The 68,707-nt window shown below is 52.9% G+C and overlaps 3 protein-coding genes across 4 annotated transcripts; 2 read left to right on the top strand and 1 right to left on the bottom strand.

The window, feature by feature from the left end:
* Positions 1 to 5,489: 5,489 nt before the first annotated feature.
* ITGA3 (integrin subunit alpha 3) lies at positions 5,490 to 33,942 on the top strand. The gene is made up of 27 exons (XM_068977067.1): positions 5,490 to 5,996; positions 13,202 to 13,329; positions 13,655 to 13,731; positions 15,443 to 15,692; positions 17,195 to 17,281; positions 17,650 to 17,857; positions 18,313 to 18,509; positions 20,612 to 20,700; positions 20,826 to 20,962; positions 21,136 to 21,222; positions 22,123 to 22,190; positions 22,264 to 22,400; positions 22,939 to 23,088; positions 23,195 to 23,292; positions 23,573 to 23,720; positions 23,985 to 24,053; positions 24,625 to 24,704; positions 24,810 to 24,887; positions 25,378 to 25,480; positions 25,588 to 25,770; positions 25,917 to 26,036; positions 26,692 to 26,805; positions 27,730 to 27,822; positions 28,901 to 28,906; positions 31,267 to 31,392; positions 31,720 to 31,860; positions 32,592 to 33,942. The coding sequence occupies exons 1-26, from the start codon at positions 5,791 to 5,793 to the stop codon at positions 31,828 to 31,830; spliced, it is 3,150 nt and encodes a 1,049-aa protein (XP_068833168.1). The 5' UTR covers positions 5,490 to 5,790; the 3' UTR covers positions 31,831 to 31,860; positions 32,592 to 33,942.
* Positions 33,943 to 37,785: 3,843 nt separating this feature from the next.
* On the top strand, positions 37,786 to 54,040 carry PDK2 (pyruvate dehydrogenase kinase 2). 2 transcript variants are annotated; one of them, XM_068976260.1, is made up of 11 exons: positions 37,786 to 37,993; positions 39,821 to 39,962; positions 47,768 to 47,839; positions 48,170 to 48,354; positions 48,636 to 48,725; positions 48,928 to 49,005; positions 51,117 to 51,193; positions 51,284 to 51,382; positions 51,553 to 51,660; positions 52,328 to 52,441; positions 52,995 to 54,040. In XM_068976260.1, the coding sequence occupies exons 1-11, from the start codon at positions 37,876 to 37,878 to the stop codon at positions 53,133 to 53,135; spliced, it is 1,224 nt and encodes a 407-aa protein (XP_068832361.1). In that variant the 5' UTR covers positions 37,786 to 37,875; the 3' UTR covers positions 53,136 to 54,040. The 2 variants fall into 2 exon arrangements, with proteins under 2 accessions (XP_068832361.1, XP_068832360.1); XM_068976259.1 differs by lacking the exon at positions 51,553 to 51,660 and having other exon boundaries at positions 37,792 to 37,993.
* Positions 54,041 to 55,762: 1,722 nt separating this feature from the next.
* Positions 55,763 to 68,474, bottom strand: SAMD14 (sterile alpha motif domain containing 14). The gene is made up of 9 exons (XM_068978113.1): positions 68,432 to 68,474; positions 61,159 to 61,325; positions 60,445 to 60,733; positions 59,195 to 59,282; positions 59,039 to 59,113; positions 58,774 to 58,933; positions 57,020 to 57,139; positions 56,777 to 56,932; positions 55,763 to 55,915 (listed from the first exon to the last, which is right to left on the bottom strand). Exons 1-9 carry the CDS (start codon positions 68,472 to 68,474, stop codon positions 55,763 to 55,765), a joined length of 1,251 nt encoding a protein of 416 aa, XP_068834214.1.
* Positions 68,475 to 68,707: the final 233 nt, after the last annotated feature.

Raw genomic sequence — 68,707 nt, 5'->3', positions numbered from 1 at the left:
AGACAGAGAGGAAGGAGGACCAAGAGAGGGCGAAGAGGGAGGCCACCAGGGTTCCTGCTGCCACCCCAGAGGGGTCAGGGGCAAAGAACCAAAGACTACTACTGGGTGTGCCCCTCAGAGGAGGCTGGTGCCCAAGGAGATAAGGTTCCAGTGAGGGCAGAATCCCTACTTCAGGGACGTGACTTCTAAGCTGTAGAGACAGAAGAACAGAAAGCAGCCAAGATAATTGGGGCATGGGGGAAGCAGGATGCCTGGTATCTTGGGTACCTGAGTACCTTGGGCGTCTCAGTATTTTCAGCTGTAAAGTGGGTGACATCTCCACCTCATAAAGCTATTAGAAGATATACGTAAAGGGCTGGCTACGTAGTAGGTGCTCAGTAAACATTAGCTCCCTTTCTGAATTCAAATGTACATAAAACATTCAGAGACAAATAGTCACATAGGCAAACATGTATAAATGTGTAAAGGATGACATGCACAGACACGTTCCAACCTACATGTGTGTAGGAATGCTCCGAAGACAACCACACACACACGGCCCTCCACCCCTAGCAGAATCTCTAGGACATTAGTAGGAGTGGGAGGGGGTTGTAGATGAAGCCCGGCACCTGTCCAGATTTCACACCTGAGCACAGAACTCTGCCAATAAGAAGGCATCTCCCCACGGGGGCTGGTGACTCAGCTCAGCTGGGGCCACCAAGTGGCCTCTCAAACTTGAAGGGGCCACCTTGGCATGAAGTAGAGATGCTGTAGAGCCCACCCAAGTCCTAAACTCCCAGTCAGAAGGTCAAGGCATGTGCAGCAAGGCCTAGGCCATGGGGGACAGCAAGGGAACCATGGAGAGGGTCAGAGGAACTGGAAAGGCAAAGCAGTTGGCCAGCACAGAACTTTCCTGATGTCTGGGGCCCACTCACCAGGCCCCTGTGGGGGTCACTCTAGTCTTTCCTTCTGCTACCCCCTGCATAACACCCCCCCACACATCTTTACCTAAGTCCAAGTCAGATCAGCGCCTTGGGGCCTTCTCATTCACTCTCTCCCTCCCTCCTTCTGCCCCTTGTCATCCCACTTCACCTACTGCCCAAATTATTACAGCTGCCCTCCCAGCCCAGTTCCTCCTGGCAATGCCAACTTCATGCTATAGCCAGAATGTTCTTTCTAACAACCTTCCATTGTTCCATAATCACCAGCCCTAAAATATAATGCGATGTGGATCTAACCTCTTAAAATCTGAGAGCTTTCAGAATGTGAGGCCAGGATGAAACTCTGGCCTCTTGAAGATGCTCTCATTCATTTTTGAGCCTCTGGAGGTTCTCAGCTCTGTGCCAGGACATAGCAGGTTGTCAATGAATGCTTGAGACTGACAGATTCTGAGCCAGAGACGTTTCTTGGCCTGGGTGCCTGTTCTGCCCCCATATCTGGGTCATAGGAGAAAGGAAGTCTGATAAACCCATTCATCTTCACTGCTTCCCTCTCCCTCCCCAGTAATTTGCATTTTCAATTCAAGTCAGAGACAGAGACCTGAGTCTTAGTTCAATAGCTGAGATTTGGTCCACTTAGTTCAACAAAAACTAGGAGCCTTGGGACACAGGGATGCCAGGTGAGGAATAATTAGGGATTTCTTCCAGCTCTTTCATTTCATAGATGGGGAAACTGAGGTCTGGAGGACTTGACTTCTAAGCTGTAGTGTCCTGGAAGAACAGAAGGCAGCCAAGATGATTGGGGCATGGGGGAAGCAGGGTGCCTGGTGGAGGTACCTTGGGCATCTCAGTATTTTCAGCTGTAAAGTGGGTGACATCTCCACCTCATAAGGCTATTAGAAGATATACATAAAGGGGTGGCTACACAGTAGGTGCTCAGTAAACATTAGCTCCCTTTCTGAATTCAAATGTACATAAAACATTCAGAAACAAATAGTCACATAGGCAACACGTAACTTGTACAAGGTGAGAGGGCAGAAGATAGCCTGCATTCAGCCCTTTTGGCACCACAGTTCTACTCCATCCATCTCTCTCCATCTACATGCTGACTTTCCTGTGAGAAATGAGTGAGCAAGTGGTGTGGTCTGGGCATCTGGGAGAGTGAGATGGGGGCAAGCGGAGTGTCGCATGGGGCAGGATGCAGAGGAAAGCTGGTATGAACACATACATGGAATAAATGGAAGGTCCTTTACAGCATCTGATGTTTTCATATTACAACTGGGAAACCTGTACCCCAAGCTAAGCCCTGACTCTTCTCTTTCCTCTCTCTTGAGGCACCCTCTTGCTAGTCCTTTCCTTCTCACCCGTCCAGATATTCCTCCTCCAGGAAGCCTCTCTCACGCTACAGCAGAACCCACAGTTTCTATGTTGTCGTGGTCACCCACAGAGACAGATGGAGCCCCATCCAAGATTTGGTTCAGTGTCAAGACTGATGATGTCACACGCACGCCAAGACGGAATGAAAAGTTTTATTATTTATGTAATTGAGGTCTCTGGAGAAACAGCGCCGGCTTCTCAAGCAGGTCCAAAATGGCTTGAGAGGGAGGAAAGGAGACTGGCGGGGGTTTTTACTGTGGTGAGGGAGTGAGGTTGGGGGAGCATTTGTGAGGAAAGGGGCTTCCATGGTTCAAATCTCCCATGGACACCAAAGGAGGCAGCACAGCACTCAGGCTGAAGAGGGAGAGGGGACAGCTGATGAGGTGTCAGCAGTCAGACATCAAAATATGGTCTCAAACTCCTCATTACACATGCTGTTCTCTGGGTCAACATCTCTAGTGGCTCCCTTCTCTACAGGGAAGAGCTGGCCTGATAAAGTCAACTGAGGGATGAGATGAGGCTGTGGACGATAATGCCACTGGACTGTGGATTTCTCTTTCTGCATCTCTCCAGCCCAGAGACCCTTCCAGTCCCTCCATCTCTCCACCTTCATTCCATCTCCCCCAGATCCGTCTGCTGTGCTGTGCTCAGTCATGTCCGACTCTTTGCAACCCCATGGACTGTTGCCTGCCAGGCTTCTCTGTCTGTGGGGATTCTCCAGGAAAGAATACTAGAGTGGGTTGCCATGCCCTCCTCCAGGGGATCTTCCTGACCCAGGAACTGAACCAGTGTCTCCTGCATTGCAGGTGGATTCTTTACCAGCTGAGCTACCAGGGAAGCCTCCAGATTCCTTAGCTTGGGCCCTCCCCCTACCAGATGCCCCCTGCTCCCACTTCCATATTCCCTCTGGAAACTCCCCCACAGTGGAAAAACCATCCCTCATCCCTTTCCTGCTCCCAAGCCTGGGATCGGACATGCTGGTCATTCCTGTTTGGGATGGCCAAAGAGATAACACCTGGCATGGAGCCCGTCTGTCATGACAGAACTCTCGAAGCTGTTTCAGGCGGGACCCCTGTCCACACTGAGTGTCCACCCTGGCCCCTGGGTTCCTGGTCCTGGCTGTTTCCCCTTCTCCAAGAATTAGGTGGAGGACCCAGAAGCCAACTGGAAGGAGAGCAAGGTAACTGTTCAATCCAGATCAGCTTCCTATTCCTTAGTCCCACATCTCCTAACTCCAGGAGGCTCTGGGCCACAAAGCGGCCTGTGGAGAGAGGCTGGGCAGCTCTGAGAGTCACAGCTTGGGAAGAAATGCTGCTCCAAGGGCAGACAGGGACAAGTGTCCTCTCCCCAAACACTTTAGAGAAACGCTGCTATCACAGCTGCTTTTGTTCAAGCGTGTCTGGCTTTCCAACCAACATCTGCCTGGAATTTGTCTCTTAAAGATACAGCTGTGGCCAGTGGCCTCCAGTTCTAGCTCTGGCCTCCCATGAGTTGTGTGACCTTGGACATCTGTTTTCTCCTTAAGTTGAATGAGGCCAAATGACAATGAAATGAGAGTCTGTAGGTGAAAGGATTCATAAAAAGAAGTTCAGCTTGAGTCCCTTCCCATGCTCTGAATCTGATTTTGTACTCTGAATTCTTTATCCTTTTCCTTAAAGAGGGCTTCAAATTGTACAAGCTTCAGGCCCCACCAAACCTAGTTGCGCCCTGTGTATGGTTTGAATGTTAATTATTAGCACAAGTGGTCACGAAGGGCTCTAGGGTCAGAAAGCATATGATTAAAATCCGAGTTGCGTAGCCTTCAAGTTGCTTAACCTCACTGAGCCTCAGTTTTCTCACCTTACAACAGAGATAACACCTGAAAGATTGTTGTGAGGATTTAACTTACTAATATTTCTAAAGCAGGTAGCATAGTTTACACTGCCCAGGCACTACAATATAGTGATCTTATTACCATAAACTCTCAGAGATAGGGGCTCTAAAATGAACTTTGAGAAGTAAGCTCTGAAGAATGAACTGCTGTACCACAGTAAGAAAACTCCTAAAGCCTAGAAAAAAGAATGCTCAGGGGAAGTGGGTCTTTGTGCTGCAACAAAAGAAATCTGAGTTAGACTCAAGAAAACAGAGTGATCTCTTCAAGTTTCCATTTAGTTAGATTCTTCTGCGGAGAATCAGATCTTTGGACTCCGCTTACCTAACTGAACCTGGTGCCACCCACGACATACCTGTCGGGGCTGAAGTCCCTGCCCAGTCTCCACACACTCAGTTAGAGCCTGGGTGGGAGGAAGGGACTTTTGGGATTCTGCTGGGCTGGGGCCTGAAGGCAAGGGTGGATCAGAAATGGGTACAGTCTGAGCCTAGCTCCCTGGCTACGGAGGCACTCTAAAGAGAAGGGACTTCTTTCTACACCGACTGGATATGCATGATACAGTAGATGTCAGAAGGCGTAGCCCGTGGGGGAAAACGCTGTCGTTGCCAATTTTAATTAGCGATGCTTGGTTATTACCACTGCTAAATATCTGTCTGATTTTGTGAGACCATTCCCCGCCCGGGTCAAAGTGGGTGGGAACAAGCGGGTAAGAGAAAAAAATCCTGACAAGGAAGGTGAAGGGGCTGGGTACCAGGAAGAACGCTCAGAGACCGCTAACCTCTCAGGGACGCAGCGCGGCGGAGGAGAGCAGAGCCTTCCAGCCGGTGGCTTGCGGATATTGGTTCCCAGATGCGCCAACGCCGGGACTCTCCAGCCGGACCCACAGAGGTGGCCGCGCCCGGAACGGCCTTTCCAGCGGCCGCAGCAAAGCAGCGGGACAAATCCCACCCCCGGCCCCGCCCGTCCAATCCATCTTGCTCGGAAAGCGACGCTTCTCTGGAGGAGCAAGTGGAGGGGAGGGGAAATCCAAGCTTTTGGGGTCTCCCGACAGGTGTTTGGGGGAGAGGGCGGAGCCGGCTCAGGAAGGATGAGGGAGGGGCGGTGCTGCCCCTTTAAGAGGCGGCGGCCGAGCCGGGACCTTTTCTCTTTCCCCGGAAGGAAAGCTTAGCCCTGGCTGGGCGCGCAAGGTGGGGAGGTGCGGGGCTGGGCGTGGGGAGGCGGGGCGCGTGCGGGGGGACACCCCTCCTTCCTGTCTTCCTTGCGGTGGACTGGTCTGCCTGCTCAGATCCGCCGCCGAACCCGGATCGGAGGCGACTGTGCGGTCAAGTGGGCGCGGCCGGTGTGAGCTGAGGGGCAGGGTGCCCAGGACAGGGGGGCGGTGACCCGGGACAGCGCAGGCGGGAGAATAGACCCGCGGACCTCCGAGGGAAATCTGAGCGTTCAGACCGTGAGCGGATGTAAAATTAACCAAGTCTGGGGGCCAGAAACTGAACAGCGCTGCGGGGCTTAACTACGCGGCCGGCGGGAGCGTTCTTCGGTGGCGCGGCGGAGCAGGTGAACAGGTCCTCACTCCCAGCTCCACGCCCTCACTCGCTCTCGCCAGGGGCCAGGTTCCCGCCGGCAGCCATGGGCCCCGGCCCCAGCCGCGCCGCCGGCGTCCTACGCCCGTTGCTCGGCATGCTCGCCTTGATGGTGGCCGCAAGCAACCGCGCCGCCTCCGCCTTCAACCTGGACACCCGATTCCTGGTGGTGAAGGAGGCCGGGAACCCGGGCAGCCTCTTCGGTTACTCGGTCGCCCTCCATCGGCAGACAGAGCGACAGCAGCGCTACCTGTAAGTGAAACTGGCCGGAATGGGGTGGGAGGGAGAGTGTGCGCACAGGATGCGGATCTCAAGCTGAGTCCGAGCCCTAGGGCCCGGTGGCTTCCAGGCTCGCAGGCCGTCCGCTTTTGGGAGCAAAGATTGAGAGGGCGGGGACCTAGGCAGCTTTCCTGCTGCTGAAGCTTGGCGGGAAATGAGGGATTGGAAGTGGGATGGGGGCAGTAATCATTTGCAAGTGCTGTCCTGGCCAGAACCTGTTTAGACTCAGCCCCTCAGCCTTTTAAACCTCTGTTGAGAATAGAAGTGGAGTCCCCGTTTCCTGAGACCCCTCCCATTCAGTGAACCGGGAATTTAGTGTACCGAATGCCTCTTCTCTCCAGGGCTGAGGACTGGGGAAAACTGCAAGATAAACGCCTTTCCCCTTTCCCGGGAAGAACCTACGGGCATATGCATTTAAACCCGCCCCCACCTCACACTTAGTGTGTGGCCCCGCCAGCCACACCCTGCGTGCGCAGAACCAGACTGGAGGGCCTTCTCAAGTGCTTGGTGGTTGGAGAGAGAGGTGAGGGCGAGTCTGGGTGGCTGGAGCTGTCCAGGCGCTCCTTCAGACCCCTTGAGGATGCAGAAGCAGCAGTGAGAGGAGGAGCTGTCTCAACTCCCCCAGGGTTTCCTGCACCCCACCCCCACCCCCGGCAGTGATGCCCTCCCACTAGACGTCTCCGTCTCCTCGCATTCCACGGATTCATGTTGAATCTTCAACCCTGAGTGTGTTTGTTTTGGTTTCAGGAGGGAAATAGTGTTTTTCTCTTCTGGTCTCCTTCGCCAACAGCTGCAAGGAGAAGGAGGGGAAAGAGCTAGAGAGAGAAGAGAGACGGGAAGGAGACATATCCAGCTGCTTATGTTGTGCCCCCAACCCTATGTCATGCCCAGAGGGGCATGTCCAAGTTTGAGAAGTTTCTCTGCGTGGGCTCAGTGTGCTGAGGTTGGCAGGTGGAGGAAAAGGGCAGCTGGGGAAGGTGAGGCTGTCCAGGAGGGAAGGCTGTTAGGACAGCTCAGGCAGGCCTTCTTTGGGCTCTTCTGTTTGACTGAGATGTCAAACTCTGCCGGGCAAGAGGACAGGGTCAGATAAAGGGTGTGTTGAAACCTTGCCCAATTCTGGCTGGAACCTGCAGAAACTTGAGGAAGCTGGAATGTCCAAAGTCCAGACTCTGCCTCAGCCTTGGCCCCTGCCCTGCTGGCCCAGCCCCTGCCCAGTCTACCTGCCTACTTGGCCTCAATTCCATCTGGCTTCTGCAGAGGTTAGGGCCACCACACCCTTCCAGCCCGGCCCCAGCGGCTGCGGTCTGGCCTTAGCCAGTCCTCCATCTTTTGGAGACCCTAAGTGACCATCAGCTTAAGTGTCTATATTAGTGCTCTTTCTGCCCCAGCCCAGAAAAAGATTTTCAGATTTTCATTGCAGAATCAACATAATATAAAGGAATCTAGTGTGACGAGAACATCAGAAAAGCAAGGGTAGGTAATGGAAAGCTGGAGGAAATAATAGATTCTGTAATATGCAGTACTCCCCCCGCCCCCGCCTTTTTAATTTTTATTTTCTGCTATGTGACCTTAAGCAGGATATTTCCCTTTTCTGGACCCGTTTTCCCGAGAAAGGGGTTCAGCTTGGATCTATATATGCCTTCCTGCCTCTGTTGGTCTATAAAAGGCAACTTATCAGTTTCCCATCTAGAATCTGTCACTAATACCTGACTCTTCACATATTAGGGCACTTTCTTCATGAGGTAAATGGTGAGGTTTTAAGGAGATGATTTGGGGTAAATACTGCATCAGCTGAGGGCTCTTGTGCTAACCAAGGGCCTCACTCAAGGTGACTTAGTGGAGGAGTCCTGCTTTTCTTCCTGGGCAGCTAGAGATGGCATTAGGCCTTTCAGGAGCCCAGAAGTTTCTAAAACTGATGAATCTCAGAGTGACAGGTAGTTCTGGGTGACTCATTTGGGTATCTTCAGTCTTTCCAGGGGTGATTCTACATCTTGGCTGATCTCCTCATCTCACTGAATTCTGCCCCATGACCCTTAGGGAGAACCAGCTGGGCCAGCTGGGCTTAGCTGCAGCCAGCTGTGTAGCCAGATGTAAACAGCTGCCTGAGTACACAGCTCAGGGGAACCAGCAAGTCAAGTGGCAGTCTTATATTCTGTTAGCTTCAAAGTCCCTTTGGAAAATGGGGGAGGGTTCATGATCCTGAACAAAGTCTGAGCCTGGAGTTCCTTGCAGATTTTCAGGAGATACAGGGACCCTGGAAAGTGTATGCAAAGTCATGCATGTCTGTGCATTGTTCTGGAGCCAGGAGGGGGGAAAAGCATAGTTTTCATTATATTCTCAATGAAGGCCTTATTGTAGTAATGGTTAAAAATGAAGATGTGTCTTTGTTCCCCATCACCTTCATCTCTAGACTGAGGTTCCATGCCCACAATATCAGAGGCTTACTCTAACCCCAGCCCCAATTTCCCAGTCTCTGGAATCTCCAGTTTCCTGGTGATCAGGAGCAGGGCAGGGAAGGGGAGAGGACCAGGGTGCTTTGGGCTTCTTAGTGAGATGCGTGAGGACCCCTGGGGAAGCAGAGGGACTATTCCTCTGGGAGATGGTCACGGACCTCCCCTGCTTTCCCCCGGTACCTGTTCTGTCATTTCCTCCTGGGAATCCATGTGTCCTGGTCTGACCTGACCTTGTAGACTATGGGAGATACCCTGGGGCCTTTGCTTGGAAATGAGGGTGTTTGGGAAGCCTGGGGCAGGGGGTGGCCACAGCTCCTGGAAGATGAGGTCATACCTGAGGTAGACAGGAACCAGGCTTACTTGTTCTCCTAAAACATGTTTCCTTGGGTAGGGCAGGCACCTGGCAGCCTGCAAGGCTCGTGCCAGAGGAAATGGGCAGAGCAGCTGTGGCTGCAAGCAGAAGGCCTGGATCCGTAGTGTCCTTTTTCTCTGGCTTTCTCCAATGACCACGCCAGGCCAAGGCGCTTAAAACTGGATGGGAAGTAGGGGCAGCCTGATCTTGTAGAAAATGAAGTGTAAAGGGCTTGGTCAGAACTAACAGCAAGAGGGATTGAGGTTAGATGACATGAAAAATGCCCTAAGGGATCAGATGTGGGAAAAAAATACTAAGGAGCCAGAGAGAGGGAGAAGAAATGAGACAAACAGTCTTGTTCTTTATTACTGGAGGCTTGAGCAAGGCCTCTTTCTCCTGTCCTCTCTCATTCTCTCATTTCCCCAGTTTGGTGCTGGGATTCTAGGCTGAGTCACCAGAGCGGAAAGGGGACTGGGGGCAGCTGGGGAGGACGAAGAGGCTGCAGTTTCAGCTAACACAGGAGTGGCCTCTGGGGACATGGCTAATTCAGGCAGAGGGTTGGCACAGAGCTGGGATTCAGGCATCAGAGAGCTGCCCTCTACCCCACTGCCCCCGACCCCACCCAAGCACTCAGAGCTGGAGTGGGACCCTCCCTAACTGGCTTTCTGGCCAAAGGAGTAAGGCATGGGGGCCCATGGCCTGAGTGTTGGACTCGCTGGTCCCTCAGTGTTAACTGAAGTCTTTCCACTGGGGCCACCCCAGTGCCTGCCTGAGGTGATGAGTCTGGGAAGTTGAATCTTACGGGCTGTTTCTCTGAGCATCATCCCGCCCCAGTATGCCCCAGGGAGACTTCTCTGGGGTGAACTGACTGGTGCCCTGACACCCCTGGGCCCTGTTCCCCAGCCTCCTTTGATTCTGTTGCTTTCTACTTGGCTGCTGCATTAGCTTTGATCTGCCCCAGGAAGAGTGATGGGGTGGGGGGGAGTGGCAGGAGTGAGAAAGGGCTTCTCTGGATTTGGAGCCCAGGGGCCTCTACAAAGGCCAGGAGGGGCTGGCTGGCTGGAGCCAAAAAGTAGGGTAAAGAGGCAGCTGTTTGAAAGCCCTTGAGAGGTCATTTTACTCATCCTGGAGGGGCACCAGCTCCCACCCAGCCCAGCCTGACTCTAGGAGAGAGGCCGTCCAGTCTCCTTTCTCCCTTGCTGCAAGAGCTGAACAAAGTATCCTGCCTTGCATCCCACTTCTGACCGCTGCTGGGAGGGTGACCTCAGTGGTGGTCTGGGAGGGATCAGCTTCTGATCTGATCTGATCTGGACCAGATCCAACAGCAGGAGCAGTGTGCTCATTTGCTTAGTAACTTATATTCATTTACAACAGCAACAAAAAGATCTTTCCCACCCTCTGGATTTTCCCACACCTGACTGTGGATGGAGGAAGCTGGACCCGGCCCTCTGCACACCCTCCTTCCCCCTTCTATTCCCAGTCCTCTGGCTGTGGATCCATGGGATCCTGGGCTGGGAGCCAGAGGGCCTTAAAGGGCCTCTAAACAGGCCAAGTAGGAGCTAAAAATACTCCAGGGAGGTGGGGGGGGAGCACCTTGTGGAATCTCTGGGGAGGGAGGGGCCTCGGATGCAGGGCTAGGGTTAGCGTCTTACCCCACTGCCCCTCAGTGGGCACAGGCTGGTGCAGGGTGAGAGTGGAAAGGGTATAGGTAGTAAGGGGTTTTATGTCAATCCGATTGCTCTTCATGCCCAGCTCTGCCTTCTCTGTACCACAGGAGGCTAAGAGAAGGGGGTCCCTCAGGCCACTCCCTCTAAGATGAGGCTGCTGGGAGGGTGTGGCCACCTGCTCCTCAGCCATTCCAGCACTTAAACTAGGGCCTGGAAAGCAGCAGGCATAGCAACACTTCCCTTGCACTGCTCACCCTGGAATGCAATCTGGGTTCTCCAGGGACCCCTTGCCCACTGAGGCCTGGACCCACCCTTTCAAGGTCATTGTAGCCAACCCCCAGCTGCTACCTCCAGCCAAATCTGAGCTCCCACCCTCGAATGACTAGCTGCCAGTAGCCCATTGACCTGACTGACGGGCTGGTGTCTTTCAGCCCCAGAAGTGTTACTTCCACATCACCCTCTGCCCCATCCAAACACCTGAACTAGTCTGTCCAGTGCGCTCTGCTTTAGATCCCCTCATCTGGCAGGGCAGAAATTCCTGGGTCCCCAGAGCAAGGCCTGGGGGTGTGCTGGGGCCATCCTGGTGCCACAAGAAAGCAGAACCACCGTGCTCACATGGGCCTCGGCTTCATAGTCAGAAGGCCCTTCTAAAGAATGAACCCACTGTTCCCCCAACCATCCTGGAGGCTGGTGGGGCAGCTGCTGGCCCATTTTACAGATGAGGCACTCACGGCTCAGCGGGAAAGGAAATTGTCCATTGAGGCAGAACATACCTAGAACCAGAGCCCTCAGCTCCAAGGCTGAAATATTCCTTTTCCACGGGCAGTGGCTCCCCGCTGTCACCTGTCAGGCACACAGGGGGCAGATGTCTACAGGTGGTGAGGCCATGGGCTTACTAGGTACCCACCTCAGCCCAGACCAAGGATGACTAACAGGGCCTGGCTGCCACGCTGGTCCCCTGCCAGCCCTTCTGTTGGAGTTGCCCGCCCTGCTTTGCACAGAGAAGCTGCACCCCTGCTCTCAGGAACTGTTCTCCAGGGTGAGGTCTGAGCTGAGTTGTGAGGTGCAGGCAGCGGTCCTTTCACGGCACCCCCAGGCAGCGCATTCCTGACACCCAGTGGGCGGAAGCACCCAGGCCCCGGCATGCCCCAGCCCGGCCCTGCCTAATCCCTGCCGCCCTCTCTCTCAGGTCCCAGGCAGGAGCTGCAGGCAGGGCTGTTGTTTTGCATATCCAGGCTCTAACAGGAGGCCTGGCGCCCCAGTTCTGGGCTGGGAGCCTCAGGAGCCAGCATTGCCGGGGCAGATGGAGGAGTACCTGGGAGATGTCTGCCACCCAGAAGGCGGGGTCCAGCAGGATTGAGGAAGTGGTCTTGCCAGAATGTCCAAAGGCTGCTGACAGATGATGCTGGGAGAGCAAGGGGTGGTAGAGCTGGGTTCTCAAACCACGATGTGAATATTTGGGGTGTATGTTAAATATGCGGGTTCCAGGGCTCTAGCCTCAGATTAAACTCAGGCTGTCTGTGGTGGGGGAAGGAATTTGCCTGTTGAACAAATATCACAGGGATTTTTTATTCTAGTGGTCCAGGAACTACCTTTTGAGAGAATATGTCAAGGCTGGTCACTTGCCTTCTTCTCCTCTAGTCACCTGTCTGATCTGGGCTGGGCTGCTAGAGCCCTAAGAACCCTTGTAGGGACTTGCAGGTGGCATCCCTAAAGATGGGCTCCAGGCAGACTGGGGACAAAGTGACTGACAGTCCTCATCCACCCCCACTCTCAAGCGCACCATTCTGCCCAAAGGGTCAGGTACCCAGCTCTCCTGCTGTCACCCCCATACCTCATAAATCTGTCTCAATGTGGTAGAAAGGGGGCGAGAAGACACTCCAGGGTCCCTTAAGGACCTTGCTGACTCAGCTCACCCAGCTGTGGTTTGGGGTCAGTTGTGCTTCCCTGCCCACATTCTTCAGACCACCCCAAGATCTAAGTCCTCCGATGACTTCAAGAGGTGGGACCCAACTATCCACCCCTCCCCGCCCCCTCACACATCCTTTTCCCGGATCTCTGGAAGTTTAAATCTTGTGCCAGGACAATGCCACCTTCTTCTTTTCCCATCTACCTTCATCTCAGAAGCCAAGCGTTCTTTCCCCAAACCAGATCTACTTATGTCAGTCAGATACCAAAACAGTCCTTCCAAACCCAGATCTCGCCATGTTTCTGCCTTGCTTAATATCCCTCCACAGCTTCCCTTCTCACCCTGCCCTCTTGTTCCTCCCCATGTTTCTGGCCTCCGGCTGTACCGAGGGCCTTGCAGATCCCTGAGTCACCCTCTTGCTCACAATTCCTGGCTCTTGCACATGTCAGACCTCAGCCTGCAGTGCCCCTCCTCCCCTTCTTTACCTGGTGAGCCCTGGGCAGCATCCTCAGACTCAGGCCAAGGTACTCTTCTATGGGCCTCCCTGATTGCCCCCATGCAGAGGCGGGGCTGGTTTGATCCCTGCTTTCCTCTCACGAGGCACTGACCACAGGTGTCTGTCTCCTTGCCTGCCTTCCCCACCCTGGGCGCTCCTCGAGGGAGGGGCACGGAACCATTCGTCTCCTGCTCTCTGCCTGGCACAGAGCAGATGCTCGGTGGATGTACATCAAGCAGTGAGTTGTTTGAAGCAGGCTTTGGCGAGTGTGAACCTGAGTCTGCTACCTTCTTGCCCCCAGGCTCCTGGCTGGTGCCCCCCGGGACCTCGCTGTGCCTGATGGCTATACCAACCGGACTGGTGCTGTGTACCTGTGCCCACTCACTGCCCGCAAGAATGACTGTGAGCGGGTGGACATCAAGGAGAAAAGTGAGAAGAGGGCTTAGGAACTGGTGCTGGGTCAGGAGCCGGGTGGAGGCGGTAGCACAGAGAGAATGACTAGAAGAGACAGAAGGCTCGGCTGGGCAGTGTCAAGTGCTTTCTTGTCCAGCTGGGAAGAGGGAGCCCTAGGGGAGAGTGGGACCAGATGGGATTTGTGGAGCTCAGACTGTGATGGGCTGGGGAAGGCAGGGAGGGAAGGTGGCCCTGCTGGAGTAGGAGATCTGGGAGGGACCAACTCCTGCCCTCTGGAGGCTCTGGATGCCTAGACGATGGGATGAGGTGCCCTGCCTCATGAGCCCTCTCATGCCCACAGGTAACCCTAACCACATCATTGAGGATATGTGGCTTGGCGTGACTGTGGCCAGCCAGGGCCCTGCGGGCAGAGTCCTGGTAAGTCGGGGCTCACCATCGGATCCCCCTCCAGACGTCTCCTTTCATCTCCTGGGAGCTGCAGAGGGAAGCAGAGAGCAGGAGAAGGGACCCTGGTGCATGAGCTTGCAAATGTCGATTTCTGCAGCTGTATGTCTCCATGGACATGTGTGTCCTTTCATCCTGCACTTGTGGCAGGGGGATGGGGAGGGTGTCTGGCGCGCTCCCAAGGGCCAGCCTGGGTCCTTTCTGAATCACCCATTCCCCCCACCCCGGGGTGGGGGCGGTGCTCACCCTTTGTGGGAATGAGTCGAAGGGACTAGAGATGGAAAGGGCAGAGAGAGCCTCAGGCAATGTGGCCTGGACGCATTCCTTCCGAGGAGGCCAGCTGACGGAAGAAGCACAGCCCTTCTGCCCCAGCTCATCCGGCTTGGGTTGGGGGCCACTCCCTGCTATCACTTGTCACCCCTAGCCTGCATTCATCAGTGCTGGCCCCTGGGATCTCAATTTTTGAGTCCCAGATAGACAATTTATTTTTCATTTTTAAATTCATTTAACAGTTACATACAGTGAATGTACAGATTTTAAGTTTCAGTTGCGTTTTGGCAAATTATAAACCCAAGTAATCAACACCCATTAAAGAAATGGCATGCTTACATCACTTCAGACATGCACTCCTTTTCAGCCACTGTCACCCCCATAGTCATCACTGTTGTGATTTCTGTCACCTTTGAACACTGTTGTAAGCTCCAGGTTTGACCAGCTCATTGAAACACCGTTTCTAGTCTCTTATAAGGATGGTGGATCCAGAGCTCCGCCTAAGTCAGTCTAGATATTGGGTCCTTCCACAACCTTCTACTTGCCCATCCTTTCATTCAGTTCGTTTTTAGTGAGCATGTCCTGCGTGCCAACACTAGAAACTTCCCAGTGACTCGGCAACAAGAACTAGGTCTGGTTCTGGGTTTCATCTGGGCCCTGGCTGTTTTACAAATACCCTGTTCTTGTTGATTTGCCCAATAAACATTAATGGAGCACCTCTCATGTGCCGGGAGAAGCTTTGAGAGAGATAGCACTGTCTGGTGCTTAAGAGCTTGACTCTGGAGCCCGATAGCCTTGGATTGAGTATCTCCTGCCTCTCTCTGGATGTGAGGTTGCTTATTTCTCTGTGCCTCAGTGTCCTTATCTAAAATGAGGAAGTAATTATCCCTAGCCCATAGAGCTGGTAGGAGGCTTAAGGGAATTAATATGCAAAAAGCTCAGACTTGTGTCTGGTGTATACTTACTAAGTAAGTAAGCACTCAGTAAGTATTAGCTACTGCTGCAGTGGTGGTGGTCGTTATTCTAATATTGATCCGTTTATTAAGAGGCAGGATCATCAGGGGACAAGAGAGAAGCAACTTTCTAACCTGCTCTATGTCTAGCTCCTTTTAGACCCAAGAACCTGAGCCCCACATCCCCTCATCCTTTTCCCTTTTTATTTTGTCGAGATCTCTAAGCCACTCTCAAATCCAGTACCTTCTGGTCTTCCAAAAAATGTTTCTAACCCTCAGGGCAGGTTTTGGAATTCTGGAAAGGCAATGCGGGTCCAGGCATTTCTATGGGAAGGGAGAAAAGCCCGGAGACCTCTTTCCACTCCTCTCCTGCAAAAGCAGAGGTGCACGGGGCCATGGAGACTCCGTTCCTGAGTTCCTGCTGTGGGCTTAGCTGTGTGTATTGGGGGGGGGTCCCCCAGGTCTGTGCCCACCGCTACACCCAGGTGCTGTGGTCGGGGTCAGAGGACCAGCGGCGCATGGTGGGCAAGTGCTATGTGAGAGGCAATGACCTGGAGCTGGATGCCAGGGATGACTGGCAGACCTACCACAACGAGATGTGCAACAGCAACACTGACTACCTGGAGACGGGCATGTGCCAGCTGGGCACCAGCGGCGGCTTCACCCAAAACACCGTGTACTTTGGCGCTCCTGGTGCCTACAACTGGAAAGGTGGGGACCGTGGGGGAAGGGAAGAAGAGCAGAGACCACTAACCCTGTTATGCCCTGAAGCAGTCTGCCAGAGCTTCCACACAAGAGGGCAGAGGAGAGCACGCCCTTGCCAACATCAGCAACCACCTCGACCTCTGATATTTTAAAGCACTTTCTATTCTATTATCTTAATTAATCTTAAAATGCAAGTATTATTATACCCATTTTACAGAAAACTGAGCTTTGGAGAAGTAAAATAAAGTAAAATAAACTGAGCCCCAAGGCCAGTAGTAAGTCCTGAAATGTGTATTGGAATGTAGGTCCATCTGATGCCAGGTTACCATTTAAAAACTTATTAAAAAATAAAACACATTCCTGGTACAACTACTAAATGATACAGTAAATTAAACAGGAAGAGCGCCCGTCTCCCACATCTCCCTCGTCCCATTTCCCAGTGTGTACTGCTAAGTGTCTCGTGGGTCCTTCCAGACCTGTTTTAGAATATATAGGTATCTTAAGAAACACACATACCCACACAGAAAATCATTTTAAATGTATTGTTCTGCTACTTCCTCTTCATGTATCAATAAATTTCAGACATGTTTTCACGTCAGTACATACAAGGCAATCTTTTGAGAGTGCTGCAGAGTATTTTCTTGTATCAAAACCCATGCTTTGATTCTGCCACACCACATACTGCCTTTCAGGCATCTGATGGCTCACACACCCTCCACCTGCCTCTCTCCACCACAGGCAACAGTGACCTCTTTTCCCTTACTGCACCTACTATTGCAGAATCAACAAGCAGAGGGAGCCCAGAATCTTGTTTTTTTTTTTTAATTACAGTATAGTTGATGTACAATATTATGTTAGTTTCAGGTGTATAACATAGTGATCAGTATTTAAGTACATTGTAAAATGATCACCCCTATAAGCCAAGAAACCATCTGTCACCCTTCAAAGTGATTACATTATTATTGACTATATTTTTTATGTGGTATGTTACATCCCAATGATTTATTTATTTTGTCCTCTTGACCAACAGGTTGCCCAGGGCATAGTCACAGCTCTGGGCTCACCTGAGGCTGAGGCCTCTGCTCTCTCTGCTAGTCTTTCTTCCCACTCCTTGGCAGGGCCAAGGTACTCTCCAGCAGCAGCCTGGGGGGCAGGGGAAAGCAGGTAGCCTGGGGACAGGATTAGGAGGAGATAATGGTGTGAGTCTGGCTTCATTGTCTAGGGTGGGGGAAATGTCATCTGTTGATAGTATGCCGGTACCCAGATGACTGGATTCCAGCCATGACTGGACATCCCTGAGCTTCCATCCCTGAGCCTCACTTTTCTCATCTGCAAAATGGGGGTCATCATGCTAGCTCAGAATTGTTAAAATAAAGAGTAAGTGATTTTCAAATGGCAAAGTACTCACAGATAAAAGAGGTTATTGTTATCCTTATCTGGAGTGGGGGCTGGACATAGTGGAGAAAAGGAGTGGTGACTTATACCCCCTTCCTCAAATCTTTATGAAGGAAACAGCTACATGATTCAGCGGAAGGACTGGGATTTGTCTGAATATAGTTACAAGGACCCAGAGGACCAAGGAAACCTCTATATTGGTGAGTCCAGTGGTAGTGGCCTTTTGGTGGGGAGGAGCAAGGGGGCTCAGTCCCTGGCACACTGGTCCTTTCCCCTTCAGTGTCTGGGAGTAGAGAGGCCAGGCTGCCCTGAGACCAGTAGCATTCAGTTCAGCTAGCACACACTTACTGAGCACCAGCTGTATACTCCACCCAGAGGCAGAGTCACGACCCTCATGGAGTTCATGGTCAGGGTACAGTCAGGACTTGGGGCTGGGCATCCAAGGTCCACTTTCTTGCCCAACTTAGAATAGAGGAATAGAAGATAATGGGGGATCCTGGGAGATGACCAGAGTACAAGGGGACCAAGCTTACTGGAGTCTCAATTGACCACCTTCCCCCCATCCCAGGCTACACGATGCAGGTGGGCAGTGCCATCCTGCACCCCACAAACATCACCATTGTGACAGGTGCCCCGCGGCACCAACATGTGGGCGCTGTCTTTTTGCTGAGCCAGGAAGCAGGTGGAGACTTGCGGCGGAGGCAGGTGCTGGAGGGCACGCAGGTGGGAGCCTATTTTGGCAGTGCCATTGCCCTGGCAGACCTGAACAATGATGGGTGAGGATCCAGGGACATTTCTCTGGGGCCAGGGAGAATGATGAGGGGGTGGGCTTGCACGAGTGAGGGCAGAGAAATAGAGGTTTGCAACTGTGCGTCTTTTTGCATGCTGTTTGCAGGGATTTACACATCAGTTTTGCATGTTGATTTGCAATCAGACTTTATGGGATTCGGGGTGTTTGCATGTCAATTTCATGATGCCTGCATCTCACTGTCTGTGCCTGTCATTCATATGGCCCTAGTGGATATGAGCTGTTTGGGTGTGATCTGTGTGTACATGGCTTTTCCACAACCTGTGTTTTCTATCAGATTGGTCACATTGACACTTCCAAGTCCTTCCCACGACCTGTGGCCAGAGGCATCACTTGTAGAGTTGTGTGCCCTGCCTGGCGCAGTTGTGTCTAAATAACAGTTACGCTGCATGTTCCATCTCCCCCTCCTTCTTTCCTTTGCAGGTGGCAGGACCTCCTGGTGGGTGCCCCCTACTACTTTGAGCGGAAAGAGGAAGTAGGGGGTGCGATTTATATCTTCATGAACCAGGCAGGCACCTCCTTCCCAGACCGCCCCTCCCTCCTTCTTCACGGCCCCAGTCGCTCCGCCTTCGGCTTCTCTGTGGCAAGCATTGGCGACATCAACCAAGACGGATTCCAGGGTATGAGCCAGCACTCCCGCCCCAGCACCCACTGACTGAGAGCCAGCTGCATACCAGGCTTGATAGGGCCCAAAAAGGAGACAGACTCGGGCCCAAGTCTGGGGAGCTCGCAGCAGTGCAGACGGAGCCCCCAGGGGTGAGCTCAGTAGACCTCCTGGAACAGTGGACATACCACTGGGCATCAAAGGCCAGGCTGAGTGTACACAATGGTGGGAACAGAAGGGGCAAAATGTGAGTGTGGTACATCTGGCTGATGTATAGTGGGTATGAGGTGTTCACATCAGAGATGTGGCTGGAGAAGGGGGGTGGGGGTGGGGTGGACACACTGAAAACCAGGCAGCAAAGCTAGGGCTTTATACTTGGGTTATGGTAGAGACGTGTCCGAAAAGATTTGAGGGCAGAGGAGTGACATGATAGCTTGGTACCCTGAGAGATGATTTTGGAGGGAGATGTGGGCTGGATGGAGGTGGGGAGCAAGGCTAGGGATATTAAAATCAAGAATATAGTATTACCTATGGCTGATTCATGTTGATGTACGGTAGAAACCAATACAATATTAAAAAGCAATTATCCTGGTGGCTCAGATGGTAAAGCATCTGCCTGCAACGTGGGAGACCCTGGGTCGGAAAGATTCCCTGGAGAAGGAAATTGCAACCCACTCCAGTACTCTTGCCTGGAAAATTCCATGGACTGAGGAGCCTGGTAGGCTACAGTCCATGGGGTCACAAAGAGTCGGACATGACTGAGCGACTTCACTTTCACTTTCATCCTCCAATTAAAAATTTAAAAAAGAATATACTATTACTATACCAGGTGTGGAACTTCCCTGGTGGTCCAGTGGTTAAGAATCCATCTTGCAATGCAGGGAACATGGATTCAGTCCCTGGTCGGAGAACTAAGATCATGCTGAGGGGCAACTAAGCCCGGATGTCACAACTAGAGAACCTGCATTCTGCAACTAACACCCGATGCAGCCAAATTAAGAAATAAATATTTTTTTAATATACATACAGTATACCAGGTGTGGATGTTAAGCACAGGGACACGGTAGAAGTTCTGGATATAGGCGATGCCAATTACTATTCTGCTGGACTTGCAGACCAATCAGACCTTGCATGTCAAGGAGAGGGATAAATCAAGGGGTTTAGCTTGGTTGCCTTGGGAGCACCTGGCTTTTCTGGAAGTCATTTCTCTGACAACCTCAATTTCCCAGAATATATCTGAAAACCAAAAGGAAGGCAGAGGAACCTCTCAAGAGCCAAAATAGGTGCTAGAAAGTTCAGTTAATGAAGCCCAAGCACTTACTGATCGAAGAGTTGCCCAGTTGTCACTCAAGACCTACTTATTCTTCCTTTGCCTACTTTTCCTACAAGCTTGACTTTCTAATTACCTAGGCCATATCAGATCAAAAGCAGGAAACTAGAAAGTTTAAGAAGACAAAACATCTTGGAGTTATTTTGTGGAAATAATGGTTAGAATTTAACAAGAAAAGGTATAGTGTTGTGATGAAAATCCCGGCCCCCACTGTTAGACAGACATAGGCTCAAATAGCCTCTTCTCTACTCATTAGCTGTCTGACTTTGAGTTTTCTGAGCCTATTTCCTCATCTGTGAAGTGGGGACGGTATTACCTACTGCCAGCACTCTCGTGAGGACTGGATGAGATGAGTGTTTGAGAACTATCTGGCCAAGTCCCAAATGGGGAACACCTGCTTTTGTGAGCCTGCTCTTAAATATCATGAAAAGAACCAGGTGTCTGGAGGGGCGGTTGACAGGGGAGAAGGAAGGCACAGTAATAAGGGAAAACAATAGCCAGTGGTCAGGAATCTGGGGTCTAGACCTGCTGGAGACATTAACTTGCTGTGTGACTTTGGTAAGTCACTTCCCTCTCCTGGACCTAATTTCCCATATATAAAAGGAGGCAATTGGGTGCCTAATGGTCCCAGTTTTAATCCTAAGTCACAGAACTCTGTTCCCTGATGCTCTGAGCACTGCTTGACAGGGAGGTCATGCCATGCTGGGCTCTGTGGCCTGGAGCATAGGACTGGAAAACCATGGGGCCCATAGTACCCGGGGTGACCCTGAACTGTCTCTCTTTCCCAGACATTGCTGTGGGAGCCCCCTTCGAGGGCTCGGGCAAAGTGTACATCTACCACGGCAGCTCCAGGGGGCTCCTCAGACAGCCCCAGCAGGTACAGACGGCCAGGGACAGAGGCACCTTCTTCCTTTTCCTCACGCACTCCTGCCTATTCCCCATGGGCCCCACTGTCTGGAACCTTCCCCAGAGTCTGTCCCCACCACCTCCCCCTGCCCCCAGGTAATCCATGGAGAGCAGCTGGGACTGCCTGGCTTAGCCACGTTTGGCTACTCCCTGAGTGGGCAGATGGATGTAGATGAGAACTTCTACCCAGACCTGCTGGTGGGGAGCCTGTCAGACCGCATCGTGCTGCTGAGGTAAGCCAGGGCAGTGGTGGATGGGGGCCTCTCTCTTCCTTCCCTGTCTGCACGGAGCCCCAGCTCTGTCCACCGTCAGAATCAGGTCCATACAAGCCTGAGCCCTGACCCTGCCCTGCCCTGCCCTGCCCTGGGGCAGGCCTGAGGCACTGATGTCTGATTTTCCTATGCAGGGCCCGACCTGTCATCAACATCCTCCACAAGACCTTGGTAGCCAGGCCATCCATACTGGACCCTGCGTTCTGCACGGCCACCTCCTGGTGAGACCCTCTGGCCCCAGTCTGCCTATTCACTCCTCCTGATGTTTGGGAAGCCCAGGAGGGACCCTGGCTTTCAAAACCCTTCCCTGGCAACTCCTGATACCCCACCATTAAAGGGTTGATTCTTGGGAAAGCATTGCCCTCACCACTCACCCTCATTAAAGAGCAAAATTCCTTGCTAATGGGTGAACTGTGTGGGTGCGGGTTGGGGGGCGGGCAGGTAGGGCATGGTGGTTGGAGCTCTGGTCCACTTGGTTCAGATTCCAGCTTTGCCCACTGCAATGGTAGGGATGGGCTCTAGGGAGTGGTAATATTAATAACCAATTCACAGAAACTAACACAACACTGTAAAGCAACTATACTCCAGTAAAAAATTTTTTTTAATTAAAAAAATATAATCAACTTAAGGGTTGTTGTGATAATCAAATGAGGTAATGTACAAAAAGCCCTTAGCATGGTGCTCTGTAAATCCTAAGTGCTCAAAAAACATAGTTGCTAAGATGGTTACAATAATGACAGTGATGACCCTAAGGTCTATTAGTGAATGAGGATAATGGATCAGAAAGCTGAGGGAGATGGAGTAGGGAAGCAGCGGGTGGTGGGGAAAGAGATCTGGACTGGGGATCCCGCTCAAGACGAGGCTGGGCCAACACTTGGCTTCAGGCAACTCCTTTAGTCTCAGGACCTCAGTTTCCCCGTTGATGCCCTCCAACCCTGTTTGCTATGGCCTGAAGACACCAGGGACACCCCAGCCCAGCTCTGTGGACTCCTTAGTTTTGTCTCTGCCTTTCCCCCAAAGACCCTGTTTTCTCTTGCCCAGTAAAGGGGGTGAGAGCTGGGACCTGGGTATCTGGGTTCCATCATGACCTGACCCTCCTGTATGTCCCCCACCCCCAACAGTGTGCAGGTGGAGCTGTGCTTTGCTTACAACCAGAGTGCAGGGAACCCCAACTACAGGCAGAACATCAGTGAGTACTGGGCTGTAGGGCGAGGGGGGGCACACTCACCTGATCACTTGCTGACCAGCCTGTGCACCCACAGCCCTGGCCTACACGCTGGAGGCTGACCGGGACCGCCGCCCACCTCGACTCCACTTTGCACACAGCCAGTCAGCTGTCTTCCACGGCTTCTTCTCCATGCCTGAGATGCGCTGCCAGACGCTGGAGCTGCTCCTGATGGTGAGGGAGGGGTGAGGGGTGGTACATTGACTCCATGGTCCCAGGAGAGTCCTCAAGGTCAAGGGTGAGGGAATGAGTTCTCTCCAGAGACAGAGGTGGTGGATTGGCCTGGAAGGTAAGTGGAGGCTACAGTGCACAGCATCCACCCCACAGTAGAGAACAGAATTTTTGGAGCAGGGATGGGGGCCAAAGAGAAGTATGTGAGATTCTTAGCTCGTCCTGGGGAAAAGGCATCCAGAAGCAAGGACAAGCTCAGGCTCTCTCTGGGACATCAGAGTGAAAAGGGAAAACTCAACTTGGGGACCCCAGGAATGGGAGGCTCAATCTTCCTCCAGAGGAGTCTCTGGAGAGGAGGAGCCACATCTTACCAAAGCGAGTCAATTTGGTGAGCAGACAAGAGGGGTTTCAGCCTTACAGGGGTTTTTTAGGGTTGAGGGAGAGGGGCACAGCTCCTCCCTAGAGCCTTAGGTTTGTGTGAGGATACAACTTTGTTTGGAGGGCAGTGCAGAGCTGGGTTCAGTTCACCTTCCTTTCCCAGGACAACGTCCGCGACAAACTCCGACCCATCACCATCTCCATGAACTACTCTTTACCTTTGCGGTTGCCTGATCGCCCCCAACTGGGGCTTGGGTCGCTAGATGCCTACCCGGTCCTCAACCAAGCGCAGGCTCTGGAGAACCACACGGAGGTGGGTGGGGCCGGGGCCGGGGCCGGGGCCAGGGCCGGGGCGGGAAGGGCACGGGCCTAGAGAGCTATGGATGATGTGGGCCCTTCACAACTCCCGCCACCCCCAGGTACAGTTCCAGAAGGAATGCGGGCAGGACAACAGGTGCGACAGCAATTTACAGATGCGGGCGGCCTTCGTGTCTGAGCTGGGGCAGCGGCTGAGCAGGTGCGCTCTGGGCGGGGCTGGTTGGCCAAGGTGGGCCGGGCTTCATTGGCTATCAGGAGTTGAGGGGCGGGGCCCTATTGGTCGGAAAGTGGAGAGAACTGTTGAGACCTAAGGAGAGGGGTCTCACAGAGAAGCAAGTCGGAGAGGAGGGACCTTTATTAGCCAAGAACTATAAGATTGGCCTTCCCTGGCCAGGAAAGGGGCTTTCTTCTGAGGGGCGGAGCCTAACAGGTTGGGGCGGGGCTTTGGGCTCAGTCTGGGGCTGCTCCTTCCCTCTCAGGCTCCAGTATGGGAGAGACCTCCGAAAACTGCTCCTGAGCATCAACGTGACCAACACCCCAAGCCGGAAGCGGGCTGGGGAAGATGCCCACGAGGCGCTCCTCACCCTGGAAGTGCCTCCCACCCTGCTGCTGTCCTCAGTGCGCCCCGTGAGTACCCTCTGCTTCCTCAGAGCCCAGCCACGACCCAGTGCGTCCTTTGTACATGTCATGTACATGTGTTGTTATTTGCCACGTGTCTCCCCGCCCCCCACCCTAGTCCTCTGGGCTGGGCTTCCTCAGGTGCCTCCAACGTCTCTGTTGCTAGGGGAACCCAGTGCTCAAGCCTTGAGGGCTTCGGGCCCTCTGCCACAGGAGAGGGGTGGGACAAGCCTTAGTCTGACCACTTAGATCTGATTTGTCTTCTTTCTTCAGCCTGGAGCCTGCCAAGCCAATGAGACCATCGTTTGTGAGCTGGGGAACCCCTTTAAACGGAACCAGAGGGTGAGTGCCCGACTGTACTCTCCCAGGGCTGTGGGTCCAAGGCTCCTCCTCTGATGAATTCCTTATCCTCCCTCTGCCTGCCTGCTTCCCAGGCTTCCTTGAATCAAAGAGCTAGAGTTGGGGAGGAGGGATGCAGTAGGGGCTGGGGAGAGACCCAGAGACAGGAAGATGGAGCCACTAGGGAGCTATGCACAAAGCTAGAGCAGGTGGAGGCGAGGAAACTGATTTTGCTGAGCACCTGCTGCGTGCCAGGCCCTGAGCCCAGTTCTTTTATATATTTCTCACAACCTTCTGAGGAAGTTGGTGCTGATTTACAGAAAGGAAACATAGGCTCAGCAAGCTTGAGTGATTGCTCAAGGTCGTGTAGCTCAGACGTATTGAGCTACATGAGCTATTACTAACAGAAAAGACTGGGAAGAGGGAAGCAGATGAGGCTAGGAAGGTGGAAGAGTGGAGACAGGTGGGAGGTAGAGACCAGAGAGGCAACTCCCTAGCACAGCACTCAGCCCCTCTCTTCCCCATGGCATCACCCCTGCCTGGCCTCAAGCAACCTCTCTTGCCCTTATGGCAGATGGAGCTACTCATTGCTTTCGAGGTCATCGGAGTGACCCTACACACAAGGGAACTCCAGGCGCAGCTGCAGCTCTCCACGTGAGTGACCTCAGGAAGCCAGTCTATATGGGGATTGAGGTATCCTGGGTGCCCCCCAGCCTCAGCTGACATAGTCCTCCCCTACCCTCTGTATTCCTTCCTCAGGTCAAGTCACCAGGATGACCTACGGCCCATGACCCTGCCTCTGCTGGTGGACTACACACTCCAGGCCTCACTCAGCATGTGGGTACCGCCCTGAACCTCAGCCTGCTGAAGAGCCTGGGCCTCCCTTCCCTAAGGTGTCTCTCAGGCTCCTCTGACACACCGTCTTGGCCTGGTATCCTCAACGTCATTATTGTTACTGTTATTGTTGTCCTTGCAGAGCAGCTAGCAGCGGAGGAATCCGCAGCTTTGGGTGAAGGTGTTGGTGTGTCCCCACCATTTCATGAGAGCCCATTGTGCTCATGATTTTATATACATCATCTCATTGTCTTCTCACAGTGGCCCCATGATACAGTGACCCCACTTAAGAGATTAACCTTACTTTACAGTTGAAGAAACTGAGGCTAGAGAGGATAAATTATTTGCTCGAGGCTTTACAGCTAGTAAATGCTAGAGCTGGGGTTTGCCTCAGGTCTGCTTGATGTCAGAGGAGCTGTAGTTAACCTTGGTACCCACCCCCTGCAAGGGCCCCTACTGTCCCCTGTCACTCTAGCGTCTTTCTCACTCCCAGGGTGAATCACCGGCTACAAAGCTTCTTTGGGGGGACAGTGATGGGTGAGTCTGGCATGAAAACTGTGGAAGATGTGGGAAGCCCTCTCAAGTACGAGTTCCAGGTAAAGGGACCTTTGGGTCCAGGGTCAGAGGGTGTGAGGATTGGGGGTTGGTGAGACAGAGGTGGTTTCCCAGGAGAAAGTAGCCGTGACATCCCTTGTCCTCACAGGTGGGCCCAATGGGTGAAGGGCTGGCAGCCCTGGGGACCCTGGTCCTGGGGCTGGAGTGGCCCTATGAAGTCAGCAATGGCAAGTGGCTGCTGTACCCCACGGAGATCACTGTCCGTGGCAATGGATCCTGGCACTGCCGGCCACCTGGAGACCTTATCAACCCTCTCAACCTCACTCTCTCTGTAAGGACACCAGGCAGAGCGTTCACTTGTGGCCCATTTCGTTTGCTAGCTGCAGAGCAGAAAGGCCAACATTTTCCTCTCCCTGCCCTTTCCTCGTCTCCTCACCTCTGCTCCTTCCACCAGTAAATCGCCTCTACCCTCTTCAGGTTCCTGGGGACAGGCTGCCAGCTCCACAGCGCAGGCGGCGACAACTGGACCCAGGAGGCCAAGGCCCCCCACCTGTCACTCTGGCTGCTGCCAAAAAGGCCAAGTCTGAGATCCAATTGGTGAGTGGCCAGGGCAGGGTTGGGGGGAGTATGCCCACCCTTATATCATAAGGTGAGCGGGCACCTCGAGACATACGAAGCAAGATAGGTGCTACTCTCCAGGAGACCCCAGTCTGATGTGGTGATGTGGCCCTTGCCTTGTGCTGGGGAGCAGCCAATACGGTGAACCAAAAGCACAGACACTGATTCTATTCCCAGGACCCCCAACCTGTTGGGGGTGATATAGCTGTTCAAAGCTTTGGACATTAGAACTAGGGATGGGGAGACACAAAATGAAGACAGGGTGCAGGGCGCCCTCTGTCGGAAGGGAGCGGGGAGCAGGCCTGTGCAGCAAGGTGAAGTCTAGCTGGGTGGAGAGGGAGGAGTAGCCTGCAGGGGAGGAAGCCCAGTGTGGGAAGGTGGTGTTCAGGATTGGGCGCCGTGTACAGGAACAGGGACCAGATTTCCTGTTTCCCATGTCGCTGGCATCCTTATATGCATGGTCCAAAGAATGTGCCTTAAACACATATATGCAGGGTTGGCGGGGAATGTGCTTGAGTGAAGGGATGGGGACAGGCCCCTTCAGTTTCAACCATAGTTGGGACAAAGCCTGGAGCAAAGTCTGGAGAATCTAGAGACCCAGACTGTCTGGGTCTGTGTTCCCTGCCTATCTCAGAGCTGTGGCAGTGACCACACCCACTGTGTGTGGCTGGAGTGCCCCATCCCTGATGCCCCTGTCATCACCAACGTGACCATCCAGGCACGAGTGTGGAACAGCACCTTCCTTGAGGTCAGTGCCAGTCTCAACTGCCCCCCACCTCGGGCTGGGAGAGCAACAGGGAGAGGGTGAGGCCAGACTACACGTGTGTGCCTGAGTGTTGTTGGTGACTGACTGCGTGGAGATGGGGGCATGCTGGGCTATGCACCTGTTACTGTGTGCCCTGTCAGAGTTAGTCTGTGCATCCATGTGTGGACATGACATCATTTTGCCTCCATAAAATAACATCTCCCGTGTCTGTTATTCTGTTGTGTATCCATTACTTTCTCACCTCTCTGTGCTACCCCATGCTGCTCCTTTCCCCTGGATGCCAGCTCCCGTCTGTTACCTCTGCATGTGAACTCCAGTTCAGCCTTCACAGTCTCCCTCAGAGACCACCAGCAAGATCTTTTCTGATTTTTTAGCCGACAATGACCTCTCCCGTCTAGACACTCACAGAACTTCCTCTGAAGCCACACATGCCACTTAGCACACTCTGCTCTGGGTTGCAGTGCCAGCCAACCTAGACCAAACTTCTTCTGTGAATGACTAGATTAAACATCTCTTTTCAGCTCTGTGGGCCACGTGCTTTCTGTTGTAGGTACTCAGTTCTGCATTGTAGCATGAAGCTACTACAGACAGTACGCTGGTGAATGGGCGTGTCTGTGTGCCAGAAATACTTTATTTACAAAAGCAGCTCCTGGGCCAGATTTAGCCCGCAGTCCAGACCTAGACTGTGACCTTCACTGTCCCTGCTGTCCCCAGCATCCAGCGTAGGACCTGACACAGTGATGAATGAATGATGAGCATTCGCGTGTAGAGGAGAGGCCTGGTGACAGGTCCTTTGGAGTGCTGTTTAAAGATGCTCTGTGGAGGGAGAGTGTCCCGGGGGCTGGTCAGGAAGGAGGCTCAGAGGGACTTCAGCTGCTTCTTTTGACTCATCATGCCCCTCTCCAGGATTACAGAGACTTTGACCGAGTCAGGGTAGCCAGCTGGGCCACCCTGTTCCTCCGAACCAGCGTCCCCACCATCAACATGGAGAATAAGACAGTGCGGGTGAGTGAGCGCGTTAAGGAGACAGCAGAACCTGGCCAGGGCAAGGGAGTGCAGGGCATCTTTTCAGAGCACTTCCACATACTTTAGCTATTTGGTCTCAGTCTTGGCAGCACACTGGAATCCCCTGGAGGACTGCTAGTTTCTGGACTACACCCCTAAGTGATGAAATCTGAGTCTGTGGAGGTGGGGCCCCAGTATTGGTATGTTTAAAAGTACCCCCAAAGATTCTACTGTGCAGCCAGGGTTGAGAACCTCTACTTGGGCTCATTTGATCTGCATGTAAAGATGTTGCATTTCTGTGAAAACCTGAAAAAAGTTCCCAAACTTGATTCTAAGATATATATGGAAAAATAAATACCACAAAATGGCTATAATTTGTTATGAAAAGGTTAGAAGGGATATGTATAGGAAGTGAATGATGGGTTGATTAAATACACTATCATACATTTCCTAAAATAAATTAAGATAGCAGAGGAAGGGAGATCAATGGAACAGAATAGGAATTTACTTTTATTATATAGATAGCATTTTAATAAGGAGAAAAATATAGATGATTAAGTAGTATTGGGAGAACATATTTGGAAAGTAAAGACAAACCCCTGCCTCACACCATAAACAAAAACATATTTGAGTTAGATTAAATATTTAAATGTAGGAAATAAAACCTAATATGCCAGAAGAAAATTCAGAAATAATTTAATAATAATCTTTAATTATTGGGAGAGGGAGTTATTTTATTAAACCCAGAAATCACAAACAAAATTTGAAAAATTCAACTCTGAAATTTTAAATCTGTATACAGCAAAAGAGATGGTAAAGAAACTAAGAGGGCAAAAGACTTATTACTGTTTTAAAAGTTTATAGCAGGGGTACTCTTTCTACCCCCTTCTGATGTCTATGTCAGAAGCTTTCTCTGTCTCCTTTATACTTTAATAAAACTTTATTACACAAAAGCTCTGAGCGATCAAGCCTTGTCTCTGGCCCCCGATTGAATTCTTCTCCTCCAGAGGCCAAGAATCCTGGCGTCTTTGCGTGGTTCAACAACTTTTCAAATCTGCCTGCTATGCAGGAGACCTGGGTTCGATTCCTGGGTTGGGAAGATCCCCTGGAGAAGGAAATGGCAATCCACTCCAGCATTCTTGCCTGGAAAATCCCATGGACAGAGGAGCTTGAGGGGTTACAGTCCATGGGGTCGCAAGAGTCAGACACGACTTAGCAACTAAATCACCAAACCACGATAGACAGTTAATTTACAACAAAGGAGCAAAGAATGGAGAAAGGACAGTCTTTTCAATAAGTGGCGCTGAGAATACTGGACAGCCACATGCAACAGAGTGAAACTGTGACACCAGCCTCATGGCAGAAAGTGCAGAGGAGCTAAAGAGCCTCTTGACGAAAGTGAAAGAGGAGAGTGAACAGGTTGGCTTAAAGCTCCAACACTCAGAAAACTAAGATCATGGCATCCAGTCCCATCACTTCATGGGAAGTAGATGGGGAAACAGTGGAAGCAGTGTCAGACTTTATTTTTGGGGCTCCAAAATCACTGCAAATGGTGACTGCAAGCCATGAAATTAAAAGACGCTTACTCCTTGGAAGGAAAGTTATGACAAACCTAGATAGCATATTCAAAACCAGAGACATTACTTTGCCAACAAAGGTCCGTCTAGTCAAGGCTATGGTTTTTCCAGTGGTCATGTATGGATGTGAGAGTTGGACTGTGAAGAAAGCTGAGTGCCGAAGAATTGATGCTTTTGAACTGTGGTGTTGGAGAAGACTCTTGAGAGTCCCTTGGACTGCAAGGAGATCCAACCAGTCCATTCTAAAGGAGATCAGTCCTGGGAAGCTCCAATACTTTGGCCAAGGAAAAAAAAAAAAAGTTTATAGCACATATGACAGAATATTGATAGACGTTTTTAATATGTAAAGAGAAAGGGTGGCATACATAGGCATTGTACGTATGGTGAAATATAACAGCAGTAAGATTTTTTGTATATCATATGAGAAAATATTAAAAAGAAGAATCCTGTCTTGTTCTGATAAGGTAGAAGGAAATGCTATTGATTGGAATATAAATCGATGGATTCTTTTTAAAGATGAATTTGTCAATATCTATTAAATTTTTAGTTATATATTTCCTTTGATCTTGTATATGATAATATATCAAGGAGCTAATAGGACAAATTTGCAAACATAAATACATGGGGATATTTTAAAGCATTGTTTATAATGGCAGAAAATTGGAAACAATCTAAATATCTTTCAGCATGAGATTGGCTCAATAAATTCTGGCACATTTCCTACAATGACATGCAGTCAGAAGAGATTAGGTTGATCTTTATTAACCGACATCGAAAAATGATGAAAAAGGTAACAGAAGAGTGTGCATAGTACACACAGATCCCATTTATGTGAAAGAAAAAATGTATATGCTTAATATATACATTTAAAAATATAAAATAATTAAAGTAACTTTTTAAGAAATCATGTACAGTCAGAAAAATATTTTTCTATAAATAAATATATATGCAGGGGCTTCCCTGGTGGTCCAGTGGCTAGGCCTCTGCACTCCCAATGCAGGGGGCCCGGATTTGATCCTTGGCCGGGGAACGAGGTCCCACATGCAGCAATTAAGACCCAGCACAGCCAAATAAGTAAATATTAAACACACACAAAGGAAGTTTAAAATATATATATGTGTATATATATGCAAAATATGTACAATAACTATATTATAAAACCTGTAATATAATAATATTATTTATATATATATATCTTCATTGTAGGGGAAGAAGAAATGCTACTATATGCTATGCATTCTATTTTTTTGTAAATATTTGTGGAAGTGTTGCTCTATACCAGGTATTTCTCAAAGCAGTGTACTTATATTAAACACATTTAATGCTCCCAGCAACCTATGATACAGATATTATTAGCATATTCCCTATTTCACAGATGAACAAAAGAAAGGTTAAGTAACTTGCCCAAGGTCACACAGCTAGTGAATAACATAGTTAGGACTTGAACCGAGGTAGTCTGGCTCCAGAACCCATACTTTTGGCTGCTCTACTATACTACGAGGTAGGCATTACGATCCTCTTATCAGAGAGCATGAAATGGAGATTCAGAGAGGTGAAATTACTTGTCCAAGGTCCCACAGCTTGTGAAGGATGGAGCTGGTATCCAAGCCTGGATGTGTGGGTCACAAACCAGACTCTAGGCTGCCTCCCAGATCTGAGATCTTGGTGTCTGCCTCTAGGAGAAAGGAGAGGACAGAGGAATCTGGGCCTGAATGGGCTGGCAGGGGCTTTTCCAGTCCCTGTGTGCCCCCTACAGGCAATAAATCAAACAGCAGGGTTCCGGGTCCAGCTGAAACAGGAAGGATGAGCTCAGGGCCTAAGGGGGTGGACACATGGCTGAGCCCCTTCTCACCCCTTCCAGTTTTCCGTGGACATTGACTCCGACCTGGTGGAGGAGCTGCCGGCTGAGATCGAGCTGTGGCTGGTGCTTGTGGCTGTGAGTGCCGGGCTGCTGCTGCTGGGGCTGATCATCCTCTTGCTGTGGAAGGTTAGAACACCCAGCCTGCCACTGGGACTCCCACTCGGGGACCGCCTGCCAGCAGACCCTCACCAACTCTCCCTTCATCTCATTCCATCTCACCCCACCCATCACCCAAGTCCTCCCCACTTTCTCTCCAGCTCCCAGTCCTGGGTTAACGGGGGACTTGCAAGCCGGAAAGGGGAACCAGGAGCTCCGGCTCCTGCCACATCACCAAGCTGGGGCTGGGAACCAGGCATCCAGGCTCCCCAGCCCTAAGCCCCAGTTCATGAGTGCTGCTGGCAAGGACCCCCCAGCTCCCCCTGATGGCCCCTCCCCACCTCCTCCCCTCCGCAGTGCGGCTTCTTCAAGCGAGCCCGCACTCGCGCCCTGTATGAAGCTAAGAGGCAGAAGGCGGAGATGAAGAGCCAGCCATCAGAGACAGAGAGGCTGACGGAAGACTACTGAGGGGGGCAGCCCCCACCCCGGCCCAGCTGGGTAACGCGGCCTCCGGGCCCCCTTCCCCAAGCCCCCAGCTGGCTGGGGCCTCTGACTCTCTCCTATCTGCTCCTCTTCCTTTATGGGCCCTCTCTGCACTCCACTCTGTCCCCAGCACCACCCCCAAAGAGCAGGTCACTGCCAGTCTCCCCTCCACATCCTCGGAGAGCCCGGGGTGTCTGCTCTCACCAGCCTCCCCACTGAATCCTTCAAGAGGGAGCCATAAACCCTCCCTGTGCCCCTTATGCTTTCTGGGGATTGGAAAGGGTCAAGGCTAGGCCCCATGTTTGTAGGCCACAAGACAGACTTCAGAGCGATTCCATACCGCCATCCCCACCTCCAGAGAAGGAGGGGACTAGTAGAGCCCTTCTTCCTGGGAACCAGCACTTTTCCTCTTGGGACGCTCTTGGGCTGACAAACTGACCCCTCCCGACCTTGTGGTCACTGTAGATCGCCACCCCTCCTAGCCATTCCATCTGCAGTCTAGGCCACTGCCCCTCTGACTCCATCTGCCTCTCCCTCTCCTCTCTGCTTTCCTCAGCTCCTCCTTCCTCTGGGGTCTGGGGTGGGAAACCTTGTCCTCTTCGTCTCAGGGCAGGGAGATGGCATTGTGTTTGGGTCGGGGTCCTGGCTTTGAGGACCTCCTGGTGAGGAAGAAAGGGACTGGGCCTATCTTCCCGCTGGTGTAAATGCTGGCTTCTGAGGGCCTCCCTCTTCTCCCCCTCCTCCAGTGTGATTTCTTTAAGCGGACCCGCTATTACCGGATCATGCCCAAGTACCACGCAGTGAGGATCCGGGAGGAGGAGCGCTACCCACCTCCAGGGAGCACCGTGCCCACCAAGAAGCACTGGGTGACCAGCTGGCAGACTCGGGGCCAATACTACTGACATCCTCCCTGATCGCACCCTGCTCCTCCAGTGTCCTCTTCTTCTATTTATCATAATTTAAGCCCCGACAGACCCCAGGGGCTGTTGCCTCTGGCTGGCACCAGCAGGCTCGGGCACACACACCTTTCAAGTGCATGCACGTGCTATGTGGCCATGGCCGTCTCCCTGAAGGAAGGCTGGGGCTGTGGCCCGTGCACTGCTGAGCACTGCAGCCCTGTGCCCTGGTCACATATGAGCACATGGGGGTCCCACTGCTTGTGGACTGTGCTTGTGCACCCCGAATGGTGCACGGCCATGCGTGTCCCAGCCTTTACCAGTGCCAAAACCAAGCCAAAGGCCTTCTGCCAGAGCCAGGAGGAAGAGGCCCCCAATGTGGTGACCCTTCCTCTGTTCACACTGGACCCATCATGAGCCATAGGCACTGGATTGACCCTGACCTCGAGATGAAAACTACTGACAAGGAGCAGCCCACAGACCCCCAGTGGAGCTCTCAGCACCCATGGCAGAGAGTGGGGAGCCTGCCTGAGGGCGTTCAAGGAGGTGTTCAAAGGGCCCAGCGTGCTCAGACCAAGAGCAGAATGAACTAGAAAGAAGGTCCCCAGGTTGGCTCTCTTTCATGAATTGCTGGGAAAACCTCTGAACTCAGCCATGGCCATTACGCGCACTCGTAGGAAGCGCAGCCTGAGGAAACAGAGGTGGACATGCTGCTAGGCAGCCAGGACATGCTGTGCTGGGACCACTCTGGGAGCATGATGGCATCCTCAATAGAGTGAGGACCAGTCCTGGGCCACAGAGATGATGGACGGGTACAGAGCAGATACCACGTCTCACCCACATTACCATCCTGACCTTGAGGCCTGGAGGGATCTCCACACGATCACAGAGGAGCGACACTTGAATGTAGAACAGGGAGGAAGCCCCATCACGGCCCATCGGCCAGACCCTACTCTGCCCTCACTGACCGTGGGTTGGAGACCTGGAAGTGGAGCTCTTGGCGCTCTTTGGCTTTTGGAGCCAGTTTAGCTTTGCCGTCTCACCTGTGGCCCATTCTAGAGGTTGAGCTATTTCCAGAAAACCTGTCCTGACCCCGGCCTGTCGGCAGGTCCCCTCAGCCCCTCCCCCCTTTCATGGTACTGTAGCAGGGGAGCTCCTTCCCCCTCCTTGTGCCTTCTTTGTATATAGGCTTCTCACGGCAACCAGTAAACAACCCCCTGTTTGTACACACTGCATCTGCCTCCATCTACCCCCACGTCTTACCGACACCATTCCATCTGATGGATCATGATACCTAGGTGATCCGTAGGTGGACAGAGCTAGGCGCAGGGCTCTGAGAGGTTGGGAGGGTGAAGCTCTATGGCAGAGATAACAGCTCCTGTTCTCAGGGGTGCCCCAGACTTCAGGGATGGTCACCGTCCCATAACTGAGATTCAGAACATAAGATGAGGAAAGGCCCTGAGTAGACTGTATGGAATCCAAAGCAGCTTCTTGGTGGACACTGTGCCATCCTGGGGAAGGAGTGTGAGTAGAGGTGGTGGTGTGCAGGGTCTGGAAGAGGCAGGAAGCTACTCTGCTGTAGAAGCAGGTAGTCCTGGCTAATGATAGAGTGAGGCTGTGTGCACAGGTGGAGAGCTGAGAGCCCTCATCTGGTGGCTACCTTCAGATAAGAGCCTGGTTACTGCCTCAGTTTCCCCACAACCAGACCTAGATACCATGATGAGTAGATCAGATGGTGAACCAGTGACCCAAGGGTGGAAAAACTGAAAGGTCCTAGTGTCCACTCCCTAGCTCTGGGAGGGAGAACCGGGAGCCCTGGCCTGCAGCAGCTCTTCCAGACACACTTCTGACCTGAGCTCACAGGCACAGAGTTGGGTTGAGCTCTCTGCTGCCTCCTCTGGCTAAGGCTGTGGACTGTGCTTGTACACCCTGAATGGTGCTTGGACACGCGTGTCCCAGCCTCTGCTAGTGCCAAAACCAAGCCTCAGACGTGGGACATGGAGCAAGGCTGCTTACCCTGTGACTTCTCTGTCCTAAATTGTGTCACAAGTCCTTCTGTTAATTGTTCCCAAGGACCTTTGACAAGAAGTATTAGTTGCTTAGTCATGTCCAACTCTTTGCGACCCCTTGGACTGTAGCCCGCCAGGCTCCTTTGTCCATGGGATTTCCCAGGCAAGAATACCAGAGTGGGTTGCCACTTCCTTCTCCAGGAGATCTTCCCAGGGATTGAACCTGGGTCTCCTGCATTGCAGGCAGACTCTTTACCGTCTGAGTCACCAGGGAAGCCTTTTTGACAAGAAAGCTGGAAATTACTACTCAGAAAAGCCTAGAGGCAGATCTTCAATTCAGCTTCAGCTGCCTCAGGTGGCCCCCTGTGGCAGCTGTCTGCCCTCTACCCTCTCTATGAGAGCCCACTGCCTCACTTTCAATGCTGGGATTTGTCACTGATTGACAGTGAAATGGTCTAGTTCCTCCAAGAAAACCCCAGCCCCTACCCACAACTTTCAGGACCAGTAACCAGAGACCTCAGTTTGTTCTCCAAATCTGGGTTATTCTCTACGTCAGAAAAAACACACATGTAGGTCGTCAAAGCCTAACTCAAGTTGATTAGAGTTCAGTCCAGCCCGGTCCAGTCCTTTGCCGCCACTGAAGAATGAAGTGGGATCTATATATCGCTCTGACCAGTGCACAGGCCCAGCCCCCATCTCCTGTGAGCACTTGTTTGGATGAAAACATACCATCTGTCTCACACACACTTGTGAAAGTAAGTAGACATTTTCAGGACTGTTTCAGCTACACTTTCATGAAAGAAACATACTGGCAGAGATCCAGCAATGCCCACTTTATAGAAAAGAACTGTATTATGCCAACTTTATTGAGTTCCTTGGAGCTGCAGTACCTCCAAACACTTTAAAAGAAGTGTCTTGGCTCTTGTATCAGTTAAAAAAAAAAAAAAAATCAGATGATTCTCCCTCTCCTGGGCACAGGGCTGGATTGCACTTCCTAGGTCCTCCTGGTTGGATGATGCCATTCTGGCCAATGAGTTGTCAGCCGGAGGGAAGGGGATCAGTTTTGGGCTGAGACAGTTAATTGCTGGGTGAGACTCTCCCAGTTCTGCTTCTCCCAGCTCTGATGCTGTGGAAGCCTGTGTTGAGATAAAGTTTCTGTCAGTCTGAGTCCCTGAGAACGCCCCACCAACCCAAGTTGAACATATAGTGGAAAATTTGGGGATTTGTGCATTTTGTTACCTGCACTCCATTCAGCTAGCAATTAGGTCATTGACGATTTTGGTGAGTGCAGAAGAATGGGTAGGTGAAAGTGAGAAGAAAGAATGATCCGTGGGTAGGAGACTGCATTTGCAACAGTGGGGAGATTGAAGTCTGGTTCAAGGCACTAGATAAGTAGGGGTGGGACTTGAGCAGGGGAGTGTGGAAGAGATGAGGCTAGAGGGTTAAAGTAGATCATGTGAGAACTGGAAAGGCTCCAGTAAGAAGTGTAAGCCAAAGCTGTGAGCAAGGGAAGTAACACCTTCAGATTTGCAGTGGAAGATGGTACCTGAACCTGTTTGCTCAACTGTAAAATGGTGGTAACAGCAGCACGGTAGAGCTATCTGGAGAATTCAATGACATGATGCATGCAAAGAGTGCCTGGCATATGGAATATTCATTCAGCTAAGAGAGACCCTTCCATTGTGAAGCCTTGCACACAGCTCTGCACTGGTTACAACTGCATCTGTTGTAACTAATTATTTACTTATGCAGCTCTCTCAACTGAGAAATGAAACAAGGCAAAAGACCATGTCCCAATCCTGTCTGTTTCCCATTCCCAGCATATAAGCCTAGCAACTATTTGGCACTTGGTGAGTGTGGGCCAAGGATTGAAGCGGAAAAACATCTCATAGGGGCAAGTGGGTGGGATACCGGAACAGGACATATCCGGCGCTGGACCACAAGAGGATGAGCTTTGTTCCCACGAGAGATCCGGACTGCTGTGAAGTGCCGGCTCTTGGCCTCCAGCACAGATCATCTTCCAGGACCTTTCTCTAAGAAAGCCAAGTACGAAAAAGGTTGCTTTCTCGGGTCAAATGCTGCTGCTAAGTCGCTTCAGTCGTGTCCGACTCTGTGCGACCCCATAGACGGCAGCCCACCAGGCTCCCCCGTCCCTGGGATTCTCCAGGCAAGAACACTGGAATGGGTTGCCATTTCCTTCTCCAGTGCGTGAAAGTGAAAAGTGAAAGTGAAGTCGCTCAGTCGTGCCCGAATCTTAGCGACCCCATGGACTGCAGCCTACCAGGCTCTTCCATCCATGGGATTTTCCAGGCAAGAATACTGGAGTGGGTTGCCATTACCTTATCCAAGAGTAGAGAATAATAAAGGTGATTTTAAAAGTTCACTGTAGCCGCCGCTAGGCGTTAATGAGGGGGTTGACTCGGTGTTTTTTAACTGGAAAAGCAAAATGCTGCCTTGTCCTGAGCTGCTTGGATCTTTGTGGAAGTAGGTGTGTTACACGTCTATATGAGGGATTAGCATGGGCTCGCATCTCGATTCATCCACAGTCCGAGTCACAGTCGTCCAGACTGGGAACCCACCAGACGCCCTGAGGGAGAGCAGGTGGGTGGAAATCGGGACAGGTGAATCGGGCCCTTGCGGGGGGAAGAGGATGCGTTGAAAGCTCCCAAACAACCTCCGGGCAGGCAAGTGAAGGAGATTCGGGGAGGGAACGGGGAAACGGAGTGTAAGAGGAAAGGGAATAACGGGCCTTTCGGGAGGGAGGGGTTAATCCGGGCTAGGCCCGGAGGAAGAACTCGCGCAGTGACGCCGGGGAGGCGGGCTCTCGGCGCTGCCTCTCGAAAACAGCAGGCCGCTCGGGGCAAACACTGGGTTAAGGGGGCGGGCCCAGGGGGTAGCCACGTGCCGGGGCGAGAGGCTATTGGCTCTCCTGGAGTTGTTTGGGAGACGCCATTAGCGACGTCGGGGCGCCGCAACAAGCCGATTGGCCGGGACTCGGAGCCCAGTCGGGGTCGCGGTGGGGAGGAGGCGGCCGCCGCGGCACCGGGCTGGGCTGGGCTGAGGCGAGCGCCAGCGCTGCCCGCGCAGGGTCCAGAACCCGAGCCCGAGAAGTGGTCGCCACCGCCATGCGCTGGGTCCGCGCGCTGCTGAAGAATGCGTCCCTGGCAGGGGCACCCAAATACATCGAGCACTTCAGCAAGTTCTCCCCATCCCCGCTGTCCATGAAGCAGTTTCTGGACTTCGGTACGAGTGAGCAGGAGGCGGCTGGCCCCGGGGGTCTGCGAGGGGCGGGAGTGGGGGTGAAGGAGTCGTGGTCATGCAGGGTTAACTCGGAGGCTAAGGGAGGCCGAGTGACAGGGAAGGTTTGCTTGCAAACCTTGGAATCCAGACAGGAAAGAGTTAACGGGGAGGCAGGGGCCAGTTGGGTTTGAAAGGGTTAAGGGCACCCCGGCTGAAGAGACTGGGCTCTTAGGGGGAAGTGGGGGCACTGAGAAGGAGGGGGTCCACGGTATCTTATTGGGTTTTGTGAGGAGTCTTGGGAGAGGAAGGGGCAGTGAGTCAGTGCCGTTGGAGCAGGAGGGTGTATCCAGGCACTGAGGGGTTACTAGGGATTGTCCTGGCGACTCCAAGAGTAAAGGTCAGAGAGGAAAATGGGGGGTGTTGTAGGAGTGACTAGGGGGCATTGCGAGCCTTCGGGAAGGAGACCTGCCCTGGGGGTCTGTTATTGGGAGGGACTCTTTCAAATGAGTCAACAGGAGAGAGGCCCTGACTGGTACACCTCCCCCCACTGAAAGAGCTGGCCCCCAGCTGTCCTGGAGGACAAGGACGCTTGAAGATCAAATCTACTGTGGCCTGGCCGTCTGTCCCCAGCTGGGTAGGGGTCCAGGGCACCATGAAATGGAGTCAGACAGCTTGTACCCATCCTTGGCTGCCCCTGGGTTCCTGGGCCAGGGTCACCTACCACCATTGATCGGGGATTGGGAAGGCTGTGCCAACATGGTGACTGAAAGAGGCATTGTTTGGACAGTGTCCGTTCACACGGAATTTCTATGGTGCCAGCTAGGGACTAGAAGGGGTTGCCCAGGTCTCTCAAGAGTTGAGGAGACAGTGCCTGGCTCAGGTTACAGCTGCGTCACTGATGGGAGGGGGCGGGGAGGTGGCAGCCAGGACACAGGGCATCTGTTGCCCGATTACTTGTTCACCTGCTTCCCTCCGTATTTGAGCTCCCGCCATGTAGGAAAGCTGCCTGAGCCCACTCCCAGCCTCCAGCAGTTGTCTAGTCCAGACTGGACCCCAGTTAACAGAACTGTCACAGCAGGGAGGGACTCACAGTAGAGTGGTCCACTTGGAGTTCAGTGGGTAAAGCAGATCTTCAGAGGGATAGTGACATGCCCTGGGTGACAGAGTTAAAAGCAGAACCTGGACTTAGAACCCAGGTCTCCTGACTCTAGGCCATGACCTCATTCAGTCCTCTACTCACTCTTCATCTTCAAGCCAGACCAAGAATCTAAGTATCTGGGCCCTAGTTCCCCGACCCTGTCTACCTCTCAGGTGGGTGGGCATTAATGTAGGGGCAAGTCTACTGTGGACATAAAGACCACCTGGGCCAAGATGATGCCAGGACCCTATGGCTGCAGTGGTCTGAGCATAGCTTCCCTCAGCCAGGGGAGCTCATCTCAAGATAGGATGGGTTTCCCAGGCTCCTCTGCCCATAAGCCCTGCAAAGTGAGAGTCTACAAGGAGGGAAAGAAAGAGAAGAAGTGAGATAACTTGGGCTAGAGGCAGCACCCAGGGGGCCCAGGGTGGCCCTGTCCCCTGTGGTTGAAGGCAAGCAGGGTTCAGCTGGAGGTGGCGAAAGGACACCACCTCCCTAAGGGTTAGGCTGGGTGGTGTGGCAGCCACTGCATGGGTCAGGAGGGGCCCCTTGTCCTGTGCCTCCTTGTCTTCTTGTCTCTTCTGAACCTTCAGGAAATGAAGTATTTAGTGACCTGACCCCCTTCCCCACCACTAGGAGGTCTTCTGGCTCCAGTGCTTTGTAACTCTTAGGCTCACCTTTCCCTCTCCCTGCAGGGTCCAGCAATGCCTGTGAGAAAACCTCGTTCACTTTCCTCAGGCAGGAGCTGCCTGTGCGCCTGGCCAACATCATGAAGGAGATCAACCTGCTTCCTGACCGGGTGCTGAGCACACCCTCGGTGCAGCTGGTACAGAGCTGGTGAGACCCTTGGCTAGATCCCCATGCCGCCCACTCCATTGTCAGATGCCCGATGCTCCCAGCAGCCTTGCAGGAGGTGGGGAAAGAGGAGAGGCACAGGGGCTTTGAGAGGTAGGGCAGTTCTCACAGTCAAGTGGGAATCCTAGGCCATAGCAGGGACTCAGATCAAACTTCCAGTCTCCATGTCTCTGAGACAGCCCTATACCCCCCACCCTCCATTCTCTGGAAAAGGAAATAATCATTTTCACACCAAAACCCAAATCAGGCTGTCAGCATTTGCCACCAGCCCTGACCCTGAAAATCTAGCACCTGTTGGATAACATCTAGCTGGGGCAACTTTGTGGGAAACAGGGAGAAGTGAATCTTCAAATTGTATAATGCAAACAAATCAGCCTGTTTTGGATGTTGGAAAACACTCAAATGGACACAAGGATGGCACAGTACCAACCCCAAAGAGCTTTAGACGGGCAAAGACCAAAAGTTTATTGCACAGAGCAGCAGTAGCAGAGAGAAATTCTCAGTAAAGTTTACTCAAAAACTTTGTCCAGGGATAAGTATTAAAAACTGAATGACATTAACCAGAAGCCAATCACATGAAGAATAAACAAAAATTTGCTCTGTAACTGGGTGTGTGAGTAGCTAATCATGGTTAATCTTCAGTGGCATGTGTGCAGAAATCTTTTGCCTGTTTTTCTGGCTGTGGCAGGTCTGGTACTACTGTGGCTTCCTTTTTGATTCAGGGTATCCACACCTACTTGGAGCTCAGTGCTGTGTTTAGGTCAGGGAAACAGCAGCAGCAGCTGCTCCTCAGGAGCCCATGATCTCATGGGGAGAATAAAAGGGGCAAGCTTAAGAGCTCCATAGTGGCAGGAGCAGTAAGCTACTGAAGAGTTTGTTTTATTTCAATTAAAAGCAAAATAATATTATTTTAAAATAGCGTTGGTTTCTTCCCCTCGTTGAAGAAGTATGACATGCTTATTTTGACATTTGGAGGACATAAAGAAGTAGATAAAATGTCAACCCCTCTCTTCCACCCTCTAACCAAACATCCAGGTTTTGTGAGTGCCCTTTATTGATGCCCTTCCAGCCTTTTTCTGTGCATGAATGTGCTATAAATGACTTATTCTAACTAAATGAGGATAAAGTAAGGAAAGACCAGGCACATGGTCTGCGCACAGTGAATTTCAGTTAAATCAGAACATTGTGGGGAAGTTGAAATGGAGACAGAGTGGGGGTGACGTGTCACTGGGCCTTATAGGTTGCCTAAGTGAACTTTGACCTAGAAAGGAGGGTAGTGTATTCAGACCAAAGGAACTGCGTGTGCAAAGGTGTGGAGCCAGAAGAGAGCCCGGCTAGGGCATCCGAGCACTCACTTTATGGACAGGGCACTGTTAGTGCAAGTGATGAAGGTGGATTGGGGGACAGAGGGCGGAGCCTGATTTTCATGTGGCACAATGAGGTCACCCCTGACTGGGGCCTATCCCTTAGAGGTCCAAGACCTCCAAGCCAACCGGCATTTCCTGCCATGGGGCAGCGTGGAAGGCATGGGGAGGAGACAGAAGGTGCCATCTGTTCTCTCCATCCCTCCTCCGGCTCTGTCCAGCTGAGTGACCAGGCTGCCTTTCCAGCTGGTCCTTAACTCCAGGACAGGGCTTCTCGGGCCCCTCCTTGGACACTTGTTTCCTTGGACAGTCAGGAGATGTGGGGAGGGAGGGCAGGGAGGTGCTGATTGCCCGTGATGCCCCCAAGGCCCATAGAGCCCCTTCTTTTTAAAAAATATTTATTTATTATGTGCTGGGTTGGGTCCGAGCTGTGGCATGTGGGATCTTCCTTGTGGCATGGAGGATCTTTCATTACGACACATGGATTCTCTACTTGCAGTGCAAGGGCTCAGTAGCTGTAGCACACAGGCTGAGTTGCTCTGTGGCTTGTGGGCTCTTAGTTCCCTGACCAGGGATTGAGCCCATGTCCTTTGTATTGCAAGGCAGATTCTTAACCACTGGCCCATCAGGGAAGTCCCGGAGTCCCTTCTTGAAAATCAGTTACACATCTTGGGGCTTGGCCTGACTTAAATCTTCTGTCAACGCTGGGAAGTAATGACCAGCAGGAGAGAGTGAAGTGAGACAAGAGGGAATGCTTCCCAATGGATGATTCATTTAGAGGAGAGCAGGAGAGGGCAATGGCACCCCACTCCAGTACTCTTGCCTGGAAAATCCCATGGATGGAGGAGCCTGGTGGGCTGCAGTCTGTGCTAAGGGTCAGACACGACTGAGCGACTTCCCTTTCACTTTTCACTTTCATGCATTGGAGAAGGAAATGGCAACCCATTCCAGTGTTCTTGCCTGGAGAATCCCAGGGACGGGGGAACCTGGTGGGCTGCCGCCTATGGGGTCGCAGAGTCGGACACGACTGAAGTGACTTAGCAGCAGCAGACCAAGGTATTGCTAGAGTGTGCTGACACACTGAAGAGACAGCCTGCTGAGACTCTTTCCAGAGAATGGGCATCAACTGCAGCAAGAGAGATTGTGGTCTGAGGGAAGGAAGAACTTCCTGAGATAGACCTCCCTCTCCATAGGAACCCCCTTGCCAGCTTGGATGATGGAGGTGGTGGAGGTAGGCAGTTTCACGAGAGGAAGGGGACAACCTACCAGAGAGCTTGGCAAGAGGGCTACTGGCCTCAGCGACTGATGAGTGAGCAGTAAAACCTTTCCTTTGGAAATGGACAAGACCTGTGCATGTGCTATTGGTAACAGTGGTGGCAATATTTAACATGTGGCAACAGCTAATGGAGTTTCTACTCAGCTGGGGAGAGGTTCTAGGCAGGAATCACTGTGGGCAAGTGGAGAATTCCTATTTCTAAATGAAGGTGGGTGTAGTCGCTCAGTCGTGTCCGACTCTTGTGACCCCGTGGACTGTAGCCTACCAGGCTTCTCTGTCCATGGGATTCTCCAGGCAAGAATACTGGAGTGGGTTACCATTTCCTTCTCCAGGGGATCTTCCCGACCCAGGGATCGAACCCAGGTCTCCCGCATTGGAGGCAGACGCTTTAACCTCTGAGCCACCAGGGAAGCCCTTTCTAAATGAACCTGATGTATTATTTCAACTGGACTGACTTGGGGTCATGGGATCCTATTTTGGAGGTGACTGGAAGGTAAAGGAAAGCCCTGGGTGTAGCACCGGCATGCCTGACTCTGAGGCTTGGCTTTTGTGCCTGCTGGACACTTAACGTTTGGCCAACCACATGGCCCCTCTGAGTCTTGGCTTCCTCATCTGTAAAATGGGTGAGATGCCACTGCTGGATGTGCAAGTACACGGAACGCTACACACGAGTGATGTCTGTGATCTTCTGGCAGCAACACCTTCTGGCCAAAGATAATGTGTTGTGACAGAGGTTCTCTTAAGAGTGTAGTCGTGGCATGGTGGCGGGGCAGACACACCTGGAAGGCCTGCTGGCGATCAGGAGCTGCTCTGAGCCTGTCCTTACTCATTGACCCTTCACAACAACCTTGCGAAGTAGGCCTTTTTATCATCCCTGTTTTGTAGATGAGGAAATTGAGGTTCAGAGAGATTAAGAAACTAGTCTGAGCTCATCAGGTAGTAAGTGGTAGAGCCGGGATTCCAACCCAGGCTGTGTGATTTGGGGGCTATGTTCGCAAAGGAAAGGGAGAGAGCCGTGTTCTGGAGGAGTCAGAGATTTCTAAGCAAAGCAAGTCAGTGGGAAAGTAGATTTTCTTTACAGAGATTGTTTGATGGCTAGCGTTGCGGGGGCCCAGAGGGGTAACCTTGACATCTCGCTGGGGAAAGTGACAGGCTGACAAAGGGCGTGGAGTTGGGGATGTATCTGGAAAATGGAGGGTTGAGTGAGCGTTGCAGAGTAGAATCGAATGACAGTGAGTCACTCCTGTGGCTTTGCAGGGGTGTAGTGGGAAGGGGGCAAGAGTGGGTGCCACAGCACCTTCTCACGAACCTCCCTTGCCTCAGCAAGGTGTGTGGACACCACACCCAGTAGTCTTCGCCCTTGAAAAGAATGACCGCCTCACTGGTTCCGGGCACCCAGGGCCTGCTCTGCGCCAGGCCCGGGGCTGTAGCCAAAACCTGCCATCGAATCCCTCAGCCGTCACCTACGTGCTCAGAGTGGAGGCCGGCCGCCAGCATCGCCTCCTCTGATCTGCTCCTGCTGCTGCGAGGCCCTCGTCACACAGTGGGGCTGGAGAGCAGCGCCATCAGCAGTGGGACCCGGGTCGGCCTGGCTCAGGGCCGCGGCCAGCCCCCCTGCCGCAGGCAGCTTCCAGACACCGACTCGCCTCCACCTCTCCCTCCTCACAGGGCCTTTGCCTTGTTCACAGCCTGGTCCCCAGAGGCTGTGGACACTAGTGTGCACGCACACCCCCACAGGCGTCCAGATTCTCACAGGCTCCCCACTCCTCTGCCCGCACAGCCTGTGCGTGCCTCCTCCCCCTCTGCCAGGTGCTTATTCCGACATCCCTACACCCAGGCTCACCTGCACACACACAGGCACACACGTGCGCCCTGCTCCCACCAAATTCACCCCTCCCCCCTGCCAAATCCAGCTCTGGATTGGCTGGAAAGCCCCAGAAGGCAGGGTCTGGGGCCTCCACATGACTTGGTGTTGGGGAGGGACACTCTGGATGTCACCCAGGAAGTCCCGGGTGGCCTTGGTTGCTGCTGAGGGCGACAGGCCGGGCCTTCCCTAGTGCTGCCCCTTGGCCCCCTGCCTGTTCTGCCAGGCTCAGGGCAGGTGACACGTCTGTCGTCGTGTCACTGCTCCAGACTGTCCATGTCTAAGCCCAGCTCTTTCTCTGACCCTCCAGCCCTGGAGCCAGCATCATGCCCTCCCCAGCATCTGTCCCTTTTCAGGACCCCCGGTGAGGTCTGGCCTGCCGGACTCTTGAGGGGGTTCAGGCCCAGTCACGGTTCCCCTGGAGAATTCTCGTCATCCTTCCTTCTGGGAGTACACCCAGGACCACTCCCCTGATGGAATGTCCCCCAGAGGAAGGCGGGCAGAGATTCTAATCCCTGCTTCACAATCCAGGAGACTGAGGCCTGAATGAGGCTGCAGCTCTCCCGAGAGCCCTGCCAGCTGGTGCTCCCACTGCCAGTCCATCCTGGTGCCCTTTGTTTTACTTCACGCCACCCCCTTGGTGGTTCGTTAGGTAGCCACGGGGGGTGGGGCCAGCAGCGAGAGCGCTCATCCTGTCACCAGCCCCCAGTCCTGGCCTCGCTGGTCAGAGCCCCGTAGTTCCAACCTCCTCCCTCTCTGTTTGCGCCCTGGGTCTTGGGAAGGGGTTCCAGGAAACCTACCCCTCAGCTGGTCTCCTGTCTCTCCTGGTTCTATCTGTTCGCACCTTTGCTTACTTGCAGGTCCTCCTGTCAAATCCCCTCTCCCTCTAAGAATCACATGAGCGTGAAGCTTTCTCTTGGGCATGGGATCCAGGGATCTGGAGTAACACAGGCCTGTGAGAGAGCATTCCAGCTCTGCATGTTGACTTCCTCATCTGTAAAATGGGTCCAGCAGTAGCACACCCCCCACAGGGTCATTGTGGAGGTTGAACTAGAGGAGCACAGAGCAGAGCCCCAGCACAAGGCCAGCACCGGTACATACTGGCCGCCCTCACCATGGACGTCAGCAGCACCCCTGTTAGGACCAATACAGACAGTGAGCACTTGGCCAGGTGGTGTAGACTTGGCATCAGACAGACCTGGGTTTGAATCCCAGTGTGAATGCTTACTGTGTGACCTGAAACATACTATCTGCCCTCTCTGAGCTGATTTCCTTATCTGCAAAAGGGGAGAATAGCACATGTTCAGAGATGAAAGCCCCTTCATAGACTGAGCATAGGTGAGCACTGATGGTCACTGGGTAGGCGTTGACTGTTGTTATTCTCCAGGAATTCTGAGGTGAGGCCGTAGGAGGGCCGCTGTGACTGTCTGCTGGGCACTGAGGATGGTGAGGGGGTTCCAGGGGGAGCTGATTGCCTCTGCTCTCTGGGCTCCGCTACCAGTGACTCTGGCACCTCCTGCCAGGCGCTGTGCTGGGCCCTGTGTGGGGAAGGCAGGCAGCAGCAGCAGGGCTGGGAAAGCCCCATCTGTTCTCCGTGGCTGTCCAGAGCGTGACAGATTCAAACACGGTGTGATTCAGAGCCTGTGCCCAGGGTAACCAGGAGGAGTGTGTCACGTGCCACCTGGGGACTAAGAGGGCGCACTCAGCTGCTGACAGTGTCTGAGCCACTGTTCATAACAAGAGCAAGCATTTAAAGTGCTCACTATTTGCTAGGCACTGTGTTAATTACCACATTTCATTCTCACCAAAAAGCAGTGATAGCAGTAGGTATAATACCCTCCCTTTTTCTGATAAGAAAATTCAGGCCCAGAGAGGTTCCATGACTTCCCAGAGCCACACAGCTCAAAGTGGACAAGCCCAGCCTGGGACTTGCAGAGCCAGCTTCAAAGCTAGCTCTTTCACTGTCTTCTCTACTGGGTTAAGCAAGAGAGGGGAGAGTGGCAGTAGGTGAAGGGAGCAGGGCATTCCAGGCAGAGAGAACCACAGGACCAAGGGGCTGAGCCTTCCTGAGCAGCCAACACTGTATAGTGGCAGGAGCGCTGGAGGCCTGTCTTCTCCTCCCAGCTGCGGAACTGCCTCAGGCCTCATTTGAGGAGACTGTGAAATGGGGCTGATTCCTGCTGTTCTTACGCGTACAGGGGACTTTGGACTATGGTGGGAACTCTTCTAGAGGGACTGTTAGGCCCCAGGGCCCTCCCTGGTCAGACTCTCAGTGGCCCCTCCTTCCTGCCAGCCAAAGTGTTTCTTCCAGAGAGAGGCTGAGCTCTCTGCCTTCCCCAAGAGAGCGAACTGCTGCAGGCTGAGGTGTTGGTAGGAAAGCAGTGGCTCCCTGCCTCCCAGTCCAGTTTGGCAGCATCTGAGCCCCTTCAGGCTCTCCGTGGGCTCCAGCCCCACCCCGTGTCAGAGCTGGGCATGCCCAGTCCCCACCAACTCCCCCCGACCTTGTTTTTCCTACCCACCATTTAAAATCTAGTTCCCTAGGGATTGGGAATTGGATGACAGCTCCTGGTGTCCAGGGTCAGCGTGTGAGGTTGTCTCCTTGGACCTCTGCTCTGTGAGAGTGCTGGGCTGGCCCATGCCATACAGCAGCGACCCTGCAGGCAGACACTAGGTCTGTTTCCATGACGGCTGGGGAGGCCTTGCTGTCACTGCTGGTCTTGGGCAAGGCCCCCTCCCCAGTCTGGCCCTCAGTCTTCTCACCAGGAGCCCTGTGGGTGGGGCGGCCACCAAGCCCCTTTGAAGACTGCTCTTCTGGGACAGCAAAGCAAAGGCCCTCTGAGAACCAACAAATTAGAGGTTTTCTTGCACAGTAAGTTTACTGTGTTGTCGGGGAGAGTCACATACAGATGGAGCAGAGTGAGGAAATTGGTGATGCAGCTTGTCAACCCGTGCAGCCCACTGCATGCTGCCCACTAAAGGTGAAGGTGAAGGTGAAGTCGCTCAGTTGTGTCCGACTCTTTGTGACGCTGTGGACGGTAACCTACTAGGCTTCTCCGTGAATGGGATTCTCCAGGCAAGAATACTGGAGTGGATTGCCATTTCCTTCTCCAGGGGATCTTCCCAACCCAGGGATCAAACCCAGGTCTCCCGCATTGGAGGCAGACGCTTTAACCTCTGAGCCACCAGGGAAGCCCAAAGGCACAGGGTAAAAGTTGGGTCAGCAGATCAGGGGGGCAGGGGCCTGGCCCTGAGCTAAGGTGATGCCCCCTCCCCTCCTGCACAGGTACGTCCAGAGTCTCCTGGACATCATGGAGTTCCTGGACAAGGACCCTGAGGACCATCGGACCCTGAGCCAGTGAGTGAGGCCCTGGCTAGGGCCGGGAGGGCAGGTGTGAGCCGCAGCCCCAGGGGCAGAAATGCCTGTAGGATGACGGAAATGCTCCTGTCCTTGGGGATATCCAGGGTGAGCGGGGAGACAGCCCTCAATCCTGGTGTGTCTGGGGGAGGGGGACCCAGGACCCACCCTGTGGAGCTCCCAGGCTATCAGGCAGGCAGTGGGAGGTCTAGGGAGGCCTTCTGGAGGAGTGGGCTGGGAAGAGTCGAGTGGGTAAAGGCGCTGTGGAGAGAAGGGCAGAGCAGGGAGGGTCTGAGGGTGTCCCAGAGCCCACATCTCCCCGCCTCGCAGGTTCACTGACGCCCTGGTCACCATCCGGAACCGCCACAATGACGTGGTGCCCACAATGGCTCAGGGCGTGCTGGAGTACAAGGACACCTATGGCGACGACCCCGTCTCCAACCAGAACATCCAGTACTTCCTGGACCGCTTCTACCTCAGCCGCATCTCCATCCGCATGCTCATCAACCAGCACAGTGAGCAGGCGCAGGGCCATTCACCGGTCAGAGGTTCACAGGACGTAGAATGCGTGGGAATGAGACTTCGGAGAAGGATGTTTCAGGCCTGCAAAGGTCCAAAACTGGCCTGATTCGAGGTTGTAGGGTCTGGTCAGAGGAGAGAGGGTAGGAGGGTAGGGAGAGGGTGTTAGGGTCAGAAGTGTTAGAAATAGAGGTGGGGTCCTGGAGAGCCAGGGGAAGAGGGAGGGAGCGCTGAGGCACATGGCCCCGCCAACTGCACCCACCATTTCTGCCTGTAGCCCTGCTCTTTGACGGCAGAACCAACCCTGCCCACCCCAAACACATCGGCAGCATCGACCCCAACTGCAATGTCTCTGAGGTGGTGAAGGGTGAGTCGTCCTCACTGTGCCTGGCCCACAGAGGAGCCCCAGTGTACCCCCAAGTTTACCTGGCCAGAGGGTGACCCATTCCCCAGTGGGTGGGGGCCACATCCTCATGGGTTTAATGTTGGTGACACCCACTGTTGATACCAAGAGAATTGCCTGCTGCGGGGAGGCTACCCCATTCCCTGATGACCTCTGCTTCTCCCAGATGCCTACGACATGGCCAAGCTCCTGTGTGACAAGTATTACATGGCCTCTCCTGACCTGGAGATCCAGGAGATCAATGGTGAGTGAATGAGGCTGTGCGTGTCTAAGGGCTGCGGACATGGGAGCGGGAAGTGATGAGGAGTCAGGAAACGAGGGAGAAGCAGAGCTATTACTATATAATTATTATTTATCTAGTAAATATTTATTAAGCAGCAAACACAACAGGCAAGGTCCCTCTTCCCACGGAGCTCACATTCTTGGTGTTGGGGAGGTTGGGGAACGGAGCCTTTAACCAGTGAGTAAATAATAAGCTAATTTCAGGTCATGATATGACAGGAAGGAAACAAAATGAGATAGCCTGACAGTCATGGGTAGGAGGAGCGTATTAGATGGGATGCCAGTTTGGCTATCTTCCTGGAATCCAAAAATGCTTAATTTGAGAGAGAGGTTTTCCGCTCGCTAGCCCCTGAGATAAAATGGTCAAAGCTGGCTATACCCCCTCACGTCCCAGTTCCAGCCTGGCGAAGTTTTGGGAAAGAGGATGTGGAAGGCAGGGCCTGGGAGTTGATCACACCACTTCCCTAAGTCTCCCAGCTGCAGAGGAGGCTGAGAATTTAGTGTCTAGCTGGGCAGTTACATGCTAGTTACAACTTCAGGGGAGGGAGGCATCTGTTACTGAAAGAAGAAAGGGAATGATGGACACAGAGGATGGCTACAGGGTCCTACTTTGGATGGAGTAGTTGAGAAACAGAAGGACCAGTGTGGTGGGTTAGGAGATTGAAGGGGTGAGGGGCGGGAGAGAGAGGCTGGGCATGCAGGGCCCATGGGCTGCAGACGGGAGCTGGGATTTTGAGAAACCATTGGAGGTTTGAGGCACAGTGATGACAGGGTCTGAGTAACATTCTAAAGATTAATTTAGAGGTTGGAGGAGGCAGGAGAGGACCCAGGAAGACCAGTTAGGAGGTCACTGCAGGTTTAGGCAAGGGGAGGGGAAGGCAGCAGAGAGGAAAAGAAGGGGGTGAACTGGATAAACACCTTGGAGGTGGAGGGGTGAGAAGGACCAGAGACCTGGAAGTTACCTCTCTCCTCCCCACCACCCCCCTGCTCCTCAGCCACTCTGGCCTGTGCACCAGAAACCTGAGGCGCTCACGCCTCTATGCCTGGAAGTCGTACTGCCCATATCCTAGTCTTCCCTTAAGAGCCCATTCAAGTCCAGCTCCTCCGCAAAGCCTCCCCAGACCTCCCAGAGAGGAGTTAGGCCCTGCCTGCCGCAAGTGGACCTCTAAATTGCACTGTTTAAATTACTCGGGGGCAGAAACCGAAGGGCGGAGACAGGCCACTTTACTTCCGGATCCCCAGGGTCAAGCCCAGAGCCTTGCACACAGCTCTGGGCACACCTGATGTGAAAGTGAGGTGTGCGTTTCTCTGTCTAGACATGAATTTCTGAGAGGGTAGGGCTGAATTTTATTCAACTTTTTGTCTCCACTTGCCCAGCACAGGGCCTCAGATTCCCTCATTCATTGATCCATTGCACATTTATTGAGCTTCTCCTACATACAGAGCTCTGTGCCAGGCAGGCACCAGGAAGACACTCAGTCCCTAAAACCAAGAAACTCTCCAGGTTAGAGTGATTCTTAGGAAGTAGGATGCTGGTGTCAGGATCACCTGGGTAGCCCCTTCCCCTCTCCCCTGGGTGAAAAAGCTCTCCAGGGGACTCTGGTATCAAGGTGAATGCTAGTAGGCTAGGTATAGCACAGAGAGATAGATACTATTTGAGTGGATAAATGATGAATAGATGGATAGATAAACAGTGGATGAATGGAAGGATGGGTCTGTACTCTGAATGAATGGATAGATGGAAAAGATAGACGTTTGAACAGATGAATAGACTGAAAGACAATTGGATGGTTGGATGGGTAGACAGAGGCATGAATGGATGTTGAACGGACATGATCGATGAATGGGTGGATACTGGATGGATGGATGGACAGACACTGTATGACGGATGGATATTACATGGAGAGGTAAATGGATGAATGGACACTGAATGAATGAATAGATGGACAAACGAATGAGCAGATGGATGGACAGTGGATGGGGGTGGAGTGTGGGTGTTAGGTGCTGGTGAATGAATGCTGAATGGTGACCTCTTGACCATCTCCTGATCTTTGGTCTGGACTTCCCTGGCAGCATCCAACTCCAAACAGCCAATTCACATGGTCTACGTCCCCTCCCACCTCTACCACATGCTTTTTGAACTCTTCAAGGTGAGGAGACCGGGGGATGTTCCTTCGTGAGGGTGGGGGGTGGTTAGGTCCAGGCTGCTCTCACGTAGCTTATCACCTTCTCCACTGCAGAATGCCATGCGGGCAACTGTGGAAAGCCACGAATCCAGCGTCACTCTTCCATCTATCAAGGTCATGGTGGCCTTGGGCGAGGAAGATCTTTCCATCAAAGTACGTGACCCTTGATTTTGAGGGCCCGAGAGCGGTGGTCTGGAAACGTCCCTCCTGCCAGGAGATGGGCTTAGGGAAGACGCTGGGGGTGAGGAAGACCTGAGAAGGTCAGGGATGGGGTGTAGAGGAAACTGAGGTCTAGAGACCCTGACGCGTCCCGTCTCCCCCAGATGAGTGATCGAGGTGGAGGTGTTCCCTTGAGGAAGATTGAGCGACTCTTCAGTTATATGTACTCCACAGCCCCCATGCCCCAGCCCGGCACCGGGGGAACCCCACTGGTGAGCTGGCTTCACTCCAGTTCCCCCCGACCTCCTGAAGAATGCCTGTCAGTCTTCTGGTCTCTTCTTACCAAACTGTCCCTTGTGCCCATCACTCGCTTCCCTGCCTCCTGCGGTGCCTCCATCCTGTAGGCTGTGTGATGTCGGTCAGCTCTTCCGGGTCTCTCCTTGTTCCTCCTCCGTCTCCCCAGCCTGCACCTCCCTACCTATCTGTGGGTGTCTGTCTGTTGCTTTTCCTCAGTTCTCCCTGTCTTCTCTCGCTCTCCACAAGTAACTACCTCTCTCGGCATTATTCAGCTCACCAGCACCTCCGTGTCCATTCCCGGTGGAATAGGCGGGGCTAAGTGTGGGAAATAGAGACAAAGAGGTGCCCAGTGACCTGCGCAGACCCCTGACTACCAGGGCCAGCCCCCTCTCCTGCCCTGCCTGCTGCTCCCCACCCCCGCCCTGCGCTGCAGCCTTCCTCCCCCCACTGGACTGAGTCCCTCTCCCCACAGTCCCCGTCTCGTCTCTGAGCTGTCCCTCTCTCCTGTCCCCTCCTCACCCTGGTGCTGGGAGCCCCCGGTATGACCCAAGCTTAGCCATCCTCACTCAGCATATAGGTCTCTGCAGCTCCAGGGAACCCAGGCCCAGTGTCTCAGAGTGCTCCCTTCCCACCTCCTTGCAGGCTGGCTTCGGGTATGGGCTCCCCATTTCCCGCCTCTACGCCAAGTACTTCCAGGGAGACCTGCAGCTCTTCTCCATGGAGGGCTTTGGGACCGACGCTGTCATCTATCTCAAGGTGAGGGCCCCTGCCTGCAAGGCCTGCCCAAGGGGCCAGGGTGGGTTGCTGACAGGTCAGGCCTATTCTTAGGTTTCTTTTCCACCCCTCCAATCTTTTCCTGATTTCAGACTGAGAATCAGAGCAGAGCTATAGTTCCCCAGCCACCAGGCGCTCCTAAGTTGGCAGGCAGTTTCAGGGAGTCTGTGGTGCATGAATGAGACCCTGTTCTGGGAACCCTTGACTTGTGAGGAAGCATGGAGAACTCATTCAGCTCGGGGCAACGGAGGCCCAGAGCTGGTGACCTTTTTCAAGGTCACACAGCCTGCCTCCTCCCTCTCCCTCCCTGACCTTTAAGTGAACAGCCTTTTTAAACGGGCAGGAGCAAGCCACAGAAGGGACAGTCTGTCATGGGTCTTTCTGGTTTAGTCACCTCAACCAGTGTGGCACCTGGCTGGGCTGACATGTGGGCCATAGTTAGTGGCCACTGGAGCCCACCACTGGGCACGGGTGGTCTGCCAGGGAGTGGGCAAGGTGCAGGAAAGCAGGAGAGGCTGACCCTGATGCCCCTCAGGCCCTGTCCACGGACTCAGTGGAGCGCCTGCCTGTCTACAACAAGTCAGCCTGGCGCCACTACCAGACCATCCAGGAGGCCGGCGATTGGTGTGTGCCCAGCACGGAGCCCAAGAACACGTCCACGTACCGTGTCAGCTAGGAGCTACCCAACTCACCTACACCCAGGAGAATGGACTGCTGTCGCTGGGTCCGGCCACTGTGGTGACCCTCCCCATTCCCCGCCCCCCCAGGTGCAGGAGGCTCTCCCTGTTGACCAGCTTCTGTCTCCTTGGAAATCACTGCAGTGAGCAGTCTGTGGTGGCCCCTAAGTGCCAATCTCTTGTCTCCATGGAGACCCCTTGGTGGCCTCCCTGGGTCCAGTCTCTGTGGGCAACGCCTGAGGGTTGGAGGGTGTCTCCATCCTGATGGGGTGTTCCAGAGACACGTTTCCATGGCAGTCTTCCTCTCTGAGCCCAGAACTGCCACTTCTCTGCCAGGGCCCCTAGGTCCCCTCTCTGCCCACCACAGCCCTGGCCTTCCAAGTGGACGCCCCTGCTTGCCTTACTGTCCTGGCCCATGCCAGTACCCTGGCACTGGTCTGGTGTCAGTGTTGGGAAGGGGCCAGGTGCCTGCCACATCTGGGGTAGTGGGAGGGGACCCCTGGTGGGGGATCTGGTCCTATAGTCTCTCCCTCCTCTCTAAGGTCAAAGGTAGGAGGGAGGGGTTTCTCACCTGGGGCTCACCCCTAAAGCCGAATAATCTGGGAGGACACAGAGGTCAGCCACCCAACCTCTCCTCCCTGTAGGTAACCCCAGCAATGTTTCTGCCACCTGCCAAGCCCTTCCCCTGCATGTCCTCATGTGCATACACCTACCCACCACCCATGGCCCCCCGAGCTCCAGACCCCAACTCCCACTGTGCCTGGACATGCGTGTGCTTGGGGTGGCTTTCTCCCTAGAATGTTGTGTGTATATAGCTAGTTTTATAGCCCCGAATGCCCCTACCCTTCCCCTTAGCACATAGGGGGTTAAAGTTGTGTGCTCCTCCCAGTGGCTATGATGGTGACAGTGACATCTACAGTAAAGAGGAGATAGAATGAGACTGCGGCCCATCTGCTTTCCTGGGGGAGGGAGATTCTGTTGTACAAATGGATGCAGACTGCAGTCCCTGTGATCAACACGTGACATGCTCAGGACAGACCCAGTGCATGCCAGCTACAGCAGTGGACACAGCCGTCCGTTCAGAACACTTGACAGTGCAGCACCCAGTGACAGACCTGTGGCCCTGCTGCACTCAGAGCCCAGCCCAACCCCCAGCTGGGGCAAACAGGAAGGCCACTGGCACATCATAAGCGTTTATTGAGAGAATCTAAGTGCCGCCTCCCCCTTCACATGCAGGTGGGCGCCCAGATAGCTCCTGATGGCTTCAAGGACTTGGGAGCTTTCCATCCTCCCCACCAGCCCCTCTGGGGCCCAGGTGGTACTAGTGCCCCCATGTCCAGTCCCCCCTCTGAAGCCCCTCTCCCAGCACAGACAGCAGGAAGGAAAAAAGAATTGAGACCCAGAGAACAGGGGTCACAGCCACAGCCCTTGGGCTGGAGTGAGGGGAGTGGGTGTATGGGGGCCTGTCTGCTGCTCCACGCTGGTGGGAGGAGGTGAAGGGAGGTTTCTAGTCTAAGGCCTCTGACCTTACTGCAAACTCTGGCCAGTGCTGCGAAGGCTGGCCAGCACCATGCCTGGACATGAACACACTCACCCTAGAAGGACAGACACCTTCCCTGGGCTGCTGGGATGGCTTCCACCCCCACCCAGGGAGCGGGCCCCACCCCTCCTGTCTGCCAGTTCTGGAGCCCACAGAGGCCCTGATAAGAACCAGGACAGGTTGGGGAGGGCTGATGAACCTTTCAGTTTAGCAGCTTTCAGGGGGCCTCCCAGATTTTGCCTCTCTGCCTGGCTGGGATGAGAATTCACCAGTTAAGGGCCATCTAGGTATTGATGGGGGTGTCATTTGTCCCCCCCAGTTCCCAAGTTTGCCATCTTCAGGGAGGTTCCAGGTGGCCTCTGCAGGAGCAGCAGAAGTGGGCCCAACTTGGAGAGTCGGTCAAAACCCAGGCTTTGTGTGGGCCTCAGGATGGCCAGACCTACAAGGGCATCATCTTACCGCTGAGAACCCCCCTTCCTTCTAAAGCTCTTGCAAAGATGACGCAGGATAATCGGGCTGCCTTCTCTGCTCTCCTGTTGAGGAGTGCAGACTGGGAGTTTACTTCGAGTGCAACTTGCTGCAGGCCCACCAGCCTCCTGCAGAGCTCTTGACATACAGTCACCTGGGAGAGCTGGAAAGGAACTACTTTATCCACCTGCTGCTGCAGAGAGGCTCAGCCCATATCTCTGAGCCCAGGGCCTCTGGAAGGTATGCAGGCCTCCTAGTTCACTGGCAGCCCCAGGACCCCCATGGCCTGAGGGAACAGGGTCAGAATTACTCAGGCACCTCTGGGCTCCCTGATTTGCTTCAGCCCTGGCCTCTCTGCCCATAATCTGCCACTTCCCCAGGAACTTTGTGCCAAAAAGTCCTTGCAAGGGGATTTATTACTGGGTCCTCTCCCCTGGGTCTCTCTCTCTGAGGGATCTGGGTCCAGACAGATGACAGGGTGAGAGGGCTGTTCCTCCTGAGAGCATGGAGCCAGGCCAACCCAAGCCTGGTGCCCAGGCCCCGCCTCCTAAGGCGGCCTGTGCCCGCAGAGCCCAGCAGCTTCCCGAGCCGGGTGCCAGCACCTGCCCGCCCGTCTCCCTAGCTCTTCTTGGCCTCCTCCCTGCGCCGGAGCTTCTCACGCTGCCGTGCAGCCTTCTCCTGGGCCTTGCGCTCCTTCTCAGCTGCCGCCGCCAGCTCCTTCAACTTCCGCTTCACCAGTGCCCGATCATGCGAGTTGCTGAGCCCCAGACTCTGGGGGAGGGATCCAAGGGTGAAGTGAAGAGCCCCAGAGCCCCACACCTGGCCAACCCAAGCCCGGGGTTCTCTGTACCCCAGGTGTATTCTTGCTGGAGCTCTGCCAGCCCTCAGCCTCCACCTCCCAGGCTTGCTGATGGATCAGAACCCTCAGGGAAAAATTTGGAATGGGAGTGGCTGGGAGAGATGAGGGTAAATGGTGCAGGGTTCCAGGCCCTTTGCCCCTTCCCCACCCTAATCCTTGGCTCCTATCCCTCAACTCAGGATTTCAGCCTTGGAATAACTCTGCCAGATTCAGTGAGGCCAGAGATAGGAAGTGAGTTTGTCCGAGGTCACACAGCCAGTCAGTAGCTGAGGCCCCTCCCTGTTCCAAAGACTTCTCGGGGACTCTCCTCACCACTGCTCCCCCAAGCAACTAAGCAGACTGTGCAAAATAGGCCAGAAGCCCCCAGAACAGAGCCCAGAGCACCACCTCTGACACCCTCCCTCCCTCCCCCTACTTGCCTCCCACAACCACCAGCCTCCAAGATTTTTAGTCTTCGAGATGAAGACTCCAAAATTCAGATGAGATGACCAGGGGAGGCTCATTAGAGTCAAGAGTCAGATGATAGGCTAGTCCTCAAGATCATAGATCAACCTGAAGACTGCTGGAGCTCGAAGGTCAGATTGAGGAACGGGGCTGGAGTCAAGACTGGGAGGGAATCCATGCTAGAGAGCAAAGATCAAGGATCTTGCCTAGACATCAGAGGTCAGGGCAGTGGTCTTAAAGGGAGTGGAAAGGTCAGGATGAGGGGATCCCAATCCTTGAAGGCTGCCTCAGGGATCCAACTGAGTGGTGGTCCCCCCACCCCAACCCACCTTCAGTTTGCTTCCATCCAGCTGCAGTAACTGCGGCCCATCTACCTGCCGCGCAGCAAACTCAGCAGCATACTGCTCCAGGTTGAGGCTGTGCAGCCACTGGCCCACCTGCTGACTGGTCCAGTGGTAGACGGTGGGAAGAGGCTCATCCAGAAACTGGGGTGGAGACCAAGGAGAGTGAGGGGGCAGGGTGTGCCCTGTGGCCCACACATCTGGCTGTGTCAGAGGTCAGGGCCTGCTTACCTCATCGGAAGACTGGGAAAGAGTGTGGTAGGGGTAGGAACACTTGGCCGCCTGCCGGGGACCACTTGGGATCTTGGGGCTGCTGCTGGGGGGTGTGGAATCATCACTCAGGGTGGATTCCTAGATGGAAAGGGAGCATACTGCTGAGGAGAGAGCTCACCTCAAGCCCAGGGCAGCAACCCGCAACCCACCATCCCCATTCAGATGGAGCTGAAGTCCAGGGCCAGGCACCAGGAGTTTCTCAGGGCCCTTGGATGTGAACCAGAAGCTGGGCAGGCACACAGAGCAAGGCTGTAGGGCTAGAACTGAGCAGTTAGTGGGAATGGAGGTCACGCTGCTGTGGCTTCCTTGACAGCTGACTGGGATTCCCCCGGGCTGGGTCAGATGTTTCTGCCTTGAGCCTCTCCAGCATGGCCTCCAGCACCCCGGCTTATAAAAACCTGGTTAGATGTCGTGTCTTCACTGGACTCAGCTCTACGAGGGCCTGGGCTGCGTCTGTTCACCAGGGCCCAGCACAATGGAAGAAAGGGAGGGATGGAGGGAGGGTGTGGGAGAGGGACCCTTTCGCTCCTGAATTTACAGTTTCCTGATCTTCTCTGACCTGGCTGCACACAGGAACAGAATCACAGAACAAGCACAGGGCTGGGGGTCATTAGAGCCTGGCGTCTAAATCCAGTTGAGTCTGTAGGCAATTCCCTTCAGTCTGGGCCCGCATTTGTCCATCTGTACAATATGAGCTTCCCTGGTGGCTCAGCTGGTAAAGGATCTGCCTCCCATGCGGGAGACCTGGGTTCAATCCCTGGGTTGGGAAGATCCTCTGGAGAAGGGAATGGCTACCCACCCCAGGATTCTGGCCTGGAGAATTCCATGAACTGTACAGTCCAGGGGGTCACAAAGAGACACGACTGAGTGCCTTTCACTTCACTTCACTTCACAATAGGGATGAATGTGCCTGCCCTCCCTACTTCACTGAACCTTTGTGAGGGTAAACAAAAGTGCTTTTGGAGCTTTGTAGGCCACAGAATCCTAGTGAACATAAATAGGCGCTCACTGTTGCTTCCGTTCCTCGGTCTCACTTCACCACAGGGTTGTGAACTTTCCAAGCACTAGCTAGGTTGCGGTCCTGTTCATCTCTGTTCCCCCCAGCCTCACTGTACCGCATGTAGTCCAGCTCCTAATACAGGATGTGGAGTCAGAACTGAGCCAGGCAGAAGAGTTAGCGGGAACAGAGGACCCCTACTCTTGCCTGGAAAATCCCATGGATGGAGGAGCCTAGTGGGCTGCAGTCCATGGAGTCACTAAGAGTCGGACACGACTGAGCGACTTCACTTTCACTTTTCACTTTCATGCATTGGAGAAGGAAATGGCAACCCACTCCAGTGTTCTTGCCTGGAGAATCCCAGAGACAGGGGAGCCTGGCGGGCTGCCTTCTATGGGGTTGCACAGAGTCGGACACGACTGAAGCAACTTAGCAGCAGCAGGCTGGTGTACTAGGGGATCATAGTGCTCAGTTACGTGTGTTGGATGGAGACAGCGATGAATGAATCAACAGAGGAACCACTTGGCATACAAACAAGTGAACAAGTGAATGCCTGAACTCAGAGACTGGATGAATTAATGATCACTGAATGGCTCCTTGGATGGACAGATGGACTCCAGGAATGCCCGGATCCAGGCCCAAGCCAGGGTGAAGTATGTCCTCATGTCACCTGAGTCTGGGGGCCAGGATGGAGGCCTGGAGGCCATGGACTCACCTGAGAAGCTGACTTCTTAGGGCTGAAACCCTCGCGTTTAGGGGAGCAGGACGGGGAGGTGGTGCTGCCAGAAGATGCGGAGCCTTTGCCACTGTCTGTGAACCAGGAAAAGGGCAGGAACGGGGAGCCCCCTGACTTGCTGGACCCCTCCACTGACTCCCTGCAGAGAGAGTACGCTGCGTGGGCGCGGGCAACGAGGAGAGGGCTGGAACCACAGGGAGTTACAGGCAGAAGCTGTGGCTGAGGGGCTGTGGGTACCTCTCACCTGCTGCCCATGGACAGACGGTTGCTGCCCTTGTCCTTCCGGCTCTTACTAGTGGATGCTCGGCGTAAGGTGACCCTGTGGGGAGGGCAAGGGGGAGTGGAACAGTGCTGCCCATTGTGCTACCCAATGCCCAAGCCTTTCTTTCTGGTCACTCACCCCAGGTCCAGGAACTTGCGGCGAGTCTTCTTATCCAGGCCAATGGTAGGGCTGGCGGGCTCAGGTGGGCTGGCATCCCGGCTGTCATCTTTCGAGGAAGAAAAGGAAGGAAATTGCCTATGTGGTGGCTTGTCTGCCTCTTTCAATTTCCAATAAGGTGACAGAAATTCTCTTGACTTAGAATCAGGCAACCTTACTCTGATGCCCTTCACTAGCTGTGTGACCTAGGACAAGTCACTACCTCTCTGAGCTTCCTGCATCTTAAATATGGGGCCAATAACACTGCCTATTTCATGAGACCTAATAGGATGAGATAGTGAAGGACAGGGAAGCCTGGCTTGCTGCAGTCCATGGGGTTGCAAAGAGTGGGACACGACTGAGCGACTGAACTGAACTGAATAGGATGTTTATGAAAGCCTTATACAAACCATAAACCACTCTTGAAAAGTAGGGATCGCTACTCTTTACTGTTAATTTTATCTTGGCCAACTTGTAACCAACCTTCTAATCTTGGCTCACATGTCACTTCCTCAAGAAGCCTTGCAGGAGGCTCCCAACTGCTCCCAGGATGTTTTCAACCTGATAAATGTCCTCCCGCCCTGCGTTCCCTTTCTCAAATAGCACTCAAGATCCAACCAGTCCATTCTGAAGGAGATCAACCCTGGGATTTCTTTGGAAGGAATGATGATAAAGCTGAAGCTCCAGTACTTTGGCCACCTCATGCGAAGAGTTGACTCATTGGAAAAGGCTCTGATGCTGGGAGGGATTGGGGGCAGGAGGAGAAGGGGACGACCGAGGATGAGATGGCTGGATGGCATCACGGACTCGATGGACATGAGTCTGGGTGAACTCCAGGAGATGGTGATGGACAGGGAGGCATGGTGTGCTGCGATTCATGGGGTCGCAAAGAGTCGGACACGACTGAGCGACTGAACTGACACCTTGTACCTACCTATACATTTAATTAAGAGATTGCTTCCCCTCAAACTATAAGGAATTCTTTGACTGTTTCCCCTAGAACTTATGAGCCTCGCGAGGACGAGGACAGCATCTGCTTGCTCTTTTGTGTGTCCCAGGGCCCAGACAATGTCTGGCACACATTAAGGCTCTCTGGAAATAAATGAATGAACCATGGTCTTTATTCCCCACCTCCCCTGAGCCACCCTGTGCCAAACCCGAGGTCCGGCCAATTGCTTCGGAGTCCAAAGCAGCGCGTGCCGGCAGGGGGCGCCGCGCCGGCCGCTGCTCACCTTCGCTGTGCAGCTCGGCGCGAGGTTGTCGGCGCACAAAGCTGGGCGAGCTGTCGGACGAGGCAGCGGAGCGGGGCGGCGAGCCGGAGGCGGCGGCCAGACCCTCGTGCGAGGCGGCGTTGTGCAGGGGCCGGTAGCGTGCGAGCGGTGAGGGCGGCGGCTCGTCCTCGTCCAGGCTGCGCCGCAATCCCGGGGGCTCCAGGCAGAAGGAGCCCCCCGCTGGGGACCCCGGGCCAGAGTGCAGAGGCGATCGCAGCCGGTGCAGGGGGCTCCCGCAGCCGTCGGCTCCCTGGAGGAGGGGCAGCTGCTCACCGCCTACCCTCTTCCCCTCTTCCCGGAGGGGAGCCCGAGCTCCTAGGGCCTCCTCGGCCTGGAGGGAGGGCTTCCTCGTGCCTTGGGCCGAGGGGTGGCTGGGCAGCGAACAGTGAGAGATGGATCTTCCGGTCACAGAGGCAAGGGCTGCATCCGGCCTCCATCACTTACTGTGTAACTTTGTTAGTGAAACTCTTAGAGCTTCAGTTTCCTCGTCTGGAAAATGGGGTAATACCTTCCTTGAAAGGATGAAATGAGCCAGAATTGAACTGCAGCTAATATTTGTCAGCCTTGTTATCTGAGAAGTCTAGGGGTGTGGTTTCCCTGGAAGAGTGGTTTGGAGGGATTATCCAGGGGCAAGAAGGGTGGGTAGGGTATGGTGATTGAGGGGATTGCCCCAACCTTGCCTCCAGGCCCATCGGAGCCTTCACCATCCTCTGCAGAGCTGGCACTGTCCCGAAGTCTGGAGCGAGAGGGCCGGTGTCTTCGGCCCTTGGCCAGTAGTTGGGCCCGGGCCTTGTGTAAACTGCTGTCCAGTCTGACGGTTTCTGGCACTGCCAAGTCCAGGTCTGCAAACCAGGGAAGAGGGACAGAGACCAGATACACAAGGACAGCACACCCAGAGGCACGCCTCAAGTGGCCACCTGCACGCACACCCAGACATTCAACAATGTCTCAAGTGTTGGGCGCTCGTAGTCCAGTGAGATGGAAAACCAGGTCTCTCACAGTCTCCCAGGGAGCTGGAGATGTCAGCTTGTAAATATAGTGTGTGATAGACCCTCTCACAGGCACAGAGGACAGGACTGTCCTGTTTGGAGGAGGAAACACCAAAGCTGGGTCTTCAGGTCTGTCTGGGAGTTTACAAGAGAGGAGGCTGGCAACACTGGCATATGCTACACTGAGAGGAAGGGAAGCTGGGGGCAGGATGCCTCCAGAGCAATGAGAGGGCAGGTTTGTGGAGGGAAACACTGGAAGATGAGGCTGGAGAGAGCACAGATGTAATGGCTGGCACTGAAGAAGTGCCAACTACGTGTCAGAATGTACATTCATCACCTTGTCTACTCAGAACAACCCACAGGCTAGGGATAGCTTGTATTCCCATTTCACAGCTAAGCAAACTGAGGATCGGAGAGGTCAGGTCTCATGCCTGAGGCCCGCCCCTAGCAAACAGTCTGGGATTTGAGCCTGGCTAATCTAGCTCTGGCTCCAGGTGGTGCAGTGATTAAGAATTCACCTGCCAATGTAGGAGACACAAAAGACACAGTTTCAGTCCCTGGGTTGGGAAGATCCTCTGGAGGAAGGGCTGGCAACCCACTACAGTATTCTTGCCTGGAAAATTCCATGGACAGAAGAGCCTGGTGGGCTACAGTCCATGGGATCACAAAGAGTTGGACATGACTGAGCATGCTCACACAGTCTTGCTCCAGAGACTGGCCCTGCTGGGGATGCTGGCTTTCTGTGCCATGCCCAGGATCACACTCAGAGACAGTACTGTTGAGCAGCTAGATGACTCACAGTTAACTAGAGGGAGCCCTAGAAGCCAGTGGCAAAGAGGAGAGCCCACAGACCCCTGAAGCCTCTCTCTCCCGTCCTGGGGTACATGGCCCAGGGCTAGGTCCTGGATGAGGACAACGTGGAAGGGTAGGCAAACCCACCAGATTATGCACAAACCCTACAGCTCCGAGTTTCACTTTCCATTTGTTCCACCCTAAAATACAGACTTCTTTCTGCCGTGTCCCTGAGATTCTCCAGGCAGAAAGAGTTCTTCCCATATCATCATGGCTTAAGACCTTTCTTCACCACTCCACCCTCCGTGATCTCAGGGACCCCAACCCATCACTCCTGCTTGCCCTGCTTTGCCTGCTCCTCTTTCTTTTGTCTGTAGATGCACCTTAAATCACCCCTGTGGCTGAACTACCACCTATATCTATTTCCAGCTCTGATTCCTCCCCTGAATTCCAAGTCTGAGCACCTCAACACCTGCCACATCTAAAGCACCCAGACACCTCAAACTCAGTCCATCAAACGAATGCACCGCCTTGCCTCCGTCCCTGGCTCTGTGAAAGACCCCACTGTCTACCCAGTCACCCTCTCAGACCTAGTAAAGTGAGTGAAAGTCACTCAGTCATTCCTGACTCTCTGTGACCCCCTGGACTATACAGTCCATGGAATTCTCTAGGCCAGAATACTGGAGTGGGTAGCCTTTCCCTTCTCCAGGGTATCTTCCCAACCCAGGGATTGAACCCAGGTCTCTCACACTGCAGGCTAATTCTTTACTAGCTGAGCCACAAGGGAAGCCCTCTCAGACCTAGACCCAGTTGGTAATTCATGGGTCCAGCTCCCTACTTGACACCTTCACTTGGATGTCCAATGGACATCTTCAATGTACGTTACGATTGGACTCCTGACGTCCTTACCCCACAAGCTGCCCAGTCTACCCATCTCAGTGAATGACAGCTCCATTCTTCCAGCTACTAAGGCCAAACCGTGGAGTCACCCTTGATTCCTCCCTCTCCCTCCTACCCTACAAACTGATCCAACCACAATTCCTGTTAGCTCTACTTTGGAAATATATCTAAACATGCTGAGATATTTTTGGTGAAATGACATGATGTTTTGGATAAGGTTCAAAATAATCCAGGAAATTAGGAGAGAAGAGAGGAAGGGGATGTAGCTGAAACAAGACTGTCCATGAGTTGATGATACTTGAGGCTGAGTGATATGTACGTAAGTGTATCATGGGGTACTTTGTGCTGGTCTCTACTTTTCATTTCCCACAATAAAATATTGTGTATATGTGTCTTTGTATACACACACTTACATACGTGCCTACATGTGGGGAGAAAGAGGAAGGGAGAGGAAAGGAGTAGAACATACAGATCCCTGGTCTAGGTCACCATCACCTCTTGACTCATTGTTACAGATCCTCCCAGCGAGTCTTCCCGCTGCCTCCCTTTCCCATTTACAGTCTATTTCCAACCCAGCAGCCAGAGTGATCCTGATAAAGCATGTCAGCTCGTGTTACTCCTCCCTCCACTCAGAACCTCCACTGACTTCCATCTCACACAGGAAGAAGCTGAGTTCTCAGCATGGCCTTTAGACTCAGGCTGTTCAGAAACGCTCTCCCTCTTCGTCCCTCTGCTCCAGCCACCCTGGCTCTTCCTTATACAAGCTGTCCTACACCTCAGGGCCTTTGCACTTCCCCTTCCCTTTCCTGCAAGGCTCTTGCCATAGATTTCTGCACAGTTCCTTCTTTCAGCTCCTTCAGGTCTCTGCTTAAATGTTTTCTCTCACTGAGAGACCGCTCAATTTAGAATATCCCTAAAACCCACAGCTAAATTTTTTCCTATATCATTTATCATTCTCTGGTGTATCATATATGTTATTTGGTTTATTGTCTCTCTCCACCTATCAAAATGTCAGCTCCATGAAGGCAGATGTTTTTCTATTTTGTTCATTGCACTAACAGGCACAGAACATTGTGTGTGTGACAGTGTGTGTGTGTGTACAAGTGTCCTAAGTGTTTTATAACTACTAGCTCATTTAAACCTCCCCACAACCCAAGGAGACTCCAGGAATTCTCAGGGCAGCCTTAATTTGCCTGAGGGTTATAGGGCTGGAAAAGCTATGGCAAACCTAGACAGCATATTAAAAAGGAGAGACATTACTTTGCTGACAAAGGTCCATCTAGTCAAAGCTATGATTTTTCCAGTAGTCATGTATGGATGTTAGAGTTGTACCATAAAGAAAGCTGAGTGCAGAGGAATTGATGCTTTTGAACTGTGGTGTTGGAGAAGACTCTTGAGAGTCCCTTGGACTGCAAGGAGATCCAACCAGTCAATCCTAAAGGAAATCAATCCTGAATATTCATTGGAAGGACTGATGCTGAAGCTGAAGCTCCATTATTTGGCCACCTGATGTGAAGAACTGACTCATTTGAAAAGATCCTGATGCAGGGAAAGATTGAAGGAAGGAGGAAAAGGGGACGACAGAGGATGAGATGGTTGGATGGCATCACTGACTCAATGGACATGAGTTTGAGCAAGTTCCAGGAGTTGGTGATGGACAGGGAGGCCTGGCGTGCTGCAGTCCATAGGGTCACGAAAAGTTAGACACAACTGAGTGAGTGAACTGAACTGATAGGGCTGGTGAAGAGCAAGCCAGGGTTATAGGCAGTCTGGCTCCAGAGGCTCAGCGAGTAGTTACCAAGCCCTTCCCACCTCCTCTGAGGCAGAGATGGAGAGACTTGTGAATTCAGTCCCTTAGTTTACAGGCACTTACTCTCCTCAGAGAGCAAAGTTCGGCCCAGAATGCAGAGGGAGCGAAGGACAGACGGCAGGACCGCTGGTAGGCAGCTGATGAGCATCCTCAACCAGTCCAGCCTTAGCTGGTGTCCAGCTGCCCTGGGCCAAGGAGAATGGCCCTCTGCACCTGAATCCGGGCCACGTCGAACCATGGTCATCTCACTGTGGAGGGTCTAGGGAGCAAAGGGACTCCCTCCTAAGGGGCTTGGGGATTTCCAAGGCAAGATGGGGCCAGCTTCTCTCCTGGTGCCTTGCTCTACCAGGCTTCTCTCATCTCCTTCCATCCCTCCTTCCATCTCTCTCTCCCTCTCCCTCTCCCCCTGGGAGTTAGCCAGCCCCAGGCTGTGGGAAGTCATGAATATTTCATCACCTTTCTCTTCAGGAAGCCGGCCAGGCTGGCAGCTACCTCTGCAGGTTGGGGAGAAGGAAAACAGGAAGGGTTGGGCTGGGGTTGGTGGCTGAAAAGCCTAAGGAAGGGGGAGTTCACCTCTGCCAGGCCGGGAGTCAGGCTGGACCTGGGTGAGGATGGACAGATTCAGAGTCTGAGGCCCAGAGACTGTTTGAGGCTAGGGGAGTCCCCAAGGCAAAGCTTTCATGCACAGGCCCCAGGGAGCCCGGGGCGGAAAGCAGTTCCTCAGAAGCCAGGAGGCAGCAGTTCCAGGCATCGCCAGGATCTGCGGCAGCCCCAGGGGAGAGTCAGTTGAGCAGGGCTGGAGGAAAAGGAAGCGCAAGGCAGGTAGAGATGAGGAGAGGCAGGGGAGGAGACGCTGGAGGCCCTATGGCATTCCACACCTAGGAGCCTTTCCCAGCTTGAGAGCCCTGATGGCTGTGTACATGACAGCTTTCTGCTTCCACTTCTCCCGCCGTGTTCCTCCACCTTCTTTTGCTCACTGACTCCTCCACTGAATCCAGCTGGGAAACGGCCTTTCCACCCCGGGTGCATGCTGGGAACTTAGTCCCCTCAGTGGTCTTTCTCTAATCCACACAATAAAGACAGCAGGAGGCAAATAATAGGGTGTGTGTGTGGGAGTCCACGCATCTCAGAACAGAGCGGGTCGATCCTGGGTCCCCCGGGGGTGTAGATGCTAAGTGTGTTATGCATTTTTTATTTTCCTGCACATCTTGTAGATGAGGTCCCTTATTTATGGGACTCGGCGGTAACCTGTGTTGCCTCTGCTGGCGGATCCTGGTATACGGCACAGTGACTGCCAGCAGGGAGTTGGGCAGTCTGGAGTTCTTGTCCCAGCTCTGCCACTAAACTGCCGTGTGATCTTTAAAGCCAGTCACTACAGCACTCTGGGCCCTAGGCTTAATGTCTGCTATATGGGTACACTTCTTAGGATTATTGTGGGGTTAAAGTGATACACCCCCTTCATGGATCACAGCCTTGTCATGACAAACCGGCTTGTGTAACTCAGTGATGCTATGAGCCATGCCGTGAGGGCTACCCAAGATGGACAGGTCATCGTGAAGAGTTCTGACAAAACATGGTCCTGAAATGGTATGGACCTAACAGAAGCAGAAGAGATTAAGAAGAGGTGGCAAGAACACACTGAAGAACTACACAAAAAAAGGTCTTAATGACCTAGAGAACCACAATGGTGTGGTCACTCACAAAGAGCCAGACATCCTGGAGTGTGAAGTCAAATGGGCCTTAGGAAGCATTAGTATGAACAAAGCTAGTGAAGGTGATGGAATTCCAGCTGCGCTGTTTAAAATCCTAAAGATGATGCTGTTAAAGTGCTGCACTCAATATGTCAGCAAATTTGAAAAACTCAGCAGTGGTCACAGGTCTGGAAAAGGTCAGTTTTCATTCTAATCCCAAAGAAGCACAATGTCAAAGAATGTTCAAACTAAACATTGTAAAATTGTGCTCAATTCACATGTTAGCAAGGTTATACTCAAAATCCTTCCCAATTACATGAACCAAGAACTTCCAGATGTAGAAGCTGGGTTTAGAAAAGGCAGAGGAACCAGAGATCAAATTACCAATTTTCTTTGGATCATGGAGAAAGCAAGGGAATTCCAGAAAAACATCTACTTCGGCTTCACTGACTACACTAAAGCCTTTGACTGTGTGGATCACAGCAAACTGAAAAATTCTTAAAGAGATGGGAATATCAGACCACCTCACCTGCCTCCTGAGAAACCTGTATGTGAGTCAAGAAGCAATAGTTAGAACCAGACATGGAACAACCGACTGGTTCAAAATTAGAAAAGGAGTACGACAAAGCTGTATATTATCACCTTGCTTATTTAACTTCTGTGCAGAGTACATCATGTGAAATCCAGGCTGGATGAATCACAAGCTGGAGTCAAGACTGTGGAGAGACATATCAACAACCTCAGATATGCAGATGATACCACTCTGATGGCAGAAAGTCAAGAGGAACTAAAGAGTCTTTTGGTGAGGGTGAAAGAGGAGAGTGAAAAAGCTGGCTTGAAACTCAACATTCAGAAAACTAAGATCATGGCATCTGGTCCCATTACTTCATGGCAAATAAAAGGGGAAAAAGTGGAAACAGTAACAGATTTTATTTTCTTGGGCTCCAAAATCATTGCAGACAATGACTGCAGCCATGAAATTAAAAGATATTTGCTTCCTGGAAGGAAAGCTTTGACAAAACTAGACAGCATATTAAAAAGCAGAGATATCACTTTGCCCACAAAGATCTGAATACTCAAAGCTATGGTTTATCCAGTAGTCATGTACAGATGTGAGAGCTGGACCATAAAGAAGGCTGAGTGCCAAAGAATTGATGCTTTTGAATTGTGATACTGGAGAAGACTTTTGAGAGTCCCCTGGACTGCAAGGAGATCAAACTAATCAATCCTAAAGGAAGTCAACCCTGAATATTTATTTGAAGGACTGATGCTGAAGCTGAAGCTCCAATACTTTGGACACCTGATGTGACGAGCTGACTCATTGGAAAAGACCCTGATGCTGGGAAAGATTGAAGGCAAAATGAGAAGCAGGTGGCAGAGGATGACATGGTTAGATTGTATCACCAACTTAATGGACATGAATCTGAACAAACTCCAAGAGACAGTAAAGGGCAGGAAAGGCTGGTGAACTGCAGTTTATGGGGTTACAAAGTGTTGGACAGGAGGTAGTGACTGAATAACAGCAACAACAGGTGGGATACAGGGCATGTGACACGGCCGTGCTAGCCTGGTACCTGGCATGAGACAAGCACTTAATAAACAGGGGCCCTTATTATCATTACTGTTGTTGTAACTGGATATCTACTCAGATAGTGGTGACAAAGACTCAGACTTTAAGGCCAAAATACACACTCAGTGAAGTCCCCGGGACTCCCTCCCTCAAAACCTCTTAGCCTTGGCTAGAGATAGAGTCAAAGAGTACTTACCAAAAACCTCGTCCACAGGTTCTCGGAGCTTTGAAGAAGCCATGACTCGAGAGAGCTGGGAGGACAAGAGAGAGAGGAAAAAGAACCATGGATAAGAAGGAAATAGACCACGGTTGGTGGAGGTAAGGGAGCTGCCAATGGCTACCTGTTCCTGGCCTTCTAGCCCCTCACCTTCCCTTACAACTCTTCCTCCAGCCCCTTGAAGAGAAACCATCTGAACCATACCCCAGATGGTGGGCTTGGGCAGGAGACAGAAGCAAGTCCAAGGTGCAGACA

The sequence above is a fragment of the Capricornis sumatraensis genome, chromosome 8 (assembly GCF_032405125.1).
Source record: "Capricornis sumatraensis isolate serow.1 chromosome 8, serow.2, whole genome shotgun sequence".
Taxonomy (NCBI): Eukaryota; Metazoa; Chordata; class Mammalia; order Artiodactyla; family Bovidae; genus Capricornis; species Capricornis sumatraensis.
The sequence above is the reverse complement of the archived record's forward strand: the minus strand, read 5'-3'. Positions and strand labels throughout refer to the sequence as shown.

What these genes read in the sequence shown, in the direction of transcription:
- SAMD14 (XM_068978113.1), bottom strand. Translation starts at nt 68,474, where the DNA reads ATGGCTTCTTCAAAGCTCCGAGAACCTGTGGACGAGGTTTTTG. An exon ending in CTAAGAAGTCAGCTTCTCAG is followed by an intron (nt 57,140 to 58,773) that starts GTGAGTCCATGG and finishes CTTTCCATCTAG; the next exon opens with GAATCCACCCTGAGTGATGA. An exon ending in TTTCCCAGTCTTCCGATGAG is followed by an intron (nt 56,933 to 57,019) that starts GTAAGCAGGCCC and finishes TCTCCACCCCAG; the next exon opens with TTTCTGGATGAGCCTCTTCC.
- ITGA3 (XM_068977067.1), top strand. Translation starts at nt 5,791, where the DNA reads ATGGGCCCCGGCCCCAGCCGCGCCGCCGGCGTCCTACGCCCGTTGCTC. An exon ending in GCGCAGCTGCAGCTCTCCAC is followed by an intron (nt 24,705 to 24,809) that starts GTGAGTGACCTC and finishes TTCCTTCCTCAG; the next exon opens with GTCAAGTCACCAGGATGACC. An exon ending in CTCTCAACCTCACTCTCTCT is followed by an intron (nt 25,771 to 25,916) that starts GTAAGGACACCA and finishes TACCCTCTTCAG; the next exon opens with GTTCCTGGGGACAGGCTGCC.
- PDK2 (XM_068976260.1), top strand. Translation starts at nt 37,876, where the DNA reads ATGCGCTGGGTCCGCGCGCTGCTGAAGAATGCGTCCCTGGCAGGGGCA. An exon ending in GTGCAGCTGGTACAGAGCTG is followed by an intron (nt 39,963 to 47,767) that starts GTGAGACCCTTG and finishes CCTCCTGCACAG; the next exon opens with GTACGTCCAGAGTCTCCTGG. An exon ending in TGCTTTTTGAACTCTTCAAG is followed by an intron (nt 51,194 to 51,283) that starts GTGAGGAGACCG and finishes TCTCCACTGCAG; the next exon opens with AATGCCATGCGGGCAACTGT.